Source organism: Phyllobates terribilis, unplaced genomic scaffold, assembly GCF_046119375.1.
Source record: "Phyllobates terribilis strain yellow unplaced genomic scaffold, ASM4611937v1 Scaffold_5424__1_contigs__length_51774, whole genome shotgun sequence".
Lineage (NCBI taxonomy): Eukaryota > Metazoa > Chordata > Amphibia > Anura > Dendrobatidae > Phyllobates > Phyllobates terribilis.
This window is the reverse complement of record NW_027368171.1, coordinates 1-51,775: the sequence shown is the minus strand read 5'-3', so window position 1 is coordinate 51,775 and position 51,775 is coordinate 1. Positions and strand designations below refer to the sequence as shown.

Sequence of the window (51,775 nt, the reverse complement as noted above, 5' to 3'; positions counted from 1 at the left end):
TTATTGCATAAAAAGAGAGTGGTGACATATCACTTTATCTTGACGACAATGATAAGTAAATCGACGATATGAGAATACAATGAAATATACAATGGATAAATACTCAATTAAAATGAATGAATAGGAAAAAGAACTGATCTACAAAATTAGACATGATGTCTAATATTATTGATGATAAGACGATCATAATAGAATAGATCCATGTGGTTCATGGCTCTCGAGGTTTGGAACAAATTCTCTCTTAAATACATCTTACCTTGCTTATTTAGACTAAGTATCCGACGTTTCGGAAGTAACTTCGACAATTATGGTGAGATAACCCTTGAACAAGTCAATCTCCTTGATTAGGAGTAGGCTATGTCAGACTGATAATGCATGTGGACTGATTCTTCTTTTAATTTGTTCTCCTCTCTTTTAAATCAAGTCAAGGTAAAACAACACATATACTATACTAATCAATAACAAATCCTTCAGATCTAGGAGCAGTTACAACAGTAACGTCCAACGTTCGACGGTCGCCTGATGCTCGGACGTTGTCCAACGCCTAAGTTCACATTCAACGCCCTGATTCTCGTTCGATGGTCAAATAGTGAATTTTCTGACCACAACAAACATAACTAAAGGAAAAACAACCTTGACAATACATCAAATTAATACTAAATTTACGTCACATATATTTCCAAACTTACAGCATGAATTTTATGCTAGCCATTACTTTTATGTTCTACGTAAGCATGTAATTAATTATCCGATGAATTTTATTTTTGCACGTATCAATTTCATGAAAATTTTCGCACGTGTTGTGTTGATGTTTCTTTTACGAGGAAAGAAATCGGCAGGCCTAACATAAAAAATTAGGTCGGAATGAATACGTTTATATTTAGGAAGGTCTACCATGAAGTCAGCGGTCATAGAGAGCAGTATTGATGTGTAATATGATCGACCACCTAATTCATTTTTCTATATAAAAAAATATAGCAAATTTTAACATACTGGAAGCTTTTCAACTCTTACAAAGATGTCAGCAACGATCATCTCCATCTCGATCTTCCAGTGACAACTCCAGCTATCACGAAATGCATTAATGAAGCACAAGTTATCTCCTAAAAAATAACAGGCTGGAGACCAAGATGTTTAGCAACAACTGACAAATGTTTTTCCACAAGGGTTTGATTCAATATGGATTGTGTCGGCAAGGTGATTTCTAATGATGAAACCATAAAAGGCTACACCATTACTCAGACTAGCTCCATCAAAATTGATTTTATATTCGTTGATCATAGGTTTGTTTATTTAATATTTTACGTTTTTGTCTAGTTATTTTGTTTAATTGTCTAAATTGTAAGATGACTATGTGTTGTGTTGATGGTCGAATAAGCAATCCAGATCTCCTACTCTCTCTTTGTATTTCAACTTATTTTTCAAGGAACGTGATTCGTTGATATTATTGAAATAAAGGATAAAAATAATGATAAACTCTTAATAAAAAAATGATTAAAATCTTATTCACCCATATTTATCGAAGCCTAAGTTAAAGCATAGAAATAGAATCGGAGATGTACAGTGTTGAATAAGTGACGTTCCAATAATAAAAGTAAGACGCTTCACAGGTCAGAATTCAACACATGTTCCAATGACTATGCCTGGCGTTCCCTTTACTCAGTATATAGGTATGCCCCAGAGGGTTCGACATGGTCTCAATATCAGACCTAACCTTGTTGGCCCTTCTAACCTGAACAATCATGTCTACTACCAAAGTGACCCTCAGACAAGCTTCAATACCCAGGTTACTTCTGCTCGGAATCTTTGAAGTATGATCTACTCAACCACCACGGCTATTCCAGAAACCCCCATCCAGATCAACAACCACAATGTCACAGGAACGCAACAGACTGCCGCTCCTATCACCAGCTCGACAACTCCTCCGGTTACAAGTATTCCAATGATTGTTCCATCTGAAAGCGGCGACTCTAACTTCCAATCTCCCAACTTTCAGACCACGGTTAGTAAAAAGCTAAAGGGTGTTGTTATTATCTCTACCACGGAGGAGGACAACTCCAGCTCCGACCTCAATCCTTCTGCTACCTCTACGAGGAAACAGAAGACTATGGATCACTCGGCCCCAGCTTCGCCATGAATCGGTCCACTACCAAGTAAAGGGAAGGTAAGGTAATCAGATATGTCCAGTTATGTATTCTAAGTTATGCTACTATGTTGTTTTATGTAGATACTTATCCTATGATGCCTTTTGATGTAATGTACTGCATATGTAAACTAGAACTGAACCTGGTTTGTTCCCCTGCGTGGAAAATTATGCTCTTAACTACCCCTAGGAAACATGTTAGTCAGGGTGCTTTTGGTAATATATTAAACATGTATGTATGGGTGTCTACCATTCTTGATCAAAGCAGTCTGAGCTTTGATTCGAATGGTACATTCCCATTAATATTTTGAATGATGCTTATATGCTAGTTGATCCGTTGATTTGGCGTATGAATGCTACTATTTTTCATATGTAGGAGTTTATTGTTAATAACTACTCATATCCATTTATGCTTTATGTTTCATCTCACATATATTCTATTTTATTTATCAATGATACCTATGGGTAGACCTGGAAAAAATCGACTCGACCTGCAAACCCGACCCGACCTGTTTCTGAGTCATATAAACCCCGACATGTTTTTACATGAAGCCGATTTTGACCCGACCCGATGACCCGAGAAATTTTGGGTCATAGTATGACCAGACCTGGTGGGTCATGACCAGACCTGTTGGTCAAGAATATAAGCATAAAATATATAAAAGTAATTTTAAATAAATATTTATTATTATTTTTATTAAATATTTTTTAAAAAAATAATTTTTATTACTTTTTTAAAGAAAAAATTACAAATAAGTGAAAAAAAATTTACATCAACCAACCTGTTAACCCGACCCGACCCGATATTAAACCTGTTATAACCTGACTTGTTCTAACCCAGTAAAAGTTCTACCCGAAATGACCTGAATCCGAAACTCTCCAACCCGAACCCCACCTGACCGACCCGATTTCCAGGTCTACCTATGGGTATCCTTTCCTCTGTGCTCTTGAGCACCTTTGGTTACTACTCTATATGGTTATATTATGAGGATTGCCTTTTGGAACTGTCGTGGGGTATGGAGACTGGATTTCTGGAAAAACATAATCTTCTCGATATGATATGCCTTGAAGAAACAAAATCAAATATACTGCCTAGTAAAAACTTTATCACAAAATTTGGATTCAAACATATTGTTCTTAGTAACGCGGATGGAACTAAAGGGGCCTATGGATTTTATCGGCCAATACTATTGACTCTAATCACATATCAACCGTTTATAATAATAACAACAATCTCATCATTTTAGAATACGATAATTCAACCATTATGTTTAACATCATTTTCTTATATGCTCTGTCAGCGGAATCTCATAAGGTTGATTTTTTTATCATATTTACATATTACACTAAACAACCTTCAAGATCCATTTATTATTATTGGAGATTTCAACGAAATAATAGACGTTGCTGATAAATGGGGAGGTATCACTCTACAATCTCACCGATTTTCAAAAATTCTTGGTCTTGCAAATCAATTTGGTCTTACAAATTCGTCATTCTCAGGTTTCCCATTTACATGGAGAAAATCCTCAAATTTTAATAATACAATTATGCAGAGACTCGATAGATGTTTATTCCAATATCAAATTCAAAACTTTTTCCAACTAATAGATACTAAACATCTCCACTTCACATCATCTGATCATTGTTGTATTATTATACAATTAGGTAATAACTGCAGCTACAAAAAAATTCCCATTCCGTTTTGAAAATGTGTGGATGGATAATCCAGATTACATAAATAACGTTAAGAAAGATTGGTCCTTCGAATGTGAAGGATCATTTATGTTTAAATTATACATGAAACAACGACATCTTAAAAACCTCTCCAAACATTGGTCTAGACAACATTGTCACAATAATCATAACCAACTTGCCACAACTTGTTCCTTTATGGAAAACATTCTGCAATCCTTACTACAAGTCCCTTCAAATTTATATCTCAATAATAAATATAAAATCATGTCTCAAAAATATAATTGCCTTCTGAATTTTCAACATAAATTCTGGTCACAGCGTGCTAAACTTCAAACACAATCCATATGGATAAAAATACTAAGTACTTCCACCAAGTGGCTAAAATTAGAAGTATTAAACAAAAAATAGTCCAGTTCACCTCCTCTGACGGACTAGTTCATAATGATAATCATAATATTATGAAGGTCATTACTGCGGACCTTCAAAAAAGGTTTCAACTGATCCACATAACTCCTCTCTCGGACCAAGATCTGATAATTATTCCTACTCTTATATCAGAAATGGAAAATATGGAATTATGTGTTCAACCTTCTAAGGAAGAAATCAAAGCGGTCATTAGACAAATGCTTTCAAATAAAACTTGTGGACCTGACGGTTCCCCAGCTGAGTTTTACCAAGCTTGTTGGCCTATATTTCATACGTCATTTATTAAAGCTATTTAGGCCTTCTTTCATTCAAAGTCCTTATTATCTGAATGTGCTCAATCCTTTATCTCTCTTATTCCTAAAAATGAAAATCCCCAAACTATAAATAATTACATACCCATTAGTCTATGCAATACAACTTATAAACTTATTACCAAAATTCTAGCAAATAGATTACAAAAACTACTCCCTAGGATAATTTCTCCTTTCTAATGAGCTTTTACACAAGATAGATCAATAAAAGATAATATCTTTATTGCCCATGAATTATTCGACTCCTACTACAAGAAAAAAGAAAGGATTTAGAGGATGGATGGCAATTAAACTAGATATGGAAAAAGCCTATGATAAGTTACAATGGCAATTCATTTGTGACATATTCAAAGGTTTTGGATTGTGTCAGAAATGGATTTCATTACTAATGACATGCATAACTTCTTCTTCTTTCTCTGTCCTAGTCAACAATGAACCAATGCCTATTTTTAAGCCCAGTTGTTGTCTTCGCCAGGGAGATCCAATTGCGCCCTTCATTTTTATTGTTGCAATGGAGTTTCTAGCTAGAAAACTGACAATTGAATCTAGAAAACAAAATCGAAAAGTAGGTATTAAGATAACAAATAATGGCATCTGCATCCCTTTTTAAGTTTCGTTGATGATAGAATCATCTTCACAAATGCAAATATTACCAATGCCCGTTACATTAAAAACACTTTGGATCATCTATAGAATGTTTCTAGATTAAAAATTAATTATGACAAAAGTTCAATTCAATTCTCTACAAACATTCCAAGTAATACTAGACTTGACATTGCTTCAGTTCTTCAAGTTCGCATTACAATATCTACGGAAAAGTATTTAGGCATTCCCATCGTCGCACGACAAGTTAAGAATGAATGTATTAACTACTCCATTGCTAATTTGCAAAAACAACTTTCCAGTGGAAAGCTGATAGCTTATCTCAAGCAGCTAGAACTGTTTTAATTCGATCAAATCTAATCTCAAAAACAAATTTTCTTATGCAAAGTTTTTTCCTCCTAGCTTGCATTCACAAGAAAATAGATGATATTAACAAGTCTTTCTTTTGGAACAAATTTTCAACATCATATAGACATCTTAAATCTTGTGATGCCATTTGCAAGCATAAAGCTCTTGGTGAAATTGGTCTACATAAAGTAGAATACTATAACTCGACTCTACAAATGAAATTACTGTGGAAGCTTTTATCTGATAAAAACAGCATTTGGGTACAACTTATTAATGATAAATACCTTCATAACTGTAATATTCTAAATTATGAGAAGAAAAACAGACATTCTTGACAATTTTCTAGACTTCACATTTTGAGAAAAGAGTTCGAAAAAGGTATTTTCTGGAATGTAGGTAATGGTAAAGCCATTAACTTTTGGAATGATAATTGGATTGAAAATATTAACCTCAAGCATTATTTCAATCCAAATATTCATAACAGCAATATGATGGTTGCGGAATTTATTTTAAACAATCATCAATGGGGTCTTTTTAAACTATCTATTAATATTCCTACTAATATAGTTAATATAATTAGATCTACCCATTTACCAACCTCTAATATTGAAGACAAAATGGTTTGGAAATACTCAGCCTCTTGTGAATTTACAACTAATTCAGCTTTACACTCTTTCAGTAATCTAGACTTAGCCTCTGCACAACCGATATTTTCTAAAATTTGGAAGTTGTCTATTCCACCAAGAAATAAATCTATGGAAAACGGTCTTTGACTGTTTGCCCACTATGGAAAGACTTAATAGATATTACAATAGAGTGTCCAACTATTGTATTCAATGTAACCATTGAAACTACTAACCATTTATTCTATGATTTCCCTACTACAAAACATATGATTTTAAGTTTAGAATCAAAATTAGGTTACCACTTTTCTATTCAGGAGACGGATAATTTTAATGGCAATCTAGATTATTTTTTTAACACACAATAACAACCCTAATATTATGTGCTTTCTATGGTACGAACTCTGGAAATCCAGAAACAATAAAATATTTAATGCGCAAAATTCTCAAACCAATTTCCCAGCTGACAGTGCATATTTCCACTACCAGTCCTGGAAATCGTCAAAACTTTTCAATAATATTAAACCTTAGTCTCGGTCTAATAAATGTATTAAGAAAAGGAAAAATAATAAAGGTTGGATTAAGCCAGACAATCAATGACTAAAAGTTAATTTCGATGCTTCTTTTCGCAGTAATGGAACATTCTATATTTCCTATATTGCCCGTGATCACAAAGGAAGTATTATAGATATAAACAGGAAGGAAATCAGGGTGCAGTCGGTTTTACAGGCAGAGGCTTTAGCTGCTTCCGAGGCAATCACTTCGGCTTGGAAAACTGACTACCGTAAGGTTATCTTCGAAAGTGATAACCTGATCTTAACTAATGCCATTAGAGGTGTCTGGAAGGTTCCATGGAGTGTCATGAACATTGTACAAGATATCAAGGAAGTTGCACAAAGGTTTCAAGAAGTAAAGTTCTTCCACTGCTTCAGAGAGAGTAATAGAGCGGCAAATATCATTGCTAGTGAAATAGTAGACAATCTAGACATCTCGGATGTAAAAATACATGTTATGTTTTTTCGTTACCTGATTGTGATATCAGGACATTGATAGGTCGATTGTGGAATACACAATCTCCTCTCTATACTTTCCTTAGACGTTTTGTTAGCATTTTCAATTATGATAATGCGGGATTGTCCTCTACTTAAACGGAATCCCATTATTGGCCCTGTATAAAAAAAAGTGTTGAATAAGTGTATCAGGCGGCAGTTGAATAAGTTTGCTCGATAGATATTGGATGATGAATTTCTGGGCGTCAAAATTTGATTTATTTGTGATTCGTCATCCCTCAATTATCGATGTACTTCCTCTCCTTTTTTCCCTAAACAAATTCCTCTATTTTTGGCTACATTAATGATTTTCCCTCACGAATGAACGATATATGTATAGTGTGTAAGGGGCCACATATTAATGACACAATAATGTAAAATCATATCCTACTATTTCTTTACTTGTAACTTATATTTTGGGCAGTAGACGTCCATACATTATTTTCTCCACATAATAGTGACGTGAGCTTGCCAGTGTCATCATCAGCGCGTCTTAAATGATCCATTAAGAGTCAATTTGTAATGGAGTTTTTTTTTTTGAAATGTGGGTGTTCATGCAAGTTAAGTTGGTGAGTTATTTGATGAACGAGTTGGACTTGTGAATGGAGCAGTTCGACTGGCAGATTCTGGAGGTGTTGGTGAAAGGTATGGAAAGGAGCAGGGCTTAACAATATTAAGATGGTGTAGCATTGATCGAAGAAAGGAGCAAGGTTCGATAAACAACACTAATTAATGACCTGAGATTAAAGGAAGGAGGAAGCCTCTACAGATAACACAAAGATGGTGTGAGACTAAAAGAAAGGATCAAGCTCGACAAATAAGTCTTCAATTGCGAGTAGGAGAAGGAACAAGGCTCAACTAAACTTACTCAAGTACATAAAGCCGAAAAAAAATGAATTTATCTACTTTGTTTTAGCAATTAAATTTATCTAATTGGTAATAAAGTTAAAAAGAGTTTAAATAGAAAATTTTTAAGAGAACCATAAAGATTGAAACTACTATATCATCCATAAATTCAGTTAAGTACTCGTTACTAATCCTAAATGAAAAATTACTATGATAACTCTCCAATAATAATAAGCTAAGTATAGTTGTTAAGATTCAATAAAGGAAGTATAAAATAACTCTTAAGTAGACTCTTGTGTGGTCTTTGGAATACAAAAGTTCAAGGTCTCTTTTTTTCATGGTTCAACATTTGAACCCCTTATATTCAAAAGACACTCTCATAATTCCACCTTATATATATGATGGAATGTCGTTGGGGAGAATCGAATCTAGGGTCTCATGGTACATGGATGGTCAACGTTCAACCCATGTATCACTCGGGTAGGTTCCCTTTGATTATAAAAAGTCAAGGTCATAATCACTCAGATCGGATTTATAAAGTATTTTAGAAAGTTCCATAAAAATTTAAGAAGTAGGTCTATTTGTTTTTTATGGATAATTATTACGCCTTGAAAACTTGAAAAGATAGATTCGTATTGGTGGGTTGATATCAATGAATTGCTTTTTCATCTTTTCAATAAAACTTTGTAAGATAATAAGGAAATAGAGTCCAAAAACACCTTATACTCTTGATCAAAAATTAGCACTAAAACCCCTTATAATATCGATAGGAGGAAGTATTATATAACTTAGCTCAATAATATACTCAGTAATATATATAGCTTCAGCAAGAAGTTTAATACTAGTATTTCTCTATGTAAAGTTCAATTTACTTATCTGAACAATTAATACTCCAATACGTTTTATGTCCGTCCATCATATAAGTAACTAGGTTGATGATGCCCGTGCGAAGCTTTTGTTTGGGAGTTGAGATTTTATATACTGTGTACATTATATATGTTAGATCTTTTGGGATTGAACTTTCTTGGGCTTGAGTTGTTTATGCATGTAAGATGAAGTATTAAGCCTAATACTGATCATCACAAAAATATTTAATTTTTTTCTGCAAGGAAACAAATCCCAAACAAAGATATAGTTTTATAAATAGACCTATCTATGTTTTTTATGAATGTAGAATGCCTGTAAAAAAGGCAGCTTAATTGTGTAGGTGTTACACAAGTCTTTAAGAGCGAGTTTAACTATTAAACAATTGGTGAATAATTTTTGAACTCATATGTCTCTAAGTATCACCTATCTTCTATCTAAACTATCTTTAACCTCAATAACAAGTTTTTTTTTGTATCTAGAATAACTCAAACAACAAATCATCATGATACATATCAACAAATTGTAACTCAAGCATGTGCATGAATACCCAGCACTTCAACACAATGTGAAATTCTTTCTCAAAAAATATCCTTACTTCCAAAATTTATCAAGGAATACTTATTACAGATCAGATTTAACTTAATAGATAAAACAAAAGTCAATTCTTAGTAACATAATTATGTAGTTTCAATAAGGATTTTATTCTTATATTGAACATTGGTATATTAATTTTAAATTTCTATAATTACGAAAAATATAATACCTAGCAATACAACATATTCACCATCTAATAAAAAACACATAAGCTCAAGGTGATATCAAAATGACTAAATCAGATTCCTTTTATTTTCAATCAAGTGTGTAGATATTTACTTTCAATGGTACAATATTTTAATTTAAGAATAGTTTGAAAGTACTTAATTATTTTTTAAGCAATTCAATTATTCAATATCTCTATTTTCTTATTAGGACTGAAACAAACTATGCATTAATGGACAATATCAAAATTGTAAATTTCACTTTTATTTGTATTTATGTCCTGAATTAATTAGTGATTATATGGAATTCACATAATGTACACCAGCTTCATTCACACCATCTATTTCGTCACACTCAATATCATAAAGTCTCGTAACTGTTCAGATTCCTCTGTCCGGGTTACAAACCGTTCCGATTCTTATTACCGTTACTAGATTTATTTTGGATTGCAAAAATATTACTTATTTCATTGTTAATGACTTACATTAAGCTTCATGATCCATGTAGGCATGCTAGAAAACATACATAACGTGTATAAATATTAAAAATAACAAGCAAAAACTTTATAATTAGAAGTTCTTAGCGATGAGATTCCAATTATTTAAACGTCTGGATTGCATGTGAATTACAAAGAGGACAAAGCATTGGATACTAAGACTTGAACTCCATTATCACATGTTTCTAGTAACACCTTCTTAGTGTTGTGACCTTCTACTACACCTCTATCCATAAATCATAGCTCATCGAATACGAATAATTTAAAATAGCAAGGTATTTGAACTACCCTTATTGCATGTCTTTCCCATAAAACTTCTATATCGAGCAATAACTGGTCCGAACTTTTGTAATATCATATAGTGTGTATCCATGAATAATTTTGAACAAATAAATGATGTAAATCGAAACAACCATTCTGATATTCAGCCAACAGATGTTGTGTAACTTTGAAGATAGTAATAAAATAGAGAAGACAAGTGATGTAGTGTTTTGGAATACGTACATACCTTGTAGAAGTGTTGCTAGGTTAGGTCCACTCTTGAAGCACAAGTGGTTTAACCACTTTGAATTAACAACTCTTGTATCATAAGATAGAGTTGGCCATGTCAAGATGTTGAGTGGGGGACTTATAGAAACAACTCATACTACTTTAGATAAGAAGTACAAATCTCACTCTGATGATAGTTTCTTTTCAAGCGGTGCGATAAGAATGTTGTTATTAAGATTAATAATTGATGCTTCTATCTAAATCTTCTCTTATATTATATGTGTGGACTGTCATGTGGGTGATGTAGCCATGAAGGTCAGTAGATGGAGTATTTATATAGTTGTAGATCATGTGGAACAAGAGAGGAAGAGTTATCAATTATATAATAAATTTTAGGACGTGGCTTTATTGCATGAGGAGTTGATTCATGTTTAAATGTAATGGAAGGTGGAAGGAATGAGGAAGTTGAAAGATATTGGTACGAATGAAAATCAATTATTGTTTTAGAGTAATAATTGTCTTTATAAATATTTTTAGATGTTAATAAAAGAAGTTTAAGAGGTTGTTGTTAAATAAGAATGTGTAAAGATAATAATAGAAAATGAAATAACAACTAAGTATTAAAAAGCGTGTCTACTGAACAAAATTCTCAGGTCAAAGACGTTATGGTGGAATACAGAGAGTTAAAGGGAATTAATGGTGGTGATGAGGGAGAGTACGAAAGGTACTTGCCATTCAAGACAAAGAAGAACCCGCGTTTAATTTTCAACGTAATATCGGATAATCAACAAGGACATAAAAAGGAATATTAGAAGATAGCAGTGGTAGGGTAAGTTATATAATAGGAATTTTGAAGTTGAGTTGGAGGTAATAAATTGATCCCAACTCAACTTTTATAGTTTATTAGATAGGCAGATGATGCTTTTTGTTCGGGATTTGAAATTTTGTATAATGTGTACATTGTCTTTTGGGATTGAACTTTCTTGGGCTTGAGTTGTTTATGCATGTAAGATAAAGTATTAAGCCTAATATTGATCATCACTAAAATATTTTAATCCTTTTTATTGAAGGAAAAAATCGCAAACAAAAATATAGTTTTATAAATAAGCCTATCTATGTTTTTATGGATGTAGAACACTTGTAGAAAAGACAACTTAGTTGTGTAGGTGTGGTACAAGTTTTAAGAGTGATTTTAACTAATATACAATTGGTGAATAATTTTTAAATTGATATGTCTGTAATTATCACCTATCTTCTATCTAAACTATCTTTGACCTTGATAACAAGTTCTTTTTTTATCTAGAACAACTCCAAACAACAACTTCTCATGGTACAAATCAACAAATTGTAACTCAAACATGCGCGTAGAATACCCATCACTAAAACATAATGTGAAATTCTTTCTCCAAAAATGTTACTTTCCAAAATTTATCAAGGAATACTTATTATAGATTAGATCTAACTTAATAGATAAAACAAAAGTCAATTCTTAATAACATAATTATGTAATTTCAATAAGGATGTTATTCTTATAATGAACATTGATATATTAAATTTAAGTTTCTATAATTACGAAAAAATATAATACCTAGCAATACAACATATTCACCATCTAATAGAAGTACATAAGCTCATGGTTATATCAAAATAACTAAATAAGATTTCTTTTATTTTCAGTCAAGTGTATAGATATTTACTTTCAAGGATATAATATTTTAATTTAAGAATAAATTAAAAGTGCTTAATTAATTTTAAGCAATTTTATTATTCAAAATCTCTATTTTATTATTGGGACTGAAATAAAATATTATTAATGGACAATATCAAAATTATAAATTTCACTTTTATATGTATTTATGTTCTGAATTAATTAATGATTATATAGAATTCACAAAATGTACACCAACCTCATTCTCACCATGTGTTTCGTCATCCTGAATATCATAAAGTCTCATAACTGTTCAAATTCGTCTCTCCGGATTACAAACCATTCTTATTCTTATTGGAGTTACCAGACTTATTTGGGATTGCAAAAAATTACTTATTTCATTCTTTATGACTTACATGAAGCTTCAAGATCCATGTAGGCATACTATAAATTATATACAATGTGTATAAATATAAAAAAGAACAAGCAAAAACTGTATAATTAGAAGTTCTTAGGGATGAGATTCTAATTATTTAAAAGTCTGATTGCATGTGAATTACAAAGAGGACAAAGAATTAGATACTAAGACTTGAACTCCATAAATACATGTTTCCAGTAACACCTTGTTAGTGTATTTACCTTCTACTACACCTCCATCCATAATTCTTAGCCCATCGAATACGAATAATTTAAAATAGCAAGGTGTTTCAACTACCCTTATTGCATGTCTTTTCCATAAAACTTCTATATGGAGCAATAACTGGTCCGAACCATTGTAATATCATATAGTGTGTATCCATGAATCATGTTGAACAAAAAAATCATGTCAATCAAAACAACCATTCTGATATTCAACCTACAAAGATTGTGTAACTTTGAAGATATCAATAAAATAGATAAGACAAGTGATGTAGTGTTTTGAAATATGTATATAGCTTGTAGAAGTGATGCTAGGTAGGGTCCATTCTTGAAGTACGAATGATTTTAACCACTTTGAGTTAGCAACTCTTGTATTATAACATAGTGTTGGACATGTCAAGATGTTGAGTGGAGGAATTATAGAAACAACTCACAATACTTTAGATATGGAGTAAAAATCTCACTCTAATGATAGTTTCTTTTCAAGCGGTGCGATTATAACATTGTTATTGAGATTGATATTGGATGTTTCTATCGAAATCATCTCTTATATTATATGTGTGGATTGCCTTGTGGTGATGTTGCCATGAAGGTCAATAGATGGGGTATTTATATAGTTGTAGATCATGTGAAAAATGATAGGAAGAGTTATCGACTGTATAATAAATTTTATTAATGCATGTGGCTTTATTGCATGGGGAATTGATTCATATTTAAATGTAGTGGAAGGTGGAAGGGGTGAGGAAGTTGAAAGATATTGGTATAAATGAAAATCAATTATTTTTTCAAAGTAATATTTGTCTTTTCAAAAAAATTTAAATGTTAATAAAAGAAGTGTAAGAGGTTGTAGTTAAATAAGAATGTGTAAAGATAATAATAGAAAAAGAAATAAGGGCTAAGTATTATAAAACGTGTCTACTAAGAAAAATTCTCGGGTCAAAGACATTGCGGTGGAATACAGAGAGTTAAATGGAACTAATGGTGGTGATGATGGAGAGTATGAAACATCCTTACCATTCAAGACAAAGAAGGATCCATATTTAATTTTCAACGTAATATCAGATAGTCAACAAGGGCATAAAAGACAATTTTTAACATATTGGTGGTAGGGTAAGGGATAGAATAGTAATTTTGAAGTTTAGTTAGAGGTAATAAACTGACCCCCAACTCAAATTTTATAGTATATTCGATTTATGTTCTGAATGAATTAGTGATTATATGGAATTTGCAAAATGTACACCAACTTCATTCTCACCATGTGTTTGGTCACCCTCAATATCATAAAGTCTCGTAACTGTTCAAATTCGTCTCTCCGGGTTGCAAACAATTCTTATTCTTATTGGAGTTACCAGACTTATTCGGGATTGCAAAAATATTACTTATTTCATTGTTTATGACTTACATGAAGCTTCATGATCCATGTAGACGGACTGGAAATTATATACACTGTGTATAAATATAAAAAAGAACAAGCAAAAACTGTATAATTACAAGTTCTTACGAATGAGATTCTAATTATTTAAAAGTCTAATTGTATGTGAATTACAAAGAGGACAAAGCATTAGATACTAAGACTTGAATACGAATAATTTAAAATAGCAAGGTGTTTCAACAACCCTTATTGCATGTGTTTTCCATAAAACTTCTATATCGAGCAATAACTGGTCCGAACCATTGTAATATCATATAGTGTGTATCCATGAATCATGTAGAACAAAATAATCACGTCAATCAAAATAACCATTCTGATATTCAACCTACATATATTGTGTAACTTTGAATATAGTAATAAAATAGAAAAGACAAGTGATGTAGTGTTTTGAAGTATGTATATACCTTGTAGAAGTGATGCTAGGTTGGGTCCACTCTTGAAGCACAAGTAGTTTTAACCACTTTGAATTAGCGACTCTTGTATTATAACATCATGTTGGCCATGTCAAGATGTTGAGTGAGGGAATTATAGAAACAACTCACACTACTTTAGATAAGAAGTAAAAATCTCACTCTAATGATAGTTTCTTTTCAAGTAGTGCGATAAGAACGTTATTATTGAGATTGATATTGGATGCTTCTACCGAAATCTTCTCTTATATTATATGTGTGGATTGTCTTGTTGGTGATGTTGACATGAAGGTCAACAGATGAGGTATTTATATGGTTGTAGATCATGTAGAAAAGGAGAGGAAGAGTTATCGATTGTATAATAAATTTTAGGAATTCACGTGGCTTTATTGCATGGGAAGTTGATTCATGTTTAAATGTAGTGGAAGGTGGAAGGGGTGAGGAAGTTGAAAGATATTGGTATGAATGAAAATCAATTATTATTTCAAAGTAATATTTGTTTTTTTAAATATTTTTAGATGTTAATAATAGAAGTGTAAGATGTTGTAGTTAAATAAGAATGTGTAAAGATAATAATAGAAAATGAAATAAGGGCTAAGTATTATAAAATGTGTCTACTAAGAAAAATTCTCGGGGTCAAAGATGTTACGGTGAAATACAGAGAGTTAAATGAAAACAATGGTGGTGATGAGGGAGAGTATGAAATGGCATTGTCATTCAAGACAAAGAAGGATCTATATTTAATTTTCAACATAATTTCGGATAGTCAACAAGGACATAAAAGAGATTTTTTTAACATATTACTAGTAGGGTAAAGGATAAAATAGGAATTTTAAAATTGAATCGGAGGTAATCAATTAATTCCAACTCAACTTTTATAATATATTAGATTTGAATAGAGTTACGAAACATTATTCATGCCTAAGATTTGCAATTACTATGTAAAATTTAATAACGGACTTACTTTGGATCACCATCCACCAGTATAAATTACAGTAACCTACACTATTTAAAACTTATGAAATAAATCATGGTGAGTTTTTCAACTTTCAAGAACAAGACTAACATAAAGTCCATGTTTCCAAGAGTAGATCGGTATTTATAAGAAGCCGGGATCATAGGAAAATGTTCTTCCTTTTATGTCCGTCGTCTTCATTATTTGTATGCTATGGAGTACTATGTATGGTGGGAAATCTAGTGGAGCTAATTAACCATGTATACCTTTTACCAAAAAAAAAATCACATTGTATACTGTATAGTATCAAGCTAGCTAGCCAATAACCTCTTTAAAGGTGTTTAGATATAATAAATCGATTTATTTAATGTAGTAGTAGTTACTACTAGTGTTTATGATTAGAACTTTTTCATTTGAGTTTGTTCCATTTTAGCTTACTATAATAACGAGTCTTTTGTTCCATTCTAAGTTTCATTTTTAGAAAAACACGTACAAATTAAAAATATGTAAACTTCTCCTTTTAGCATATAATAAAATTCCGTTAAAGAGGAGAGAGTAAAATAAATATAAGAAAATAGATATTTAATTGGCTTGATAGATTGAAAAATAGGAGAGATGAAAAAAGTAATAGGTGATCAATGATAAAAAATAAATAAAAATTGGAGCATAATTATTAGTAGCGAAAATGACACTTAAATTGAAAATAGATGAGTCACTAAACGACATTGATAGTGGGTTGGAGGGAGTATGTGTTTTAAGGGCATACGGTAAGGTTGCTTAATCAAGAAACTACGTCGAGACTAAATTGTCCGGTTATGAAATACTCTGTATCTTTATTTCATTTTACTTTTTAACATGCTGAAAAAGTAACTTAAATCATTGTTTTGGGCAAAAAGTGCTCGTCGAGACTAAATTATCTAGTTTGCGGGAACCATTGACCCGACCGGAATCAAACTCACGTTCACTCGTTTCTGAATGACAAAAACAAGTAGAAAACAGGAAATATCGTAAATTAATTAGATAGGATTTTCTCGTAAGAAAATAAACCGTGTCCCTTTACATGAGCTACTGTACGGTATTTATATAAGAGAAGAATGTGAATGTTGGACTTGGGTCGTCGGGTGAGAAAAATCTGGTGGTCGTCTGGTCGTTACTCGCCCAACGTCTCCTTTCTTTAATACTCGGCCCTTGTTCTTCGCAACGTCTCCTTTTATTAATTCATGCTGGGCCGCTGACGAAGCGTACTTGGGCCGCTCGGATTTGGAGCCCAACATTTTCCCCAAAAGCAATTGTCAGTTTTGTCACAAAACGGGCGCTTTGCTTTTCCCTTTGATGGTTCCACGTGTACATCCTGCACTTCGTCCCGCCAAACGCTTTGATTGTCGCGCAACGCCTATTAATTGCAGTCTCATCAACCTGCATTATTCGTGCGTCTCTTTTTCCGATTCCTCTCCTTGGTAAATAACTGCTTCCTTTACTCTTGCTTTCTCTATTCTCCGGCCCTCCGTTTTCTGTTATGGCCCTGTTGTTTCACTTAAGGGAGGTAGATGTTGTCAACAATGTCCTCATTGAGGGCGAACTGACCGACCTTTTAGTTAGGGCAAAGTTTTCCAGGATTGTCGTCGCTCGTTTGCTAGATGATAACAAAGAGCGGACGCCTGCTATGAGGGTTGGTTGGTCATGTACGATTACCCGTTCCTCATCGGGCATACCTTCCTGTTCTCTCCTCTGGTGCGCGATGTGATGGCCTCCTAGAATCTCGCCTCGTACCAAATCATGTCCTCGGGTTGGCGTTTACTCCGGACCTTTGATCGCTTGAATGAGAGCTTCCCCGAAATGGGTTTCTTTTTCGAGATCTTCGAATACTTGTTCTACCCAATTAGCCTATGCTCCTACCAATACCTGTTTAGGGTTCGCCCGGGTCGAGAGCCCCTGGTTGGAAAACTGAATGTGAACGATCAAGGATGGATGTACAGGTTCTTCTTTGTCAAGGTTGATTCTCTCAGTTTAGGGGGAGTCACCTCTTTCTTGAAAATGGAGTGGTCAGAATCAGGTAAGTACTGTAACACCTCCAAGTCACATAGGAATATTACCACCGACGACTTTAGACTCTCACGTTGAAAATCACCCAGGCGTATATCATTGAACAAAACATATCACATATATATAAATAATATCAAAGTTTTACATAATAATGCGGAAAATCAGTACAATGTGAAATTGTAATACAAATTACATCAGCGAAAAACTTGTAAAAATAACAATTATATATATAACTTGATCAGCATCAGGATCGTCAACCTTGATAACATGAACTTGAAACATTAACTGCCAACTATTGGGATTTCTTCTTCACATCTCAGGAGCACCATCTGATGTGCCATATGTAGACGGATGACACCAGCCGACCATGCAAGGAAAATAGCGGTCGGTTAGTCTAATGAAAGACTATGCAAATGGGATTTATATGATGCTCTTCGTGGTCGTATCTAGTTAAAATCCATCGGTTCTCGAATTAAAGCCGATAGCCGAGGGAAACTTCGATACTTCCACCGAATTAGGAAAAGATATGTGTATACATAATAAGAGAAGAATCCAACAAAATTGAGTCTTAACCGAGAAATATTTATAACAAGAGAAGACTCCAAGGAAATTGAGTCTTATGGGAAATATATATAACAAGAGAAGACTCAAAGGGAATGATATTTGGAAAATATATATATCACAAGAGAAGACTCCTAGAAATTGAGTCTTATAAGAATTATTATTTATATAATATACATTTGTGTGGGAACATCTTAGATAAATAACCAACAATGGCTTTATAAAACAACCTCCCATGAATAATTGGGTCAATGACCAACGTCATCGCATACGTGTTGTGCGAATTCAGATTGGAAAGATGACTTGCTTAACCAAGAGGCCGGACGATTTTCCAAGTTGTACTAATCTTTACTTCTCAAAACATACATTCAAGTTAAAGCTTTTAATAATATCTCACAATGAGAACAAAGGGAATAATCCCGATTGTCGGCACTGGCTAAGTGCACCACCACTTATATCAACATATAAGGGTACGGTCATCACCAAAAGATATTAGGGCGCATCCTCCTAGTACCGAGTTATAAAGAAACAACTAGACCTCGCAAGGTACATAGCGTTCCTACGAATACTCGTTCTAACTATAGGATATATCCACGATAACCCACAACAAAGTTCATCTATTACCCTCAGGTAATAATATAATCATATATATATAGTATATCCACTATATGCATACAACCTAAATAATATTTATTTTAGGTTGTTAAAGTTCCCAACAAACAAGAGAATAATATTTTATCCCAACTTAATATAACAACCGATTCATTGTTAATTAAGACAAAATATGGAATAAAAACAATAGATAAGCAAGAGCGAACCTCCACTTGCCTTAGATCATGAGATGTTGATACGGATCGAATGGGGATAAGGTTTTGGGCTTGATTCCAAACACCGAATGTAACTCAGCAGAATAGATGTTGTTGCACAGCTGGGTTTGAATTGCTCGTTCAAGGCTCAAACGGAGATGGAATCAGACATGATTGGTACCGTTGGCTTTCTATCGAAATGATCTACAATTTAGAGTCTATAAAATCCATAAAATATGAATTATATCCTCTAGAAAAGGCGAACACCGTGAGCACTTACTGGTCACGTCAAAACAGTTGCTAAGCTGCGTAATGAACTTCGAAGAACTCTTTCAGGGATCAAATGATAATGAAAACAGACGTAGTTGGTATCATTGGCTTCGTATAAAAACTAAATACAACTTAGAATCAAGAAAATCAAGAAAATATGAACTATAGACTAAGTAAAAGGAAAAACTATGATCACTCACTGTTCACGCCAGAATTCAGTGGTTGGGCTGCGCAATGGATTTCGAATATCTCGTTCAGGGTCAAATGACAACAAAACTGGACGAGACTGGTGTCGTTGGATTCGTATCGAGTCGAAATACAATTTAGACTCAAGAATCTCATAAAACTATGGACGAGAAGTTCATAAATACAAAAAAATAGAAGTCACAGAAAAATTAGAGTGTAAGGACGACTTACGATCTTTGGAGTTGAATTGATATTGTTCGGAAGTGGAATTGGATGATTCAAGAGTCGAGCTCCACTAGTTTGTGAGGAATTCAAATTTGTGGTCAAAATAAGTAAATAAAGGCTCGAACTAGAGTAGTTAGGAGGATTTCAGATTCGGGTTGGGAGTGAAAGTGAGGAAGAAGCTTCCTATTTATAGAACAATGGTGATGATGAAGGTGCATGATGAAGAGATAAGAATGCATTAACTCTCACATGGAAAAGACAAAGAAGAGGCTGTAATAGTTGTTCTATGAGGAGGAGGAGGAAACCTACAAATAGTTGATGGAATAGATGAAGATGGTGATTTACCATAACTTTGTCAAATCTAGAAATAAATTACCCTTGTAGGGTGATTTCAATTTTCACTTTAATTATAAGTATTTTCAAGGTGTTTTTAAAGGTAAGAAAATTCCTTCAAAACATAATTAAGGTTTAATTTATACTCGATTAAGTATCAACTTAATTATTAAGGTATAACATAGAGGGTTATTACAATACTACCCTTTTGACCCCGAAACTTGACCGAAAGGAGACTAGGCTCAAAAGATAGCAGGGGTTATTACATCACTCTCTCCTCAAGAAAGTTTTGACCCGAAACTATGCTGAAAACAATTCAGGATAACGACTATGCATATCGGCTTCGGTCTCCCAGGTTTCCCAAGTCACTTCTTCGGATCCGGACTTGGACCACAAAATTCTGACGAGCTAAACCATCTTGCGACGCAATTGCTTGTCCCTTCATTCCAGTATACGAACAAGTCTCTCCTCATACGTTCCATTCTCTTGAATCTCGATGTCATCATAATTGGGAACGTGAGAGTCATCTGGCATGTACTTCCTCAGTAGAGACACATGGAAGACATTATGCACTGGGTGGGCAGAAGGTGGTAATGCCAGACGATAAGCCAATGATCCAACTCGATTGAGGATTTCAAATGGTCCAACATAACGAGGATTAAGCTTCCCGCGCTTCCCGAATCTGAACACTCCCTTTGAGGGGGACACTCGCACAAAAACCTTGTCACCAACTTCGAACTCAACCATTCTACGCTTTAATTCTGCATAGGACTTCTGTCTACTCTGGGCTATGAGAATTCATTGTCTGATTAACGCGACATCTGAGGCAGTCCTTTCCACAAGCTAGGACCCACAAAATCTTGTCAGCGTTCTCATCCCAACAAATAGGCTATCTGCACTTCCGACCATTCAAGGCTTCAAAAGGAGCCATCTTGATGGTTAAATACCAACTATTGTTGTAGGTGAATTCAATCAAACTTATGCTGCTTTCCCAACTCGAGGTTCGATCAAGGACACAGGATCTCAACATGTCTTCAAGAGTCTGAATCATCCTTTCTGACTAACCATCCGTCTGTGGGTGAAAAGCAGTACTAAATCTCAACTTGGTTCCCATGGCTTTGGGTAGTTCTTTTCAGAACCTTGACATAAAATGACCATCTTGGTCAGAGACTATGGTTTTTAGAGTACCATGAAGACGTACTATCTCGTGCAGAAACACTTCAGCCAACTTTTGAGTTCCCCAAGTCGACTTGATAGTGATGAAATGAGCACTCTTAGTAAGTCGGTCAATAATCACCCAGATAGCATCTTTCTTCCCTCGAATTCTAGGCAATCCGGTAGCAAAGTCCATGGCAATGTCTTCCCATTTCCACACTGGTATCGGAAGGGATTGCAACTCTCCACCTGGTCTACGGTGTTCAATCTTCACCTTCTGGTAAGTCAAACATCTTGACACAAACTCTGCAATATCCCACTTCATGTTTGACCACCAGAAGTTTCTCTTCAAGTCTTTATACATCTTACATGAGCGTGGATGCGTCGAATATGCTGAAGAATGAGCTTCCTTCAAAATCAATTGGCGAACCTCTACAACATCAGGAACACAAATGCGATTCTGAAACCAAAGTGATCCATCATCCTGTATCACAAACCCAGACGCTTTTCCATCTTGGACTTCCCTGCATAGCTTTACCAAGACAAGATCATCAACCTATTTCTCTTTGATTTGCTATAACAAGGTTGGTTGAACCTCCAACATGTTCATATACCCTTTTTGATGATTGAACCATACTTCAGTCTCACTTCTCAACAATTCACATTGCAATTCTGGCTGAGCAGTGAGCAAGGCTATGGCAGTCTCATCCGTCGTTTTCCTGCTCAATGCATCAGCTACAACGTAGGCCTCTCCTGGATGGTAGAGCAACTCGATATCGTAATTCTTGAGTAACTCTAACCATCAAAGCTGCCTCATATTCAATTCCTTTTGAGTGAACACATACTTCAGGCTTTTATGATCAGTGAAGATCTGGCAACGCACACCATAGAGATAGTGTCTCCAAATCTTTAAAGCAAACACCACTGCGGCTAACTCCAGGTCATGGGTAGGGTAGTTTGCCTCATACGGCTTTAGCTGTCGAGATGCATATGCTATGACTTTCCCATGCTGCATAAGCACGCATCCCAAACTTGCTTTAAAGCATCACTGTAGACCACATACCCTTTAGTTCCTTCAGGCAACGCTAAAACTGGGGTAGATGTGAGACACTTTTTCAATTTCTGGAAGCTGGCCTCACATTTCTCATCCCAGATGAACTTCTTATGAACCTTGCGAAGTAAACCGGTCATGGGCAAGGCGATCTTTGAAATTCCTTCCACGAACCGTCTGTAATAACCTACAAGTCTCAAGAAACTGCGCACTTCTTTAACATTTTAAGGTTTCTTCCAATTAGCCGCATCTTCAATCTTTTATGGGTTGAAGATTACTCCTTTCTCGTTGATCACATGCCCAAGGAAGGACACTTCTTTTAACCAAAAGTCGCACTTTGACAACTTGGCATACAACTGATTTTCCCGAAGAATTGATAAGGCAATTCGAAGATGTTCTTCATGAGTTCCTTCGTTCGGGGAGTAGATTAGTGATGAAGGCTAAAAGTCGTTGTGCCTATCAAAGATACCCAACTAACGAATCCACTAGTAAAGTGTTAAGCAAGGGTCAAATCCCAAGAGAGCTAGAACGATAGTTTATTTCCTATTATGGTACCAAGTAGTAACAATTGAGGGGGTTTTGTCGAATCTTAATCGACTAAGCAATTAAGCAAATATGAAAGCAATATATTGGTTGTGTTATAAACAATTATGGGTATGAAGCTCACTCCTTCTAGCATCAGCGCATTATTCAATTGGAATATTGATCATCGAATTCTACTAACTTATATTCTGAATTGGTTAATCCGGTTGTCCTACTCTTTGTTCGTAAATAGCAACTAGTCCAAATAGTCTTGGAGACCCTTATTATGCAATAACCAAGGAAATCCAAAGATTCAAAAGCAAAATAGCATGAAGATCAAAGATAAGTAGGCCTATGCAATACCATTGGCAAATCGCCGATACTCGACACAGGTTTATAATCTCTACACAATAAGCGCTCGCAAATAGTCTATGCAAATTCTGCTCGTTACCTAAAGACAAGAGTTTTCAAATCGAATTATCAAGCCCATCAATATGATGGATAATAATTAACCTAGTTTGCAACCTAGATAAAATCAAGATCAATCAATGATACTAATAAAGCACAAGAGATTATAAAACAATCCTGAAATTAAACTTAGAACATAAGCGTTAGAATTCTCACAACAAACCTAGAACAATGGCTTCAGCCTAAAGAGTGAACTATAATGAACTTATCCAGACATAGCCATATAAAGCAATGAATACATATGAATGATTGATGGGAAAACAAACCAGGGAAGATGGTGAAAGTGGAACAAAGGTGAAAGCTTTCTCTTGCCTGCTGCTGAATTCTACGTAAATTGAAAGTATGAATGAATGATGAAGTAAAGATCCATTCTAACCTAATTTACTAAAGCTTATATATAAGGGAATAATAATAAATGCAAATAAATCAAAATATGTGGAAATAACTAATAAAATCTCGGATCAAATCTTCAATTAATGGGTTGCCCGTGTCCGCGTCACGATCGTGACACAGGGGTCACGATCGTGATTTTTCTCCAGTTCTCAGTCCTGTGGATGGTCACGATCGTGATAGAGGATCTCGATCATGACACCTCAACTGCGGCCAAGTCACGACCGTGACATACCTATCTCGGTCGTGACATCTTCAACTGAGGCTGAATCCTGGTCGTGATGCTTCATCTCGGTCGTGACTTCTTCTCCTGAGATGGACTTCGATCTTCTGCAAGCGTCGAGGCAGCTCGGCTTTGCCTCTCGGTTTCTCCTTGGGTGTATGTGTGGCATACTTCCTCTAGCTCCATCCCGAATGTACTAAAAGTGAGCACAACCGGGATCTCCATAATAAAACCACTAAATACCGCTTACGAGCATCCCGCTAATCCATAAATGAACTCCAAACCGGATTCCGGGCATACCACTCGTTAAGCACCTAAACACCACTAAACCTAATCTAATAGTCGCTATTTAACACCATATAATAATCTCCTATCAAAATTCCCTACACTTAAACCTTGTTCGTCCTCGAGTAAGCAAAATAAAACTCACTCCTCCTATAAGCACAAAGGTCTGCAGTAAGTGTAGAGACAGTCTGCTAGAGACTATACTTCAAACTCCAAGTGTAAAACGAGCACTAACCTAACTCCGATCTATCTTCTTATCTCTCCGAGATGACCTACCAAATCCCTCCTTATGTCTCCACTTCATATGTCACCACTTCATAACAATAATCAAATCGAACCAAGTGATGCGCAATAAAGCACAAGTGGACTCCTAATCTCCTCTAATGGTAAGGGTACATAAATAATAATAATGAAGATAAAAATCGAGTCTCCCACTCGCTTATACATTTCTTATACCTCCTCTTCAATTAATGTCCTAAACCACTAATCAATGTAATCAAACCATAAATCACAACCACCAATCCTAATCAAGAAATCTGCATAGCACAACCACAACAATATGCATCCAACTCCAAGAAATAGAAATATAATCTTAGAATTTAATACAACCGCCAATAATGTGTAGAAAATCTAATGAAATAGTGAAAGGGTGAGCTTGCGAAGTATGGATGTCAATAAGCTTAAAAACAGAAGAATAAAAGGCTAATTACTAACTTCTTATCCCTCCTTGGTGAATCCTAAAAACCCGAGACAATCCTTCAACTCCCTTCTTATGTCTCCGACGCCAATAAATGATGCAATCAATCAAATAATCACAAACAATGTAATCCCGGTGCCCTTTCGGGTTTTCACCAAAATTCTAAAGTGGTAGGAACTATTTTTTTTCTTTCTTTTCTTTCTTTATTTTCAGGCACCCACCTTTTTCTTTTTATCCATTTTTGCTTGCTTGGTTCTTTTGTTCTTTTTATTTTTTTTGTTGGAGCCCCCATTTTCGATCCAATCACTTCTTACTCTCCTTGTTTTTTCTGATTATTTTTCTTTTTTTATAGCAATAAAATCAAAGGTTCAAGAAATATCCGGTATAGACTCGGTAGATAGAAAAACAACAAAACACATCAGCATAGACTCAAAAACATAAAAACAGCAGAATAGCAAAGCACCAAAAACATCAGCAGTGAACACCTCGACAAGTCGACTCCTCTCCCCACACTTGAATCACGCATTGTTCTCAATGCATCAAAAGAGGACACCATAAAAAAAGGGGAGAGGAAGAAGACCGTGGAATGTTGTGGTGCTATCTCGGTTGTGAGGAGTAAAAGGGGGCTAATGGTCGACCGCATCACGACAGTGACATAGTGTCACGATCATGACACAAGTAGCTGTGGTATGTGATCGTTTTCTTTCCTCCTCCGATGACTTCCTGATGCTGGTCCCGCTAGTCCTTGTAAAAGAAAACAAAAACAAAACAGAATAATGGGAGAAAAGTCAGTAATGCTCCCTCAGGTTGCCTCCCGATCAACGCCTTAGTTATCGTCGTGGCACGACGTAAAATGATTCAACCAGCGTCTTTCGGTTCCTTTGGAACCTCCGATTTCATAATCTCTTGTATGAACCAGTTATGGAAAGGCTTGAACCTTAGACCATTCACCTCTGCGACTCTCCACCTTTGCTTTACCTTTTTCTTCTTACTTTCCCCACACTTAGACTCAACTTGGGGTCGTGCACTTGCTTTCTTCGTAACCTGCACAACAGTACTAGCAGGTTTCTCGCCCTGTGGGGTTAGAGAGGTGGGGCTACCGCCCAAAGAAGAATTAGGGAGCGGGGCGCGTAGTGCATCCAAACATAGTTCGATGGGTTTAATAACCTCATTAATAGAAAATACCGAGTTATCATCCTGGGGTTGTGTCGTAGCTTCATATATGTTAAAACTAACAACATCCCCGTCAAACTCGAGTGTAAGCGCCCCGGTGTCTAGATCTAACTTAGTTTTGGCTGTCCTCATAAAGGGTCTTTTAAGAAGGATAGGTACAGCTTGCGCATCATGATTCATATCCAGCACATAGAAATCCACAAGAAATACAAGATTATCCACTATAACCAACACATCTTCGACTATCCCTTTTGGGTAAACCATAGACCTGTCAGCTAGCTGAATCACAATTCCTGTTTCATTCAGGGGTCCTAATCCTAGTGACTTGTATAACAAATAAGACAGAACATTAATAGAAGCACCCAAACCTAGCATGGCCCTATCAATCTTAGTCGTACCAATGGTACATGAGATACTAACCATACCTGGGTCCGAGCACTTAGTTGCTATCTTCTGCTAGATGGCCGCAGAAACTCTCTCGCTGACCTGCACCTTTTGTTTCCCTTTCAGCTTTTGGCTCCTCTTCATGGTGTAGAGCTCCTTCAAGAACTTATCATAGCGCGGAACACTCTTGACAAGTTTAAGCAAAGGGATGATCACCTCACACTTACTAAACGTTTCAAAGATTTCCTTGTCGTTTGCAGGTCTGCGCGTGTCTTTCAAGGCTTCTGGAAATGGTGCAGGTGGTTTCTTGTAGTACAACGGAGGAAAGTTGGGCCTCACATAGTTTTCTTGTCGTAGCTTGAAGTCACCTATGTCCTCATAATCGTCGTCGGCACTTAGCGGTTTGGAGTCACGAACATCAGCACTGGGTCTTGGTCGAGATATCTGGTCACGATCGTGATGGTGGAAACTGGGGCTTAGTCTCGATCGTGACACAGTGTCACGGTCGTGACCTTCTTCGTCAACTTTTTTGAAAACCAAATCACCATCATCTCGGTCGTGATCAACCTGTCTCGATCGTGACGTTTCAACTGGGGCAAAGTCTTGATTGTGACATTGGTGTCTCAGTCATGACAGTTGCCCAGCTTTCTCTTGCAGCATCTCTTCTTCCAGCTTTTCGTCGAGTTTTCGTCCACTTCGTATCATGATGGCACTTACATTTTCTCTCGGAGCTACTATAGTTTACGACGGTAACTTGCATGAGCTCTGCTGTGTTAAATTATTGACTGCCTCCGCTATCCGTGTGGCCCGCTTCTCTAGATTCCTTATGCTCGACTCTGTGGCTTGAACATGTGATGTGAAGTGCTTTGTTAGTGTTTGCAACATCTCCCTTGTTGATGGCTCTTCGGGATGCGGTGGATATGGAGCACGGTAGGGGTTGTTTTGGTATTGATTCTGGTAGTAGCCTTGATTTTGTCCACCTACCTGATCGTTTCTCCTAAACCCAGGGTTATCATTGCCCCGCTGATTGTAATTGTTGTTTTGGTCGTAGCGAGGCCTAGGAGGTCCAAAACCTCCCATCGCGTGAACTTCAGCAATCGTCGGGTCCTGGAGTTGCGGGCACATATCAGTAGGGTGGCTTTCACCTGCGCAAATACCGCATAGTCGTGTGGGCGTCTGATTACCGATGGCCATTCCCTTTATCAAACTCTTTAATTCAGCAAATTCGCTCTTCCATTAAGCCTCTCCGGATCTTACAACACTAGCTCCTCTCTTTGTATACGTCCTCCCAAAACTTCTAGTCCCTTCAGCAATTTTGTTTATTCGGACTCTGGCTTTTGCAGGAGTCAAATTCAGCACACTACCATTACAAGCAGCGGTTATTATATGGTGTTAACTAGCGACTATTAGCTTAGGATTAGTGGTGTTTAGGTGCTTATTGAGTGGAATTCCCGGAATCCGGTATGATGTTCATTTATAGATTTGCGGGATGCTCGTAAGCGGTATTTAGTGGTTTTATCAAGGAGGTCCCGGTTGTGCTCACTTTTAGTGCATTAGGGATGGAGCTAGAGGAAGTATACCATGCCTACACCAAGAGAAGAGAGAAGAAGTGCTAGGAAGAGGTGCTGAGATATTGAGCTGAGTTTAGATGGCTCGTTCTCCCCGATCCGATGTCTGATTGAGGTGATTCCAATTCTAGGAGTTAGATATTGAAGTCTACTTGATTACCTCAACAAATGGGCTCAATTGGAGTTGTGAGTCAAAAGTTATGGCAATTCTACGAACAACACTTTTCTGCAGAAAATGTCTCGACCGAGACTCCAATGTCTCGATCGCTACTCAAATGTCTCGATCGAGACTCCAATGTCTCGACCACGACTCCAAATGTCTCGATCGAGATTTTCCCTCGACATAGATGTCTCGACCGAGACTCAAAAGTCTCCATCGATACTTTGCCTCAACATGAAAGTCGCGACCGCGACTTGGAGTTAGCGATCGAGTGCCACGCCGATCCTGGAAGACTGGGAAAAAAGTCTCGACCGAGACACACATGTCTCGATCGACACTACGGTGATGGACCCGGCCCAATTGCAGATCCAAGCCCGGGAATCTATCTGTTTTCACTATTTTATCTTTTAATTTCAGTTATTTTCTATCTTTTAGGTTAGAAGCTATATAAACCTTTAGTTTTTAGGTTAGAATTATCTTTTGCCACTCTCACAAATTCATTCTTAGAGATTCAGCAGCCAAGGAGAAAGCTCCCACCTTTGTGCCATCTTCTACCTTCATCCCTGGTTAGTTCATCCATAATTATGTATAGCTTTCTCTTGGCTATGTCTGGCTAAGTTTTCATTAGTTCACTCTTAGGTTAAAGCCATTATTCTAGGAATTGTTTGTCACAATTCTATTGTTTATGTTCTAATAATAATTTCAGCATTGTTTTATATTCTCGTGTGATTATTGTCATTGATTGATATTGATTTTATCTAGGTTGAAAAATAGCTTGATTATTATTCATTCATATCGCTAGGCTTGATAATTCGATTTGAAAAGTCTTGTCTTTTAGGTAGCAATCAGAATTAGCATAGACTATTTGCGAGTGCTTATTTTGTAGAGATTATAAACCTGTGTTGAGTATCGGTGATTTGCCAATGGTATTGCATAGGCCTATATATCTTTGATCTTTATGTTGTTGAGTAGTTGAACCTTATGATTTCCTTGGTTATTGCGTACAACAAGGGTTTCTAGGACTATTTGGACTAGTTGCTATTTACGAATAAAGAGTAGGACAACTATATTATTTATTTAAAGAACATAACCTTTATAGAATTCGATGATCAACTTTCCATAAGAATAATGCGCTGATGCTAAAAGAGTGAGCTTTCCATCGTTATAGTTTATAAAATCCAACAATTCACGTTTTAATATTGCTAGTTAGTTTACAACCAAACCCCCCCCCCCCCCCCCAGTTACTATTTGGTAACACAAATTGAATTAAGCTATCGTTGTGGCTCCCTTGGGATTCGACTCCGACTTACCACTTCACTAGTGGAGTATTTAGTTGGATTATCTTTGATAGGGCCAACGACCGTTTTACGCCTGTCAGTCTACTAGCCTTCTCTCATTATCAAGTAACCCATTGTAAAGGTGGGTCACCAAGTCTTTCTCCTCGAACCCATGGAATGGGCAACTAGCACATAATCTCGCGAACCTCTCGACGTAGTCGTACAACGACTCGTCATCATGTTGCTCCACCATAGCAATCGCTCTTTTCAAAGCAACAGCCTTCTTGGACGGGAAATACTTACTAAGGAAGGCTTTGTGTAGCTTCTCCCAAGTGTCGATACTCCCTGTGGGTAGCAAACAATACCATTTTCGCGCAATATCCTTTAATTTAAGACCAATCTCTCATCTTAATCTGCTCGTCGGTGATGTTACTCGGCTTGCTGCAGCTGCAGATGTCGTGAAACTCACTCCGAATGCATAATCGGGTCTTCCCCAACCAGGCCATGGAATTTCGGTAGCAGATTGATGAAACCAGTCTTGAGCTTGAACGTAGCACCAACATTTAGGGCAAGCAGCGTTACTCCCATGTGTTGTTGCATCAGGTCTGGCTCCGTAAGTTCTCGCAACGTTCTTGCAGCCATTGATTCTATCACAAGGTTGTGTAGAGATTGTCGCAGGTTGAGCAGGTGCGTCCGCTCTATCTCTGGACTGAAATCAAGCAAATTTTAATAAGTAGCACGAGTGTGGACCATAAGATAGGTCCACACTAAAGTAGTAACACAAATAGAAATAAACTATAACAGTTGGCTCCCCGGCAATGACGCCAAAATTTGATGAAGGCTAAAAGTGGTTGTGCCTATCAAAGATAATCAACTAACGAATCCACTAGTAAAGTGGTAAGCAGGGGTCGAATCACAAGAGAGCCAGAACGATAGTTTATTTCCTAATATGCTACTAAGTAGTAACAATTGGGGGGGTTTTATCGAATCTTAATTTACTAAGCAAATATGAAAGCAATATATTGGTTGGGTTGTAAACAATTATGGGTATGAAGCTCACTCCTTCTAGCATCAGTGCATTATTCAATTGGAATGTTGATCATCGAATTTTACTAACTTATATTCTGAATTGGTTAATCCGGTTGTCCTACTCTTTGTTCGTAAATAGCAACTAGTCCAAATAGTCCTGGAGACCCTTATTATGCAATAACCAAGGAAATCCCAAGATTCAAACGCAAAACAGCATGAAGATCAAAGATAAGTAGGCCTATTCAATACCATTGGCAAATCCCCAATACTCGAGAAAGGTTTATAATCTCTACACAATAAGCACTCGCAAATAGTCTATGCAAATTATGCTCTCTACCTAAAGACAAGACTTTTCAAATCGAATTATCAAGCCTAGCAATATGATTGATAATAATTAACCCAGTTCGCAACCTAGATAAAATCAAGATCAATCAATGATACTAATAAAGCACAAGAGATTATAAAACAATCCTGAAATTAAACTTAGAACATAAGCGTAAAAATTCTCACAACAAACCTAGAACAATGGCTTCAGCCTAAAGAGTGAATTATAATGAACTTAGCCAGACATAGCCATAGAAAGCAATGAATACATATGAATGATTGATGGGAAAACAAACCAGGGAAGATGGTGAAAGTGGAACAAAGGTGGAAGCTTTCTCTTGGCTGATGCTGAATTCTACGTAAATGAAAGTATGAATGAATGATGAAGTAAAGATCCATCCTAACCTAATTTCCTAAATCTTATATAGTCTCTAATAAAAGGGAATAAAAATAAATGAAAATAAATCAAAAGATGTGGAAATAACTAATAAAATCTCGGATCAAATCTTTAATTAATGGGTTGTCCGTGTCCGCGTCACGATCGTGACATAGGGGTCACAATCGTGATTTTGCTCCAGTTCTCAGTCATGTAGATGTTCACGATCGTGATAGAGGATCTCGGTCGTGACACCTCAACTGCGTCCAAGTCACGATCGTGACATACCTGTCTCGGTCGTGACGTCTTCAACTAAGGTTGAATCCCGGTCGTGATGCTCCATCTCGGTCGTGACTTCTTCTCCTGAGATGGACTTCGATCTTCTGCAAGCGTCGAGGTAGTTCGGCTTCGCCTCTCGGCTTCGCCTCTCGGCTTCTCCTGGGGTGTAGGTGTGTCATACTTCCTCTAGCTCCATCCCAAATGCACTAAAAGTGAGAACAAGCGGATCTCCATAATAAAACCACTAAATACCGCTTACGAGCATCCCGCTAATCCATAAATGAACTCCAAACCGGATTCCAGGCATACCACTCGTTAAGCACCTAAACACCACTAAACCTAATCTAATAGTCGCTAGTTAACACCATATAACAATCTCCTATCAATTAGGATATCGACAATGAACACCACAACAAATTTGTCTAGATACTGCCTAAAGCACCTGTGCATCAAATCCATGAACACAACTGGAGCATTTGTTAGTCCGAATGGCATTACTACAAACTCTTAGTGTCAATATCTTGTCCGGAATGCAGTCTTTGGGATATCCTCCTCACGAATCCTTAGTTGGTGGTAACCCAATCTCAGATCAATCTTGGAGAAGACTTTGGCACCCTGTAACTGATCTAGAAGATCATCAATCATCGGCAAGGGGTACTTGTTCTTGATGGTGACTTTGCTCAGCTCTCGATAATCGATGCAAAGTCTAAAAGATCCATATTTCTTCGTGACAACAAGATGGGGGCACCCCAAGGAGATGCACTTGGTCGAATATATCCTTTCTCGAGAAACTCTTCAAGTTGCTTCTTCAGTTCTTGCATTTCTATTGGAGCCATTCGATAAGGTGCCTTTGAGATCGGCACCATTCATGGTTCCAACTCAATTGTAAACTCCATGTCACGGTTAGGGGGTAGACCTAGGATTTCTTCTGGGAAGACATCCTCAAACTCACACACAATAAGAATATCGTGAACCAGAACTTCATTCTTTTCGGGTGCATCCAAGTAACACAAATACCTGACACAACCTTGTCGAAGTAGCTTAAATGCTGCCATAGTATAATCAAGTTCCCATTATCGGCGTCATTCTGACCCTTGAACTTACACACTTGATGGCCCCTAGATGAAACTGTCAATGTCCTTGTACACAAGTCAATTACCGCCCCATGACGTGTCAGCCAATCCATCCCGAGAATAATGTCGTATGGAGCCATGGCAATAGAGATTAAGTCAGCTTCATACTCCCGACCTTGGAGGGTCACTGGGAATCTTGACAACCGACTAGTTCCTATCAATTGTTCCCTGTTGGGAAGATTTATTATGAATGGTTCGCATGTATCATTGTATTTCAAGCCTAACTTATTGACACAACTCTCCGAAACAAAGGAATGTGTAGCACTAGAATCAAATAATATGCATATGGAGGTAGAATCTAGGTATATGTAACCTTGAGCAATTGGAGCATTTGGTTCATCAGCCTGGCGCATCTCATACAATCGTTGATCTTGGCTACCTGATACAGTTGGAGCATGTGTACCTTCTCAGATTCTTTGCACACAATGTTTTTGAATAGACGTTCCATGTGCTCGAACCAGTAAAAGACTCTCACACCATCCCCGGTTCCATCATAGGAATCATGCTTCATAGTGCTTATGGCCTTTAGTGCCCGACTATAGCTCCTTCCAGCTCTGCGTTCACGAGCATGAGGTACAGACTCCTCTGTTTCAGCGTCTATGGCAGCAACTGGTGGAATAGGGGATGCTGGGGGAACCATATGAGCATCAATCCACCCACTGCTTGAGCCACTATCTGCTTGATTGCTTCAAGGGTGGCGGTATTGAGGTCAACTAGAGCAGCTGGGTTAGTGGGTTGTATCATTGAACAAAACATAACACATATATATAAATAATATCAAAGTCTTACATAATAATGCGGAAAATCAGTACAATGTGAAATTGTAATACAAATTACATCAGCGGAAGACTTGTAAAAATAACAATTATATATATAACTTGATCAGCATCAGGATCGTCAACCTTGATAACATGAACTTGAAACATTAACTGGCACCACCTGATGTGTCGTATGTAGACGGATGACACCAGCCGACCATGCAAGGAAAATAGCGACCGGTTAGTCTAATGAAAGACTATGCAAATGGGATTTATATGATACTCTTTGTGGTCGTATCTAGTTAAAACCCATCGGTTCTTGAATGAAAGCTGATAGCCGAGGGAAACTCCGATACTTCCACCGAATTAGGAAAAGATATGTGTATACATACCAAGAGAAGAATCCAACGAAATTGAGTCTTAACCGAGAAATACTTATAACAAGAGAAGACTCCAAGGAAATTGAGTCTTATGGGAAATATATATAACAAGAGAAGACTCAAAGGGAATTGAGTTTTGGAAAATATATATATCACAAGAGAAGACTCCAAGGAAATTGAGTCTTATAAGAATTATTATTTGTATAATATACATTTCTGTGGGAACATCTTAGATAAATAACCAACAATGGCTTTATAAAACAAGCTTCCATGAATAATTGGGTCAATAACCAACCTCATCGCATATGTGTTGTGCGAATTCAGATTAGAAAGATGACTTGCTTAACCAGGAGGCCAGACGATTTTCCAAGTTGTACTAATCTTTACTTCTCAAAACATACATTAAAGTTGAAGCTTTTAATAATGTCTCACAATGAGAACGAAGGGAATAATCCCGATTGTCGGCACTGGCTAAGTGCACCATCACTTATATCAACATATAAGGGTACGGTCATGACCAAAAGATATTAGGGTACATCCTCCTAATACCGAGTTATAAAGAAACAACTAGACCTCGCAAGGTACATAGTGTTCCTACGAATACTCGTTCTAACTATAGGATATATCCAAAATAATCCACAACAAAGTCCATCTATCACCCTCAGGTAATACTATAATCATATATATATAGTATATCCACTATATGCATACAACCTAAATAACATTTATTTTAGGTTGTTAAAGTTCCCAACACACAAGAGAATAATATTTTATCCCAACTTAATATAACAACCGATTCATTTTTAATTAAGACTAAATATGGAATAAAAACAATAGATAAGTAGGAGCGAACCGACACTTGACTTAGATCGGAAGATGTTGATACGGATTGAATGGGGATAAGGTTTCGGGCTTGATTCCAAAAACCGAATGTAACTCGGCAGAATAGATGTTGCTTCACAGCTGGGTTCAAACTGCTCGTTCAAGGCTCAAACGGAGACGGAATCGGACATGATTGGTACCGTTGGCTTTGTATCGAAACGATCTACAATTTAGAGTCAAGAAAATACATAAAAGATGGATTATATCCTCTAGAAAAGGCGAAGACCGTGAGCACTTACTGGTCACGTCAAAACAGTTGTTGAGCTGCGTAATGAACTTCGAAGAACTCGTTCAGGGATCAAATGATAACGAAAACAGATGTGGATGGTACCGTTGGCTTATTCCAAAAACTAAATACAACTTAGCATCAAGAAAATAAAGAAAAGATGAACTATAGACTCAGTAAAAGGGAAAATCGTGAGCACTCCATGTTCACGCCAGAATTCAGTGGTTGGGTTGCACAATGGATTTCGAATATATCGTTCAGGGGTCAAATGACGGCGAAACTGGACGACACTGGTGTCGTTGGATTCGTATCGAGTCGAAATACAATTTAGACTCAAGAATCTTAGAAAACTATGGACAACAAGTTCATAAGTACAAAAAAAACAGAAGTGACCGAAATATCATAGTGTAAGGATGACTTACCATCTTCGGAGTTGAATTGATATCGTCCGGAAGCCGAATTGGATGATTCAATAGTGGAGATCCACTAATTTGAGTAGGAGGAATTCAAATTTGTGGTCAAAATAAGTAAATAAAGGCTATAACTAGAGTAGCTGGGAGGATTTCAGATTCGGGTTGGGAGTGAAAGTGAGGAAGAAGCTCCCTATTTATAGAACAATGGTGATGATGAAGGTGCATGATGAAGAGATAAGAATGCATTAACTCTCACATGGCAAATACAAAGAAGAGGCTGCAATATTTTTTCTATGAGGAGGAGGAGGAGACCTAGAAATAGTTTATGGAAATGATGAAGATGGTGATTTACCATAGCTTTGTCAAATCTGAAAATAAATTACCCTTGTAGGGTGATTTCAATTTTCACTTTAATTATAGGTCTTTTCAAGTTGTTTTTAAAGGTAAGAAAATTCCTTGAAATATAATTAAGTTTTAATTTATACCCGATTAAGTATCAACTTAATTATTAAGGTATAACAGAGAGGGTTATTACAAGTACTCATCCATCGTCTAACTTCTTGGATCCTTCGGATTAACTAGCTCATTGTCTTTTTGTTGAAGTATTTTCTAAAGAAGCCCAGGGGTTGGTTGAGAACTGGGAAAGAATCATCAGGGATATCGAGTGCCTTCCTGCGGAATTCCGGACTTTTGAGAACGCCACCGCCGCTCAGAACCTCCCTTCTGATCCTGAAGCCCTATGGCCTCCCAAACAAAATGTAACTTTCTTAGCTCATGCATGTTGAATTGATTCCGACTCCTTCTTCTTTTGTTAAGCAACGAGTACCCGTGTTGGGAGTAGCTCTTCCAAACCGCCATTAAAAGAATTAATGGCTTTGAAGGCTAAAAACAAAGGTGAATCGTCCAAGGCTCCTTCTTCTACCACCAAAAGATCCCGTGCTAGTGTTGTTGTCAACCTGACTTTACTCGGAGCTTCTTTGATGTTGCCTCTATTGACTGTCAAGAAAGAAAAGCTCCCTCAATATGTCTATAAGAACGATGAAACCTCCGAAGTGTTAGAAATGATCTTGTCATCCTTTGATGCAGTAAGCCGTCTTTTAGTTGCCACAGTAGTTCTTACCGCCCTGCTCTCACTGATTGACTTGTCATGTTAGGCAATCCGAGAGGCTTGTCCAGGGCTCCGTGACGTTGAAACCTTTCTAACGGATATGAAGCACAAGGTGTCCCTGGCGGAGGCGAATTTTCCAGTGATGGAGGAGAAGATGAGCAGAGCATCTCAGAAAGTGTTAGAGTTGGACGACAAGCTGAGCTATTTGAAGGCAGAGTTGTCTCGAGCCTATAAGTAATCAAATGATCGCATTTGTCATCTGGAGAAGGACATGACTCACCTAAGAGACTAGGGTGCTTAGGTGGCGATGGATATTGGAGCTTACTTTGGCTTGAAGGCTAGACTAGAGATGATGGAGGAATACACTGAAGGCAAACATTCCGAGTGGGATTTGGAGGTGGATCGTGAATATTTCGACAAGGAGTACCCTCAAGGCTATCCTCACGACGACGTGCTTCAAGGACCATGTGCCTTGGGTGAGCAGGCAAACGTCAAGAGCTCGGGTCGTACTGAGGAGGCAGGTAATCAAGACAACGATTTGGTCCGACGGGAAGGTTTCTTTGAACATGGTAAGGATCACCCTTTAGCTCTCTTTCTCTATTTCCTGTTGCTCTATCTGAACTATCTTTTTACTTTGTTTTATGAACGTTTGGTTTTGGCGACCCGTTAAGTATCGGGTCGTATGTAATGTGACATTGTGAACCTTGTTTTTGGCGGCCCGTTAAGGAGCGGGTCGCAGATTGTATGTCTGGTTCGGTGGACATCATGTCACCGAGTATTTTGCTGCTTAATTTTGTATATATTGATGTTGACTGAATGTATTACAAACATTTCTTGTACTCATCGACAATAATAAAAACGGTTACTTTTGATTTTACATTGTATACATCTTGATTCTTTGGCTTTACCAGGTTGTCGTCTTTTTTCCTGGTCTTGAATCTTCATCGTTTGTCCTTCGTCAAGGAACCTTGCGTCGGACGTAGTGTGTATGTGGTTTGTCATGTCAGGCTTACTCCTTGTTTGTCGAAGAGGGGAGAGAGCTTGTTTCACGTGATGAGTTATTATCGAGATGTATGTGTCTCGAATTAGTTGTATGAGTGTTAGGTCATTTTTGCTTTGAAAACTAACCTTGTGAATTGTATAAGGCTCGCATGGCCTCGTGTGCCGATTCTGCTCCTTACTCGTTGAAGAGGGGGAGATAACCTATTATTCAATGTATGAATGTGAGTCGCGGTGTGTAATGTTATTTGAGGGGAAATAAATGTGTAGTAAGGCAAGGCGTACGAGCTTATAGCGGGTATAAGGTTCACTGGGTACAACGTTCCTATGCGTGTATCATCCCTCATGTTCTGATCGGTTCTACGTGTGTGAGCTCATTGTTTGTATGTGAGTGGATCCACTAGTGTCTTGTTGGGGGGCCCTTTGTATGCCTGTTACATTGGAGAACAAAGAAAAGAGAAAACAAAAACACGCAAGCGACGTCGCTACGCTCGTTATTCGTACTGCCATGGATTGTTATTGTTTTTTCTACGTTATGTTTCATTTACGTACCTGTCACGCTATCACCTATAAGTGATAACGTTTCAAATGCATAGCGTTCTAGCTTCGGGGTACATCTCGACCGCCGATCGAACACAACCTGTATGCCCCATGTCCGACGACCTCCGTAATGCAGTATGGGCCTTCCCATTATGGGGATAACTTTCCATCTCAGGGATCCTTCGTGTTTTGGAACGTCTTTCGCAGGACTCAATCCCCTAGTTTAAAAGCCTTGATCCTAACGTTCTTGTTGTAACTTCTGGCCACTTGTTGTTGGTGGAGGACCATGCGATTTCTAGCCTTTTCTCTGAGCTCATCAATGGTGTCAATATTATGAGATAGTTCGACGTCGTTCTGTTCTGGCGTTTGGAGACCATATCTTGCCGTCGGAACTAATATCTCGACAGGTAGGAACGCTTCACAACCATAGACCAAAGAGAAGGGGGATTGGCCCGAGACACTCTAGTCTCTTTTTCAGATTATTAACAATGATCTTGTTACTGGACTCTGCTTGCCCATTCGCTTGTGGGTATCAGAATGTCGATGTGATAACAACGATGATCCATCAGGTGCAAAAGTCACGAGTCTTTTGGCCGATGAATTGCAAGCCATTTTCACACACCATTTCTGAAGTTACTCCGAACATGCACAAGATGTTTTGTTTTATAAATGATATAACATGTGTTTCTTTTACCTCTTTGTAAGCTTCTGCCTCTATCCATTTGGAGAAGTAGTCCGTCATTGTGAGGAAGAAAACACATTGCCCTGGCGCCGGTGGTAGCTTTTCGACAATATCCATCCCCCACCGCATGAAGGGCCTAAGTGGGAGAGTCGGGGTGCAAAAATTCCTATGGTTGTCTAGGGATTGGCACATGTTGGCACGCGTCGCTTTTCTTGGCATGTTCTACGACATCGACATTCATAGTTGGCCAAAAGTATCCGAGTCGCCTGACCTTGCATGCCAAGCTCCTTCCCCCCATGTGGTTTCCACACTCCTCGTTATGGACCGAGCGGAGGATTTTTCATGCCTCGTCGGGCACGACACATCTCAATTTTAAGCCCGTGACAGATTGTTTTAAAAGAACAGAGTCAATGACATCATAGGATAATGCATGTATCTTGAGTCGTTTTGCCTCCATCTTGTCTTCTGGTAAAACGCCATCTACCTTCCAGTCAAGGAATGGTTTGATCCACGACTGATCATCACCTCTCGGCGCAGGTTGCTCGGGTAAGGCAGCCGTGGCATGTTTGTGACTCAACACAGTTGACGCCATCTTGGTTTGTTCTTGACTCGACACAGTTGACACTTCAAGGTTATCGCTCTCCACCTTGGGCACCGCAGGATGTGTGACATGAATTATCAAGACGCTCGGGAACTCGTCGGGTTTCAAGGCTGGATCTAAGTTGGCTAAGGCGTCGGCTTGCGCATTCTGTTCCCTTGGGACTTGTTGTATGCTGAACTCGTCGTATCCGGATGTTATTTGTTTTATGACTCCCAGGTATGACGCAATTTGCTCATGTTTTGTTGCGAATGAGCCTTCCACTTGGTTGACTATGAGTAGGGAGTCTCAAATGACTCTTATATTTCTCACACCGATATCCTTTGCATATTGTATACCAAAAACAAGTGCTTCGTACTCTGCGTCTTTGTTGGTTGCTTCCCACTCGCATATTACAACTTGGGCTATATTACCCCCCAGTGGAGATTTGAGGAGAACACCCAGACCCGCTCCCCTGACGTTCGAGGCACCATTAGTGTGTAACTCCCATTGTCCAACTGTCTCGCCAAGAGTGAAGTCAGAAACTTCTTTTGACGCGTCTTGTTCTAGTGTTGGACTGAAATCTGCCACGAAGTCTGCCAGAGCTTGAGATTTGTTCATTGTTCTGGGCTCATAGCTAATTTTGTATTTACTCATATGTATAACCCACTTCGCCATACATCCCGTGAATTCCGTCTTCCTCATGACTAATCTGAGGGGGTAATTGGTCCTCACCACTATTGGGTGTGTTTTGAAGTAGGGTTTCAGCTTGCTTTCCGCCATGACAAGGGCCAAGACTAGCTTTTCTAGTGACGCATACCTGGTTTTGGCGGGCAACAAGGACTTGCTGACGTAGTAGATTGGCAACTGCATGCCTTCCTCTTCCCGCACTAACACCGCACTGACTAATGAATCTGACATTGCCAGGTACAAAGGTAAAGATTTGTCTTGCTTAGGTTTAGCCAAGAGTAACGGGTTCGACAAGTAGTTTTTGAGTTCTTGGAAGGCAACTTCTTGTGCGCTGCCCCATTGGAAAGACTTATTCTTTTTTTAGTATGTTGTATAAGGGTTTAAATTTGTCCGCTGACTTCGAGATGAATCTGTTGAGCGTCGCGTCCTTCCCATTAATTTTTGCACGTCTTCACGCTCTTCGGGACCCTTAAGTCGATTATGGCTCTGACTTGCTCAGGGCTGGCGTCGATTCCTCGTTTGTGTACGAGGTGCCCCAGGAACTTTCCTGACAAAACCCCAAACAAGCATTTTGCGGGTTTCAACCTCATGTTGTTACTTCGGAGTATGTCGAATGATTCCTGTAAGTGTTCGATGTGATTGGTTTTGCGCTTTGACTTGACCAACATATCATCAATATACACTTCCATGGTATCACCGATCTGATCTTTAAATATTTTATTGACTAGCCGTTGATACTTTGCCCCGACGTTCTTGAGCCCAAAAGGCATGACTTGATAATAGTACGTCCCCTAACTCATGACAATTCTCTTGATCGTCGGGGTTCAGCTGTATCTGATGGTACCCACTAAATATGTCCATTAAGCTTAGCATCTCGTGACCTGTCATCGCATTAATCATTGCGTCAATGTGTGGCAATGGAGAGCAATCCTTTGGACATGCCTTGTTCAGATTCGTAAAATCCACGCAAACCCGCCACTTTCCATTCTTTTTCTCGACCACTACCACATTTGCTATCCATTCAAGGTATTTGACTTCCTGAATCTTTCCCGTTTCTAGCAGTTTGGTGACTTCTTCATCGACAACTTTGTTTCTTTTGGGCACAACCTTTCTCCTCTTCTGTTTTACAAGAGGAAAACTGGAGTCAACATAGAGTTGGTGCATCGCCACATCTGGGGGTATACCTACCATATCCTCATGTGACTAGGCAAAAAAGTCTGAGTTGGCGTGCAGGAAAGTCAACAATCTCGTTCTGTTATCGTCGTTCAGGTCTGCTCTAATCCGGATAGTAAGTTTAGGAAAAGATGGATCCAAGACAACCTCGTCCAATTTCTCGGTCTCTGGTTCAACGTAGTGTTGGACCTCTCTTGTCGTAGTTACAAAACATTTTTTCACTGCCGATTTCATGGACGCCACAAAGCATTCTTGAGCGACCCTTTGGTCGCCTTTAATCTCATGGATCCCCCAAGCTATCGGGAACTTGATCGAATGATGATATGTCGAGGGGATATCCTTCATTGCGTGTATCCATGGTTGGCCGATGATGCAGTTGTACGGAGACTCGCACTCCAGCACGTTGAATTTTAGCTACAAGTTCAGACCACCATCATAGATAGAAAAAACTATATCTCCGAGAGTATAATTCACTTATTTATTGAATTCTACCAATGGTATCCTAGTTGCGCTTATGTCACTTTTATTTAAACCCATTTCTTTTAAGGTGTTCAAGTTAATCATGTTGGTGGAACTACCCGTGTCTACTAGAATACGACAGATTAAACAGTTTCCAATGGTAAAATATATGACCAATTTGTCATGGTGTTCCTCCTTGCACGTGTCGGAGTCGTGGAAGGTAATTCGTGTCGCGAGATCCACCTTCCTACCCCCAGAATCTAACGACGAAGGAGAATCCATAATGTTGCTTTTAGCCTGGCGCTTAGCGGCTGAATAACAGATACCACACAGCTCCGACCCCCCTGATATGGTGTTGATGACCTTAGCAGGAATGGGTGAAGGTGGTTGTTCAGAGATCACCTGATCACAACGTGGCAATGTCGCTTTTCCCTTTTCTGGAAGGAAGTTCTTGAGAATCCCCAGTGACAAAAGCCTTGCCACTTCTTTGCGGAGGGCGATGCACTCATCGGTGTTGTGTCCGTGGTCGCCTTGGAAGTTGCACCACCTTGATGTATCTCTCTTGATGTCATGTCTATCAACCTTCCGCGGCCATTGAACTTCTTTGTTGTACCTGTCGAGAGAATGCACTAACTTGGTGGTGGACACGTTAAAATTGTAGGACTGTACCTTTGGGGTAGAGCTGGATGATCTTTCCAACCGTTCCCCCGATTGTGACTCTGGATTACGCGTCCTTTATCTTCATGGTCTCGACTATATGGTTGGATCTGACGGTCTCTACAATTGTCTCCGTTTGATCGTCGTTCAATGCGGTCGGAGCTGATGCCTATCTTGGGGGGCTCTTCATCCTCCTCCAATTTGATCTAGGCCAGGGCCTTCGCTTGTACGTCTTCAAAGGTTGAGCATGGATACTTCGTCAACTCTTGGTACAACTCACTCCCTCGAATGATCCCTCGTCGGAAGGCTTGGACGGATGTAGCAATGTCGCAACTCGGGATCGACACCTTCTCCTTGTTGGACCTGTTCAAGTATTCTCGGAGTGTTCCATTGGACCTTTGGATTACGTAATACAAGTCGCTAGACTGCTTCTCTAATTTCCGACTGCTGGCGAACTAGACTTTGAAAGTATTGACTAAGTCGGTGAAGGAGGAGATCGATCCTTGGCGCAAATGCATAAACCATGTCAAAGCCGAACCCGAGAGAGAAGTTCTGAAGCTCTTACACATGACCGCCTCTCGATCTTCCTTGGAAACTGATATCGTCATGAGCTCTGCTTGTACAGAGCCACGTGGTCGTCGGGGTCGGTCGCACCGTCGTAGCTGACCATACTGGGTAAGTGGAATTTCTTGGTAATATCCACACGAGCAATTTATGTGGAGAAAGGAGACTCCTCAAAGCTATCTGGTGCCTCCCTCTCAATTGGTGGTGGAACTCCTGGAATCTTGTGAACCATTGATCGAGCGCTTTCATATAGTCCCCCAGGGCCTATAGTACAAAATCTTGGACCCGTACGTCTGGATCGGCTGTGGTCCCTGGCAGTTGTTTAAATCTCCCCGTGGGGACACCAATTGGAATATTCTGCGGGGGTGCACTAGTTTCGGGCTGAGCTAATGTCTCGTTGACACCTTGGGGTGTCATATCTATATCTTCGAGGTTCAAGCGGATGGGAACGTCTCCGAGGTTGTCACTGAGTCGGGATCTGAGAATGTTCGACCATGTTGACTACATTTTACCTTCAAGGAGGCGCTTTCACTTGTCAACTTATCATTTTCGGCGGCGAGGGTCTCATCGAGTTCCTGGTGTCGTTGACGTTGGTTGGCTAACTCCTGATTAAGGATCTCCATCGTCTGGACCATTTCACGCATCTGGGGGACCCCATCGGGAGTGCTTTCGTCGGAAGGTATCTCATCCTCTGTTCGCGTGGCTAGCGTCACCTTCTTTCATAGTGACTCCATCGTTGGGTGGAGGCGGAACGGTAATGACTTTCTGAGTGAAAATGAAGTTTCAATAGATCTATAACTGATCGATGGCCCCACGGTGGATGCCAAATTGTTTTGGGAAAAAAGTGCTCGTCGAGACTAAATTGCCTGGTTTGCGGGAACCATCGACCAAACCTGAATCAAGCTCACGTTCACTCGTTTGTGAATGAAAAAATAAGTAGAAAACAAGGAATTATCGTAAATTGATTGATTAGATAGGATTTTCTCGTAAGAAAATAAATCGTGTCCCTTTACATGAGCTAATGTACGGTATTTATACAAGAGAAGAATGTGAACGTTGGACTTGGGTTGTCGGTTGCGAAGAATCCGGTGGTCGCCCGACCATTACTCGCCCAACGTCTCCTTTCTTTAATACTTGGCCCGTCTTCTTCGCAATGTCTCCTTTCATTAATTCCTGCTGGGCTGCTGACGAAGCGTACTTAGGCCGCTCGGATTTGGAGCCCAACAATCATATAGGGTTAGATATTAAGATGAAACGGTAATAGAATATCTTAGGCTATTCGTAACATAGGTTCTGATCTGTGTAGGAAGAGCATGGATACGGAGACACGACATCTTAAAAAATAAAAAATTAGAACATGGTAACTTTTTTGTATTATATATTATTTTAAAACTCTAATACAGTATAAAAATAAATAGTAACATAATTAATCTATAAAGAAGCTTCTCATCATCTAAATCTAGTGACCTAATACAACTGTTTTAATATAGTTCTCAATTCAGTCTTCAGACAAGTCGTAGTCTCACACAGTCACATAAAGTGAGATTAAGATAATTTATCATTCAATTTTATGGTTAATTTCAATAGAGTGCTTTATTCACTAATAACCATGATAGTGTTGAGCATTGAACTAATTACATAACTATTGTTATTATCTTGAGTCTTTTCACGTCTTGGTCTTCAATCACTTCTAGCATAATCATACTTACGACGTAACAATACTCTTAGAGGTCCTAAAGTGGAATTGGACATCTTCTCCGTTGTGAATCTACAAACTGCAACACTGCTCCATTCCGACTACGAGGTCCTCCATGTGGAAGAATATCTGAATGTTTCACATCAATAGATCAAGTTATGGAAAAAAGATTTCGATCAACAGATTGATCACAAACCAGATAAAGGTTTCAACCGCGTAAACACTTTCTGAAATCGATATTTCCCCCTTTATAAAGCCGTAGGGAATCCTCAAAATTTGAAATGAGATAAGGCAAATCAAATTGATCCAAATCAAGGCTTTTGATGAGGATCAAACTCTAGAGTTTGAGTACTTTTGGAGTTTCGACTTTTTGTGAGAGATCTTCAATAGACCAACCCGATCTTCAATAGACCAACCCGACCACTATGTCCTAAAACCCTTTATATATGATTTAGGAAACTTCCAAAGTACATTTATTGAAGTTACGTGATGGTTATGGAAGTTAACAAGCGGTTATAATCGCTTTTCATGACAGTTACTTTGTAGTAGATATCCATACATTATTTTCTCCGCATATAGTGACGTGATCTTACTAATGTCATCATCAACGCGTCTTAAATGGTCCATTAAGATTCAATTTGTAATCGAGTACACTTTCTTCTGATATGTGATAGGTTCATAAAAATTACATTGGTGAGTGTAGGAAAGAATTCTTGAGGGGTGTAGTCTTTAAACGCGACTAGCACCCTTAAAGCGGAACCAAGAATAGAAGATAGGTTGAACAAGATTTTCCAACCGTGAGACCTTTGAACAATAAGTTCTAGGCTAAAACTTATGATATCACTCTTTACTGGTTTGAAACAAAACCATTCCAGACGTGCAAGCAAGGGCCTAAGAACTAAGCCATTCCAGACGAGCTTTTCTATCAACGAGATACCCAACATAATCTGCATCGGTATAGCTAATAGGCGCAATCTCGTATGGCGCCAGGTGTGGTTATTAGGTGATTTTAAGTGCGTTTCAGAGGCATTTAAGGCATCGAGACTAAAGACGACAAAGTGAAGACGAAGACGCGGCTAAAGACGTTGAATGAAGCATAGGCGCAATCCCGTATAGCTAATACCCAACATAGTCGTTGAATGAAGCACATAAGGAATCGGGACTAAAGACGACGAAGTGAAGACGAAGAAGATAAAGAACGGTGAAGATGACTGCAGAACCTAAACCGCGATTGTGGTCAGCGCAGGTATAATTCAATAGGGAACAAACCACAGTCGCAGTCAATCGATCGCGGTCACGCCTGTGCTGTAACTCCCAAAACCGGAAGTCTTTGTAACTGCTTTCTCTTTTATGGGCTTTGATGTTAGTTTCGTTTTTTCCTAATTGGGAGGGGATAAGAATAGTTTCTCTGGAATTTTGACTCATTCTCTAACTCTCAATTCCATTTCTCTGTAAACTCTTAGCCTTTTGATTCTCTTGCAAAGATGATGAAGAACTAATCTTACTTGTTTGCTTTTAAGATTAAAGCTCTCGAATTTGGATAGTTGTAAGATTCTAACGTTGCACGATGTGTTCAAATGAAGGAGAAAAAGATTGTTGGCTATAAAAGTCATGATGCTCACTTCTTCATGCAATATTTACTTCCAATTGTTGCGAAGATTTGTTTGCATAAGGATGTTGCTAAATCTTTGATAAGACTGATTGCGTTTCTCAAGACAATATGCAGTAAAGTTATTGATCCCCAAGATTTGGATTCCTTGCAATATGAGATTTCAGAGGTTTAGTGTTAGTTTTACCACACCATTTTGTTCCGGAGTATGAGTAGTTGAGAAATTATGCTCAATCCTTTTACTTCGACAAAATGTGAGGAACTCCTTATTCTTGAATTCAGTCCCATTATCTGAGTGAGTCGGTAAAATGCACCGAATCGAGTTGAGAGTAGTATTAGGGTTATCATTTCTTCAAAAGTGCGAGAAGGAAAAAAATGAGTACTTTAAGTTATACGGTAATGATTTGTACCTCCTGTTAACTAGAAGAGGATGTCCTATACCTATCAACCTTAACTAGCACGTTTTCCACTACCCCCTAGGACGAATAGTCGACCCATCAGCCAATTGGACTAAAATATCAGTTTCATTCAAAGGCCCTAGTCCTAATTTCATGCAAAGGGAGTATGGAAATACATTAATGGCAACTCCTAAATGTAACATAGCACGATCAAAATCAGTGTTGCCAATACGGCAGGACAGTCACCATACCAGGATCATTGAATTTGGTAGGCATGCGCTTCTGATAAGTTGGCAGACACTCTCTTTCCAGTTGTTGTTCCCCTTCATCTTCTGCCTCTCTTGACTGTGCAAAGTTCCTTGAGAAACTTCACGTACCTGGGTATGCTCTAGACTAGCTTCAGCAGGGGGATATTCACTGCACACTTGTTGAAGATCTCGAACAACTCCTTGTCATCTGCTGGCTTCCTGGTGTCTCTTAACGCTTCTGGGAAGGGGTCGTAGGTTTCTCGACATTAAGTGGAGGGAAGTTGGGATATACATGCTCCACACATGGACTTGTGCGGACCTATGTGAAAACAGAGTAAGGGAGGTAATCGATACATCTTTGTCCTTGTTGATGACTATTCTTGCTTCACATGGACTCTCTTTCTTAAGACTAAAAATGAGGCATTCGGTGCTTTTCATGACTTAGCTAATCTTTTGGAAAAGAGTCTGGGACTTCCTATTCGTGTGATTCGCTCAAATAATGGGACTGAATTCAAGAATAAGGAGTTCCTCACATTTGTCAAAGTAAAGGGATTGAGCATAATTTCTCATCTTCTCATACTACAGAACAAAATGGTGTGGCCAAACTGACACAAAACTCTAAAATCTCAGATTGCAAGTAGTCCCAAATCTTGAGGATCAATAACTTTACTGCATATTGTCTTAAAAAACGCACTCAGTCTTATCAAAGGTTCAGCAACATGCTTATGCAAACAAATCTTCGCAACAATTGGAAGTAAATATTGCATGAAGAAGTGAGCATCATGACTTTTATAGACAACAATCTTTTTGTCCTTCATTTGAACACATCGTGCAATGTTAGAATCACAAACTTATGGAAACCTGGCATTTTTAACAACACTGCAGAATCTGCTCTTCTCTTCCAACGTCATCAAAAAGCGTAAGTTTGCCATTTCAATATATTCACCAGTTGATAAATTTAGGTTGAAGTTCATGCATGATATCCATGTGTATCAAGTCCATGCTGCCCTCAAATGGTCTTTACTTTTTCCAAAAATGTTCAACAATGTGCGATAATAGGGATTTCCTTAAATGATATTGTACAATAGTAATCGTTGGGTCGACTATGGCGCCCCACGCTACTATTCTACAATATCAATTAAGGGTAATTCTCTACACTAGGGAGGTATGTAACCTCCCATAGCATGGACTTCAGCGATGGTTGGACCATGAAATTGAGGGCAAATGTCAATGGTATGAGATGGATCAATACAAATACCACAAACTCTTGTTGGTTGATCTCTACCGTTCAGAGCAAGACCCTCAATATTTGGATTAACGGATCTACATCATTAGCTCCTTTCCTTTTTAAATTTGCCAAAGCTTCTTGTTTCCATCAACGATTCATGTATTCTGCTCATCGCTATGGCAGGGGTCAGGTTCATGACACTACCGTTGCAAGTAGCATCTATGTATCTCCTCTCTTTATCTAGTAACCCATTGTAGAGGTGGATTACTTACTCCTTCTCATCAAACTTGTGAAACGGGCAACTAGCATGATGAGGGCTTTCGCGGTCCCTAATCAAAGTAAATCCTTTTTACTTCTCTAAGGGTGTAGAGCGGCAAGTAGGAGTCAAATCACACAGCGTATCCAATCTTGTGTTTGCAAGGAAATTAACTTTTAAAGTAAACAAAGGGAAAAAGGGGGAAAGTATGATTGATTGATTTTGAAAACTAATAAAGGCAAGTGCTTTGCTCTCCTAAGCATCTACCTACGAAGTCATGGGTTTGATCCTCGATTTCCTATTTCAATTGGGTTCAATCTTTCTAGTATATACTAAGTTTGTCTTAATCCATGTACTAGAGTTGCTAGTTAGGTCAACTAGTCCTAATAGCGTCTTACCTACCAATCTAGCCCTGAAACTATCAAGACTAACTCCTAGGCAACAATAAGTTCATGAATAGATAGGAAAGTGTATTGCCCTTGGAACCTACACCTCATTAATCTCCACATCCTACAAGTCCAACTAGTCCAAGTAGTGATTTGTGCCACTAAGTAGGCAAGGTTCTCCAACTAGGATAAATCATGCCTTATCTATATGAAGGAAATATGTAAACCTAGGTAGATAAAGTAGATAAAACACAATCGCAATCAATGTATAAGACAAACAAGAGATTAAAACAAAGCAAATAGCATATTTATTAGAACCATAAGAGAAAATCTACAAACACATACCTTCGCGGGCTTTCTCCCGGAGAACAAAGCTTGGGAGATTACTCTCTCCTCATCCTAACAAACCTAATTAATTATTGTGTAGAAAGTATGATGATCAGGGAGGAGGAAAAGCTCTCCTATAAATAAGAAAACAAACCCTAGGAATAAAGTGTTCAGAAGCCCAACCCGAAATACATACAAAAACTAGGTGAAAATCCCACTTCAGCACCCTGATTTAGGGCTTCTCGCGGCGCAAGCATCGACAAAGTGTGGGCGCGCTTCTGTCGGCGCGATCACGCCGTCCTCTAGTAGCTAGGACGCGAGCGCGTTGTGTGTGGCGCGGTCGCGCCGCTGTGTGCAATCTGCAGTGTGTGGCCGCGCGTCCTAGGCGCGAACGCACCCTGGGAAAAATGCCCCTCTGTGTCTCTTCTTGGCACGCGCTTGCTCCTCGTCTTCTCCTTTTTTCACATAAACCTCGTATTTAGACAATTTGCTCCATGAAGTCAAGATTACGACAATATGCTCCATTTGTGGCCTATTATGCCTGTAGTTGATGCTAATTTCCACTCTTTATGATGTACGAGATGCCGCCAATCATACCCCCACACTTGAACGTTGCTCGTCCTGAGTAATCTGCATCTAACTCTTGGCGGGCTCAGCGAGTACGGATGGTACAATCGGGAGTGGTCATTGATCAACTTCTAGATCATGGTACCTAGAATCATAAAATAACGGGTGTAGATTCCAACTCTAGAAAATTTCAAAAAATAAAAGCAACTACTTAAGACTCAAAAAGTGATTCTAAACCACATTGGCATCAATTATTCCCCCACACTTGAACTAAGCTATCTTACGCAAATGCATTAACTAAGAGTCTCTAGACTATGTCAAAAATGTCTCTAAGCAAATAATATACGAAAGAAGATAAAGCAAGATCAAAAATATGACAAATTCTCAAGTGACATGCTCAAAACCATGAAAAGAATGCAAGATTTTCCACACTATTGAAAGCAAAATAGACCAAGTCTTAACTCTAATAAGTCCAATTGTATCTTCTAATGTCCCTTTTCATCCTACTCACACAATTTATACCCCATCCAGTTATTTTTTTCCTTTAGGTAGAACATGTTCATTTTATGGTCCAGACTACTATGAGACTATTTCCTTAATAGGACATTGTAGGATCGATCCCTTGGTTCTATTTCACACCTCGGGCATCGCGTGCTCATTCGACTTTCTTTTACTTAGAGCTCACTACCTTATTATTTTCTTTTTTCTTTTTATTTTTCCATTGTAATGAAGAAGGACGGGAATAAAACTCTCAAATCAATGGTAAAAATTAGAGAAAATAGGGTAATCATGCAAACTTGGTTTTGGACCTAGTGCATCCTAATCATAAACTACATGCTCGAGTCAAAGTCCTAAATTTGATCAATCATATCATCATAATATCTAGTTGCATTATTAACATCAAAGGCATAGTAGAAAGACACAAAATAAAAACACCATTGTGAAGTCCACCAGAATCAAGGAGGGAAAATTTCATGATAGCCGACTCTATAAATTTAAAAATGATTAAAATTCAAACTATTAGATAAACGAGATAATTCCCCCCCCCCCCCCCCCCCCCCCCCCCCACACACACACACACACACACTTAAACTACGCAATGTCCCCATTGTGAAGTAAAGACAAAGGTAAAAAGAAGAGTGGAATTAGAGAAATTACCTCATAAACGGGTTGCCTCCCGGTCAGCGCCTTTGTTTAATGTCGTTGGCTCAACGAATTTCCCTCTCATTCTGGTTCTGGCTCCTTGTGCCCCTCCAATCTATAAAAACCTTATTTCTTCTGGTACGACTGACATCCTAACCTTCTTCGTGCTTCTCGGTCTAGCCAAAGTCCTCCCCTTCTATTCGGTCTCGTGTATGACCTCTGCTCAGTGCTCATCGGTTCGAAATGACTTCCTCCCCTCACCTAGACAAGGTCCTGGATCGTGTACACTAAAGGGCATCGACGGCGGAAGGGTGTAGTGAGGCGCTGCAGAAAGTGGTGAGCGAGCGAGCATTGGAGGACGCGATTGCGCGAGTAAGGGGCGCGGTCGCGCTTGTCTCCAGTAGGGGGGGGCGCGATCGCACCTGGAGAGTGCGCGGTCGCGCCACCCTCCAGTAACAGGGGCGTGGGCGCGCTCGGTGGGGGCGAGGGCGCGTGAAGCTTCTGCGGTGATTTCGCGCGCCTTCTTCGTGGCTAGTTTGGGATTTCTTCTTCTTTATTGGTGTGGGTATTTGATTGACTATGGACCTCGGTATCCTCCTCTTCCATGTACTCTTCATTCATGCTCTCTTCGGTACTGGATGGTGTGGCGTTGCTGCTAGCGGCTCGTTTCTCTTCCCATTAGGCCATTGCTTTCATCATCTGCTGACTTGCTCATTCATTAACATTGTGATGGTTTGCGATTCGTCACTGATCCACCTTGTGTTCTCCTTGATTGCTCTAGTAGTGCTCTCAATGACGCCTGATCAAGGCTTGCATCAAGGTCCTCGTAGAAGGTTCCGGGTCGATATGGTCTCCCACCATTGTTGCGTTGGATAGGGCTGCTGCTGCATGGAGTGGTAGTACCTTTTTTGCTCGGATTTTCCTTTCAATGGATCTCGTATCCTCTTTCGCAGCCTCGATCTTAGCGGCTCTTGCAGCCTCTTCCTCAGCGATCCTTGCAACCTCTCTTGCTACTCTCCTCTTCGTCAGAACCTTCTTGAAGTTTATTCAGCTTGGCTTCTAGTTCATCCATCTCCTCTCATGCTCTCGCGATCCGCTCCAACCTGGCTCTATGACTATCGGAACTGATTAGCTTTGGTGCAACGGAGT

At 38.5% G+C, this 51,775-nt stretch overlaps 1 pseudogene; it reads right to left on the bottom strand.

Annotated features, from left to right (window-relative positions):
- Positions 1-20,607: 20,607 nt before the first annotated feature.
- Positions 20,608-33,586, bottom strand: LOC141250175 (uncharacterized; annotated as a pseudogene).
- Positions 33,587-51,775: the final 18,189 nt, after the last annotated feature.